At 41.2% G+C, this 59,867-nt stretch overlaps 1 protein-coding gene across 2 annotated transcripts; it reads left to right on the top strand.

The window, feature by feature from the left end:
- Window positions 1-13,093: 13,093 nt before the first annotated feature.
- ADGRF1 (adhesion G protein-coupled receptor F1) lies at window positions 13,094-52,951 on the top strand. 2 transcript variants are annotated; one of them, XM_081828397.1, is made up of 16 exons: window positions 13,094-13,338; window positions 26,299-26,455; window positions 27,773-27,830; window positions 29,873-30,022; window positions 31,257-31,430; window positions 33,104-33,204; window positions 34,063-34,121; window positions 38,188-38,348; window positions 39,495-39,658; window positions 41,222-41,410; window positions 43,098-44,471; window positions 46,269-46,310; window positions 47,354-47,413; window positions 50,968-51,034; window positions 52,032-52,185; window positions 52,734-52,951. In XM_081828397.1, the coding sequence occupies exons 2-15, from the start codon at window positions 26,387-26,389 to the stop codon at window positions 52,151-52,153; spliced, it is 2,790 nt and encodes a 929-aa protein (XP_081684523.1). In that variant the 5' UTR covers window positions 13,094-13,338; window positions 26,299-26,386; the 3' UTR covers window positions 52,154-52,185; window positions 52,734-52,951. The 2 variants fall into 2 exon arrangements, with proteins under 2 accessions (XP_081684523.1, XP_030886146.2); XM_031030286.2 differs by lacking the exon at window positions 52,032-52,185 and having other exon boundaries at window positions 13,108-13,338.
- Window positions 52,952-59,867: the final 6,916 nt, after the last annotated feature.

Genomic DNA, 59,867 nt, shown 5'->3' with positions numbered 1-59,867 from the left:
GTCATTTAAATTTATGTTCTGGGACCCAAAGAAAATCTCTGAAGTGGCATTTCTTTTAACCAATGGGTCCAGAAACTTTTATGCATTGCACAGATGGGGGAACTTCATCCTCTGAAATATCCCAAGACTGGTAAAGTTTACTTTAAACCATATACTTAAAGTCTCATGATTTCTAAATTTGGACAGAGAAGCATTAAGGCATGATTCAAAGATAAATAAGGAAAAGCTCAGGAACCCAAGGTGGACAGACCTAATTTCAGAGTCAGCTTTTCCACTGATTCTGTGACTTTGAATGAGCTGGCTAACCTTTCAAAGCCTTAGTTTCATCATTATAAAATAGAAGAAAAAAATAGAACCCATCACAGGTGGTGTTGTGAAATTTAATTGAGAAAATACATGCAAAGTATTTCCTGGAACTAGTGTGTTCCATAAACGTGAAATTAGGAGGTGAAATAAGCAGAATTACCTTGGTTATTTCCATTCAAAGATTATTTGTGTCTCCTAGGAAGGGGTAGGTGGCACAGGGGGTGGGTGGTTAGGGGAAGCACTGTGGTCTGTTTGTTGTGGGACAACCACAGGGAGAAGCTGCTTCAGCAGATTCCATGAGTCAGTGCGGGGAATTGTACAGGTATTGTTGTGCCTGAATGAAATTCACTGCTGAATTTCACCATTAAGGTGGAGCCTCACATTTTCTCTGACTGGCCGTTTTCCTTGTTTCTTAATATAGAAACCTGTTCTGTGAATCATTACACCTCTTTTCCAAAGACCTGAAATAGTCTACTCTCAGAATAAAGTTTCTTCTCTTTCCCTTGGGTTTTGTTTCTTGTATCTAGTAGGCAAGCCAATACTTTAAAGTGCCTTAATGTCGGGAAGGACTGACATTAATAATTCTCAGTGTATTCCGCCTACCCAAGTATTCACTCTGAAAAGATGTTGCCCTTGGAGACCTCTTGAAATGTTGGGTCATGGTAAACACAGTATTGATGCTTGTTGAATGAACCTGAAGTGTCCAGATGTTGTTCTAGCTAGTCAGTTGTTGGGGAGGTTGGATTTAATATAGGATTCTTCATGTATTATGTGTCCAATTACCTGACAGCTACCAAGGTCAAAGGAGTTATCTGTGGGATCTGGGTGGCTAAGGTGATCCAGATGAAGTGTCAGAAATTTTCCATACCCTTGACAAAGGATGGCAGCTCTTGATGTCCTGATGGTTTTTGGGCAATGCCCAATATCTCATTGATTTTTATCTATTTCTGGTTGGTTAAATAGATGAGTCTCAACAAAAAAGTACAATATTATGATTTTTGAAGAATGTGATAGAAATCATGTAGAGGCCCATAAGAGTAGCATGAAAAATCCAGAACAACATGGGTTGGACCATCTATGTTTATGGCTAGTTAGCTTGTAATGAGAATGAGGGTGGTTTTGGATGAGATTAACATTTGAGTTGATAGACTGAATAGAGCAAATTGCCTGAATGGAACAAAAATACTGACCTTCCTGTGAAGAGAGAGAACACTGCCATCTGAATAATTGAGTGGGGACATTGGTCTTTTCCAGGCCTCAGATTTAGACTCTTCCTGGATCTTGGATCTTGAATTTGCCAGCTTTCAGACTGGAACCCACACCATTGGCTCCCCTAGTTCTTAGGGCTTCAGTTTTGGACTGGAACTACACATCAGTTTGCTTAGGTCTCCATGGCAGACCTTTGACTTCTCAGCCTCCCTAATCACGCGAGCCAATCCCTTTCAATAAATCTCTTTCTATCTATGTAGATATATATAGATAGCCTATTAGTCCTATTTCTGTGGAGAACCCCACTAATAATACACTTGGTAAATTAAACATGCTTTTGTTTTTGTTTATTCTGTTCAAGCATTTGATGAGTCATTTAAATTTGCTTTCCCACTTTAAGTAACTGCATCTCAAACTCTGGCCTGCTGCCTAACTGTGAGCTGCTGTTATGAGAGGGAACTAGAAGAAAGAATATAGGTTTATAAAGATAAATTTATACTACCCCCTAAAATCCTCTATGTGGGTTTATGTGGCTTTTTCTTTAAAAGTTTTTGTTAAAAAGTTTTGTATATGATAAATTATAAATCAGGTCTCCAGTTTGCAAAGTGTGAGTGTGAGAATGTGTTTGATCAAGTTTATGAATAAAGGCTTACAGAATATGTGAAAGAAGCATTAAATTTGAGAATACTCCACATAAGAGTCTGCTTTGAGGTCTGAAAATTAGAGTTGAGTCAAGTTAAAAGAAGTCTTTTAAGAGAGGTTGTCACTAATCAGTACCAATGCTTGCCTGGGCACTGAACACATATTTCAAAAGAAAGGTTTTGGATTTATTCTTCATCATTGGCAGTACCCTCCCCCACCATGCCTTGCAAGGCAGAGGAACTGCCAAGGTGAGGAAGAGGTGGAAGGAAGAGGAACAAAAAAAGAGGGGTAACAAAGATAGATGGATAATTAAGCATGCTCTGACCCTGTTTCCATTTCATCTGTGTGCAGGAAAATAGAAGCTGTCTGCAAATGCACATATCCCAAGGCCATAAAGAAGGAGCAGCAACAACCATAAATAGCCAGAGCAGCAAAACTGAGTGTATTTTTTCGGTCTCCCTGTCTTCTTTCCTCTCCCCTGCCACCTTTTCTTTATGAGAGAAATTTATTTCTTTTTAAAGGTGTTATCTTTTTTTACCCATTTATCCTAGAAGCTCCTCTTTGCAATTTCATGGCAAACTTGCAATGGAACATCATCCTGGAGTGGAAATATTTCTCAACATCAGGTTAATTTTGTTTTGTATTTTAATGATACATGTGAGCATGCACACATACCTCACAAGCCTTGGACGTAACTAAAAAATTCTCTTTTGTGTTCTTTAGTACATTTGGAAGGTTTCTTCATATTGATCTTGTATATTTGTTGGAATCATTCCTTACTATTTTGTTTGAACAAGTAGAAAATCAAGCCATATTCTTAATTATGGGAGCTCAACATTCAAAAGATTAATTATCCTCAAGTTTACCTCTACATCTAACATGATCTCAATAAATATATTAATAGATTTTGGGGGTGCCTGGGTGGCTCAGTCAGTTAAGTGTCTGCCTTCAGCTAAGATCATGATCTCAGGGTCCTGGGATCAAGCTCTGAGTTGGGCTCCCTGCTGAGTGGGGAGTCTGCTTCACCCTCTCCCTCTGCCCCTTCCCCTGCTCCTGCGTGCTCTCTCTCTCCCAAATAAATAAATAAAATCTTTATTTTTTTATTTTTATTTTTTTATTTTTTTTTAAAGACTTTATTTATTTATTTGAGAGAGAGAGAATGAGAGAGAGTACATGAGAGGGGGGAGGGCCAGAGGGAGAAGCAGGCTCCTCGCCGAGCAGGGAGCCCGATGTGGGACTCGATCCCGGGACTCCAGGATCATGACCTGAGCCGAAGGCAGTCGCCTAACCAACTGAGCCACCCAGGCGCCCATAAATAAAATCTTTAAAATAAATAGATTTAGAAGGAGGTAGTGTTTGTTGGATGGAGAGACCCACAAGCTGATTTTAAAGTCTATATGGAAAAATTATTCTAAAGTTTATATAAAAAATTAGAAAGAAAAAAATTTGAAGAGGAAGAATGAGGAGAATTATTATATTGGATATGAAAATGTATCATGAAGCTACAGCAAATAGTGTTGAGCTTGTTCTTGAGTAAACACAGATGAATGAAAAGGACAACAAAGTCCGTAAATAGACCTCAAGACACATAGGAATTTCATATTTAATTAAAGTGACATCTCAAAACAATGAGGAAAAGATAGCTTTTTCAATCAGTGGTGTCGGAACAAATAGTTAGATAACTGAAAAAAAGCAGTAATTAGCAACGATTTGTCTGCTACTGGCCCGCTTATACTACATATTCCAAGAAAACAATGACTGGTTCTCAAGCAGGAGTAAAACAGAGGAAAAATAAGAACAAAAATTCCAGACAGAAGATCCAACTAATTCCTACCTCTAACTAGTAAAATATATAACCGAGATGGACTTTCAGTGATTAGGACCAATTACAACTAAGCCTCCTGATAAGGAACAAGTCCGGGTATGGCCATCAAACCTGGTTGCTTAAACAACTGATTAATGTGGTTCTAAGTAAATCCTTTCAGTTGGAAAAAATTGCTCAGGCAAAAGAGACCAAAGGTGTGCCTGTCCCCATGAAGCTTGAGTCCCTCAAGGTACCTGCCTGGAAAAGAATTGGGGGGGGGGCATAGCTATTGGCACCAAAAGTTCTGTATCCAGTTCCAAAGTGGGTGGGGGGGATGGGTTTCCCCCACATGTCCAAGCAATTCTTGGACACCAGCTGGGTGACTTACAATTTAACTCAATTCTGACATTGTTTATCTGGAGACAGCACCAGATTCCGTAGGTTAAGGGCTAGTTCCACAGATTGCCCCCCCATCCCCCACTTCAGATGCCAATTGCAGCTCCAGGTTGTTACATGTCCTTCTGAACGACTGGCTATAAATCAGAGGTTCCCTTGACTCCCTCCTTGGGTTTGTGCAATTTGCTAGAGTGGCTTATAGGACTCAGAGAAACATTTTACTTACTAGATTACCAATTTATTATAAAAGGAGATTACTGAGGACCTGCCAGCTGGAACAGATAGATGGCTGGAGCCCTCTCCCAGTGTGCTACTGTCCCCAAATTGCCACATGTTTACCAAGCTGGGAGCTCTCTGAAACCTGTTCTTTTGGATTTTTAGTAGGTTTCATTACACAGGCATGACTGATAAAATCATTGCCATTGGTGATTGATTCAACCTCCAGCACCTATCCCTTCCCGGAAGGGGTGAGCCTAAACGTTTCAATACTTCAATCACTTAGTTGGTTCTCCTGGCAACCAGGGCCCTCGTCCTTAGGTGCTAAACAAAAATCATCTCCTTAACATAACATGAGACAATTTTACCACATTCATTACTTAGGAAATTCCAAGGGTTTTAAGAGCTCTGTGCCAGAAACAGGGACCAAGACCAAATACATGTTTCTTATTATTAGTCACACTGTAACAGGCACATAGAGCTAATTGGAATAAAATCGATAAAAAAGCAACTATGTTTTTAAGAGAGTTGCCCTGTCAGGAGAGCCACTGTTATATTAAAAGGGATTCTAGCTTCTTTGCCTAAAGCCACAGCTTGGTCAGCACCTTGCCTGCCATCCAGCTTCACACAAAGGCTTCACTGCATCCCATCTACTACCGCTGTTCTTTTCCAATAAATTTCCTTGCTTCCCATCCGCCAGACGGGAAGCAAATGCTACTTTCAGATTTCTCTTAGGAGAGCATTTGTCCCACTCTTGGTACCCATTTCTGTATTAACTTAAGTTAATTTACACTGTAGTAACAATTTCAGAATTTCAGTTGCTTAAAACAAAGAAAAAAATTTATGTTTTGAACATATAACACATTTTAAACAAATATAATCCACCACATCTATTGATGGACTTTTATACTGTTTTCAATTTTCACATATGGCAAATAATTCTGCCCTGGATATATGTGTATAGATATGTATTTGAATGATATATTTGTATCATTTTGCACATGAGCAAGCTTATTTGTAGGTTATATTTCTAGAAAGACAGGCATACTTTGGAGATCCTGCCAGTTTGGTTCCTTACACCGCAATAAAGTGAAGAGAGCAATAAAGCAAGTCAAATGAAAATTTTGGTTTCCCAGTGCATAGAAAAGTTACGTTTACACTGTACTGTAGCCTACTAAGTGTGCAATAATACTATGTCTAAAGAAATTGTACATACCTTAATGAAAAAGTACTTTATTGCTAAAAATGGTTAACCATCATCTGAGTTTTCAGCCAGTTGTAATCACTGATCACAAACCACGGTAACAAATACAATAATAATGAAAAAGTTTGAAATACTGTGAGAATTAACCAAAATGTGACACAGAGACATGAAATGAGCAAATACTGTCTGGAAAAATGGCGCTGACAGATTTGCTTGATTCAGGGTTGCCACAAACCTTCAACTTGTAAAAAATGCATTATCTGTGGAGCACAACAAAGGGAAGTGCAATAGAACGATGGATGCCTGTAGAATGGCCAAAGGATATGTGCATTTTAAAATTTGATACAGAATCACTAGTTTGTACACCCAACAGCTATATATGAGACTGTCTGTTTCCCTCTACCTACAAAAATATTATCAATTCTTTTGTTTTTTTTTTCCACCTGAGAGGAGAAAACTAATTTTTCATCATTTTCATATATCTTAGAACTATTTGTGTCCTGTTTTTGGTTTATTCCTGTTTGTCCATTTGTCTCTTTGATTGTGTTCTTTTTTTTATTGATTTATAAGAACTAATTACATATTCAAGAAGAGTCATCCATGATATAAATAAAAAATATTTTTCCCATTACTTACTTATATTTGGATGCTGTTGTATTTTTTTGCCATGAAGAATTTTTTCCCTCTTTTTATGTAGTCATATACCAACCTGTGTGATGTCTGAGTTATGATCTTTCTTTATAAAAGGTCTTTTTTATAAATGAACACATTATTTAAAGAATACAATGGAAACAACTTTTTTGTTTTCTTCTAGTATTTGTAGTTTCATATTTTGTTTTGAAATTTGTCATACAGATGAAATTAATTTTGGTGTAAGGGGTGAGGGAGGGATACATTCAATCTCTAACTGGTAATAATAGTGAAGACCTTTGTAGGTGCTGATTTGTTGGCTGTGGAGCAAGGCATAGTAGAAACTAATTTTCCAATTAGTATATTCTTGTAATTCTGACTTTTGTACCCCGTTCATATGAATCTACCTTAGTTTCATTGAAATAAATATGTTCTTTGTTGTTATGAAACAAGAAACAAGGAAGTAAGCAGCCCCTACTCATATCCAGTTAAGTATCACCCTACAGGAATATGGAAACAATGTTGTCAGATCTTCTCAGTTTTCAAAAGAAGCTGAAATCTGGATTTTCATGTGAAATCCCCAGATGTTTAAATGTTAGCAACTAATTCAGAGTTTTAAAAACACCACATGGGCCAAGCAAAACACATCTGCAGGCCAGATGGGACCCACAGGGTGCCAGTCTGAGACCTGTGGTTTAGACATTTATTCTCACCCTTGGGGATTCATTTAAGTGCCTTTTCTATGGGCCACTGGAACATAGTGTGGTCAGCCCTTATCACAATGTATTTTAACTGATTGTGCTGGCCTAGTCTTTCTATTAAGCTACAAGGCCCTTGAAGGCAGTATATATAGATTTTGAGGTCCCCATGGCCTGGGAGTGTCTTGTACCTAGTCGATATTTAACACGATTGCTTGTTGAATGAATAAATGGGTGAATGCATGAACTCAGCTTGCATCTGAACAAAGTGGCTCAGGGTCTAAGAGGTTACCTGATTCAGACCATTCCTTCTTTTTCCTCCCTTCTCATCAAGTGCCCCAGTTCAGCCTCATGGCAACTAAATCTCTGTACCCTACAGGGATTTTGTCAACAGGTGGCCTCTTCCATGGATGTGAGTCTTGGCCACTAGGTGTCTCCCTTTGCTTGAAGGACATTCTGAAGCCCTGGGGTCAATTGGCGGTTTGCTAAACAGAAACAAAACACTTAGGCAAAAAAGGATGTCTTAATCTCAGGCCACATCTTCAGATGTTTGTCCTCATGAGAAAGTTGAGTACAGCCACAATGTCAGAGCAAAAATGCCCAGGCACAGAATCAGATTTATTTTGTTCTGGGAGAGTCTCCCCTGGGGGACTGAGTGACAGTCTGTTGGGTTTTAGCCTCTAATCCCGCAGACCGTTGACTGTTCTTCTGGAGCTTTGTTTGTGTTGCTTTTTTCTGCTGCTATCGGCCAGTGGAGAAGTGTGTCTTACTGTTAAGGGTCTGGGGTTCTTGCACCTGCATCGTAAAAGCAGGACTCTTGTAAACTGTATCAGATGGAGCGTCACTGAGGCTGCCCTGACGCGCATGCGCGGTTTCCCACGTCGTGTGACTTCAGGGGCACGTGTTCCGTTGCCTGGCCGGTGCCTTCCCTGCCACCCCAGGAAGGTCCTCCGAGCTTAAACAGAACGATGCTTGATGTTGTATAATTCTCACTTTGAAGACAGGCAGAGTGAAAAAAAAGCAAAGTTCATTGCTTTCATAGTCCATGCTTTCTCTCTCGGTGTTAGCTCTGGCATTCAGATACCGTACGCTCTGAACCAATGAAAGGCGATGGTGGAATTTTGCCTGGCCCTGCTAACTTTACCCAGGCCTTGGATTTTAGTGACACTGGAAGCTTCCTTGTTCAATGAAATGGAGATGCGCATTCTATAGGGCTTTGGTGGCTCTGCAGTTTACTACGAAAGGTTAAGACGATAAGGATGCTATGTCTCATTAGCACCTAAGACATAGTGTCACCTTTGTCTTTTCTTTGGTTATTTTTGGAAGTGTTGGATACTCCTGTTTGCATTTCTCATCTGTCTTTGAGAAGCAGCAGAGACAGGTTAACAGATCACAGACTTTGAAGGCAGGCTGGGTTGGTGCCCTGGCCCATCATTTACTTAGCTGCTCTGTACCTCCATTTCCTCACCTGGGAAATGGGGTTGATAGTGGTAATGCTTCGCAGGTTGCTGGGAGTATAAAAGCACATGGACACTGCTCAGAACAGTACTTGAAACTTAGTAAGTGCTTAGTAAATGTGAGCTGTTACTACGTGCTTGATCATTGATCTCTGGTTTTCTGCCCAGGCCAGAGTTCATGTGTGTAGATTGTTACACTTCTCTCTGATACCAATGGGGAAATACTTCCTATAGTTTTGTGAACTCTCCCTCTGTTTATTTGAATGTACTTTAAGGCTAAGTAGTATTACAATTATTATTAAATACCACTCCCCCAACAGTTTCTCATAACTCCCTTCAACTAAACTTTATCCTCAAATAGCTTAGTAATTCCCTGCCCACCTCTCTTTAAGTCCTAGTTCTGAGTGTTAAGAGACTATATCTGTTTTGATAAAATCTTATCATATAAGTTAGGAAAACTTTTTCACTATAATTTATATTTTACACTCAACCCTTCTTCTTTCTACTGTTCCATTCAGGGTTTTAAAATATATATACCTGAAATATCTTTCCTTCTTTCTTTCTTTTCTTTCTTTCTTTCTTTCTTTCTTTCTTTCTTTCTTTCTTTCAGAAAGAGAGAATAAGAGTGAGTGGGGGGAGGGGCAGAGGGAGAAGGGGAGGGAGAGAATCTTAAGCAGGCTCCATACCCACAACCCTGAGATCATGACCTGAGCCAAGATCATGACCTGAGCGGAAATCAGGAGTTGGATGCTTAACTGACTGAACCACCCAGGCGCCCCATACCTGAAATATATTTTTTAGGATTTTATTTATTTGAGAGAGTAAGCCAGAGAGAGACAGAGAGAGCATGAGTGGGGGAGGAGCAGAGGAAGAGGGAGAAGCAGACTCCCACTGAGCAGGGAGCCCCATGCAGGACTTGATCCCAGGACCCTGGGATCATGACCTGAGCCAAAGGCAGATACTTAACCGACTGAGCCACCCACGGGCCCCTGAAGTATTTTTTTTTTAAAGATTTTTATTTATTTAATTACATATTTGAGACAGAGAGTGAGTGCGAACAGGGGTGGGGGAAGAGCAGAAGGAGAGGGACAAGCAGACTCTGTGCTGAGCACAGAGCCCGATGTGGGGCTCGATCCCCTGACCCCAAGATCATGACCTGAGCCGAAATCAAGAGTTGGATGCTCAACTGACTGAGCCCCCCCAGGGACCCCTGAAATATTTCTTACTGCATTGAATCATTTCACAATATGAAATGAAGCCACCTGAAACAGCTCAGGGCCTATCTCACCCTTGAGTCACCATATCATTCAGGGCGACCAATTGTGTTTGCAGCCCCCGGATTAGAGCTTCTCTAAGGCCGAGGGCAAAGAAGGCCTAGCACCTATGATGGATACACACTGTCCTCCAGAGTCCTCTCTAGGTTCACCTACTGACCTCATTTAGATATTGCTTCACACCCAGTGATAAGATGGGACGAGATTTAGAAAACGAGTTCCAATACCATGATTCTGTTTGCCAGCTCCTTTCTCCAGGGCCTCAGGTTGTTGCTGTTTATTCCTGTGACTGCTTTTTCACTGGGAAGCCAAGCCATTGGACTGTTCAGGAAACCAACACAAACAAACAGATGACATGGCAGGTCTCAAAGTGCTCCCTCAGCCTCTGGTCTTCCTCCTTGTTCTCTTGGGCATCTATAGGATTCTGGACCCGGCCTAGTCAAGGAAGCTCAGTGGTCAAGATTACCAGAGAAGAAATGTAAAGTAGACCAGATGGACCAAAACACATTTGTTTAGCTGCCTTTGTATGCTCAGGTGAACGCCTTGTTCCTGCTTCACAGGTGAGTGTGTGTGAGATTTCGTAGCAGAAGGAGAATTACAATTACGCCAGAGGAGCAAGGCTTCCTCAACTCTGCCTTCACAGAAGGTCAGCTCTTCTTGGGCACAGAACAATGATATGTCACAGTGCCACCACCGTGCTCAAAATCCATGCTGCTTTCTTTTGCTTTCTGTCCTCTGCAGAGACTGGAGAGCCCCATAACCTGACCAGGCAGTATTGAGGAATTCAGCATCGCATGTGTTAGTAGATCATTAAGAGGAAGCTAGAAAAGGTGAGTAAGTGGCTTACTGGTGAGTCATCAGTAATTCAAAAGCACACCCTATTTGTGAAACAACATAAATATTGGGCATACACTATGATCTCCTTCCATTAAATATGGAATTAACAAACTACTAACTCTATTCATTTGTTTGGATTCAGATTTTCCCCCAAACCAATGTGCTCAAGAAATTATTGATGTCTATTGTTTGCCTAATTTTCTACTATCTGCTAGGATGATTTTGGTCTAATAAGAAACTATAGGGATCCTTCGTTTCCTTGGGCCATAGGTCAACCCCTAGGAAGTAACTGGGCTTTACAATACAATGAGCTGGAGGTCAGTAACAGAGCTTCTGTGTGAGCTTCAAGCCCTCCCCACATGAAGCTCCACAGTGACTGGCCATTTCGTCTGCCTTACTCCTTCCCTTTATCCCTGTCCAATTCGACAACCACTTTTCTCCCTAAGTTATCAGTAGATTATTAGTCCCATTTTATAAACACATTCCCACTAAGGTATCAGTGACTTCTGTGCTCCTGCAGCACTATACTTTAATATAGTTAATAGGAAAAGAGCAGCACTGAACTGAAAAGATAGCATCTAATCCTAGGACTTCAGACATTGGATCAACTGAGTGAAGTCCTTCCGGAAGCTTTCCACTCTTGTATTTGGTCTCCACTTACAATTGGTGGATCAGGAAAGAGGCATAACCCTGCAGAAAGGGCACAGAGGAGAATGGGATTAACTTGATTAAATTATGAGGTCAGCTCTATTCTACCCAGGCTGGTGGGGGACAAAGGCTGGTTGATGCCTTTGAACAGTTAAGGATGGTCAAGTAGGCCTTGTTCTCTTGACAACTTTTCGCTGGACCAGATTTTGACTTGATCATGAAGAACTGTGCCAAAGACCAAGTGGCTCAGCTGGTGTTAGAAACAAGAGGGTCACATTGTGATTGGGCCTTCTTGGCACAAAAGGTCTTCAACATGAAATTATGGGCTCCAATTTTATTAGGAGCATTGTTCACTCTATAAAAGATATTTCTATTAGAATTTAGTACTCTGAAGATCATTTTCTCCTTCTTAAGAAGATGAATGTTTCCTCTTTTGTGGTAAGAACAATGTACCTGATTAGCTTCCCCTTTTCTTTCTTTCTTTCTTCCTTCCTTCCTTCCTTTCTTTCTTTCTTTCTTTCTTTCTCAAAGATTTTATTTATTTGACAGAGAGAGAGAGAGAGAGCACAAGCAGGGGGAGAGGCATAAGGAGAGAGAGGAAGAAGCAGGCTCCCCGCTGAGCAGAGAGCCCGATGCTGGGCTCGATCCCAGGACCCTGGGATCATGACCTGAGCTGAAGGCAGATGCTTAACCACTGAGCCACCCAGGAACCCCCCCCCCCCTCTTTTCTTTAAATGCTAGGAAGCTTTGCTCCTAAAGTGACGTTTCAAATTTAGAAAATAATGTAGATACCTCATAGGTTTTTATTTGCATTCTTTTTCTTAATTGACACTCTACTTTTATAGCTTCCCTTTTTGTAGTTTGTGTAGTTTATATAGAATTTTATAGGTTGCGTTTCCTTATTTCTATTCTTTTTTTTTAAGGAATTTATTTATTTATTTGACAGAGAGAAAGAGCGAGCACAAGAGGGGGGAGGAGCAGAAGCAGAGGGAGAAGCAGGCTCCCTGCCGAGCAGAGAGCCGGAGGCGGGGCTCGATCCCACGACCCTGGGATCATGACCTGAGCCTAAGGCAGATGCTTAACGACTGAGCCACCCAGGCGCCCTCCCTATTTCTATTCTAATACAGTTTTTTTAGTGCACTGGCATTGTGAGCCGCCTCAAGTCATTTGCAAAACAGGGAGTGGCTTAAGACCACTTCAAGTCATTTGTAATACAGTGTTAGTTTTCTAACCAGATGGGTCCTTAGGAAGGAAAGAAACATTTATTAAAAAGTTAAAAAGGTTTAGTTCTAGGTTTTCTAAGGACAAAGAATGTACAGAAAGCATTCACCTTTAGCATGTACACTGTTCTGTTTCGCTGGTCCCCATTCTGTATTATCCCACCAGTAGGTCTGAGCTTCCTTTGTCTGGAAAATAACCAAGTTGGTTCTTCAGCTTTGAGTGAGAAAGAAAAGGAGGAATAATATGGACCCCTCCCTTCACTCCCTTGGAATTGCCCACCTCCCCCAATTGAATGATACATGAAGGTCTCATTCCTCCCGCTTTATGGGGTATGACCAGGGGTGTCCTGAGGCTGGACCCAAAAGCTTGACAGAGCGGCATTTTGTAGCAGACAGATCTAGGGCAGAAGTGTTCTGCATTCCCCTAGAGCATTTTTCTCCCACTTTCCTTTTGTGGTTTCAGAAATCTGTGTATGTTGGTGGTAAGAATCATTAGGTCTTGGACTCAGAGCTCCTTCCTCATACCAGCCTGGTAGTGACTTCAAGTGGGAGGGAGAGTCAGCAGCAAAGTATTTCTCTTTTCCTTCTTGAAGGGGGTGTGTCCTAGGCTTGTTTGCCTACAAGGGCAGCCGGGTGAACCAGCAGTTGCTTAGGTGTCAGTGGACCTGCATGAATGCCCCTGGGCCGCTGTGCAGATATTAATTAGCCATGTCTTTCCAAACAGCATTAAGAAGTGATTGAACTGCAAGTACACTGGAGGAAGGGCTCCCAGAGGCTGTGAAGAGAGGAATCACCAGGTAAGCCTGGAATCTGTGATTTGATTCCTTAGGATACGTATTACTGTCACCAGTATTATCTGTTAATTTGAGATAATTTCCCCTAACCCTGGGGAAAACTCTGATTTCAAGATCCCATTTCCTGAAAAAGGTTAAATAAAGGAACAGAGAATGGAAAAAGCAATGAGCAGAGACAAGAGCGTTCATCCTCTTGGTGCCTGTATTAATTGAGATGATTTGCTGATTCACAGACTCCAAGTTCCCTGACTCAAAGCACACACCTCTCTCTATGGATTACAACCCAGGACCCCCTATTCTTCAGGTGTGCCTGGGAGGTAGATTCACTGGAATAAAGAAGGTGCCACCAGGGATACGTGTTAAAAATATCAATTTCACGACTTCCACTGGTCAGTAACATATTAGCTTTAGCAATCTCTTAAAATAAAAATATGTTTGAGCAGATTAAGTTTATTTTCACTTTAAGATGAATTCATAATTAAGCTTTGCCTGAACCAGTGTAAATCTGGGAAATACTTCCCAACTTAACTCCCTCCTTGGACTTAGAAAAATCGAAAAATTGACCTTTATAATCATTTCCCTGCTCCTTCTCCCTAATAAATATACAGCGATACACTGTATTTTCTGACTGACAGTCCTTGAAAATTGGCAATTTTTCTTTTCCCTTTTTCTTTTCTTTTCTTTTCCTTCCTTCCTTCTTTCTTTCTTCTTTCCTTCCTTTCTTTTTTTTAGAAAAATCTATTTATGTAAACCCGATATCCTAGATAGATGATGGGAAGTTACTGAAGAAAATACAGAAAGAAGGTCAAATTGGAAGAGATGTGGAGAAATGATGTCTGTGGCTTTTCCATGACAATATCCATTAAAGGAATCCTGATAATAACACACATAGGTGGGAAATTAGAGATAGGAAAGAAATAATAAAAATAGATAAACATATATTCTATAATTTATTTGAATATTAGCAGAGCCTTTTATGGTTTTTTTCTGTAATAGAGCCACTGCTAATTATCCAACCATAACCAAAATTAAAAACAGTCTTATAAAAATGGCCACAAAAATAATACTTTATTCAACTATTAGCAAATATTATAACTTTGAGCACATTATTTAGCTTTTCGTGCTCTGGCTACTTAATTTGCAGAATGGTGGCAATAAGCATTAAGATTTAAAATAAGATTTAAATTAAGATTTAAAATACATGTATGCATGTTGAGGCTTCTCAGGTTGACTTGCAAACCCTTCTATTTCGTGCACAGCCACAAATTGATGGGGATTGTTGTTGACATGCCTCATAGGTATGCATGTCCTACTCTCTAAAAAGAGAGTAAATTTCTTTAATTTTTTTTTTTCAAGTCGGGATAGGGTTCCCATCATAGGATTTATCTCTTGTTGTGCTGAAGGCAAGGGGAACACCAGACTTTTGCATCCATACACCCTCTGATGTCATTCATTTCACAATTAAAGGAATGCAACTATTCTCCTAGAAAAAAATAAATGAGCACATTCATTTAAACTAGGGTATAAGTGACTGATTTTAGCACTTTGGTTGGGAGCGAGGGCAAACTGGAAGCAGCAAGAGGGTCCTGGGTATTGATGGGTGTCACCAGTGGTAGGGGTGTGTCACGAGGGGAAAGAGCTCAGAAGGTGGACAGGTGGCATCCTTGGGACAATGTCACTGAATTCTCAGTTTTTCTGAACGCCACTCCTTAATGAAACCATGTTCCACCCAATCTAATCATGTATTTGCAACTTTAACAATATTCTACCTTGTTCTCTTTCTAAAGTTCTTTGGCAGGAAATACCCATAGCTACAGAAAAGGGGAAACCCTGTTCCCAAACACATCACGGAGTTTGAGTTGTGTGTGAGCAGGGAAGCGCTCACAGGATGTCAGGGTCTCCACAGTTCGAGATGAGCTAGATACCTGGTCTTAGCAGCTGTGAAAATAATCTAGAAACTTGGAGGGATAGTGCAAAAGGTCTATAGCATCATGGCCTGACACGTCCTCTCTGACACGCCCTGCCGGTTCCAGGCTTGCTGAAATCCACAACCGTGGTACCCAAACCCGTGGGGAAGCGAGGCTCTCTTACCCCCCCACCCCCGCACAAACGACAGAGCATCTCAGAGGCTCCTGTCTGATGGCAGGTGGAAACCCAGAATTCTGAGATGTTGAAAATGAAAATCCATAAGAATTAATAAGTGTGAAAATGCCCTGGCATTTCATGGCATTCATTCAGTCAGTTGAATAAATGATATGTAAACAGAACAGCAGTGAGGTATGTAGCCCTCAAACTGTGCAAACTGGAGTTAAATCTTGTTGATGGGGGTTCTCAGGCCCCCGTGGAGTCTCTGTGTCTTCAGTGCAAATGCCCGTTTTTAATCTCTGAGGCCCACAAACCTCGGAAACTCTAGTTTTTCATTTTGTTTTAAATAAAGTCTTTTAAAATAAAGACTTCAAATAAAGTCTAAGATAATTTCCTTGTTTGCTTACTTAAAAAGTCAAGCCAGAAAAAAAAAATATAAATGGCTAATAAACATCTGAAAAAAAGAAGGCATAATCTTAGGGATAATCAAAGACATGGAAATTAAAACTATTAGACAAAAATTTTGCCTATCAATTTGGCAAACATTAAAAAAGGTGCTGGGGACAGTGTGATGAAACTTGTTGCTTTTTTATCATAAGATAAAATAAAAAAACTGATCATAAAAGTTCCTTTATTGTTTAGGGATAAGCAGGTGTTTACTATAAATTTACAGTATTAGGTAGCTTGTCACAATGGAACAGATCCATACCTGCAAAGTTTTGGGTAAAGAGACTTTGTATTAAGCAGATTATATTTTCCATGAAAGCCCTGCATACCTGTGTTTGCAGTTTAGCCCAGTTTTGCTTGAAGACTTCCCTGTGCTTAATCTCTTAGAGAATCAGGCTAATTGTTTCTCATAAGAAACTTAATGTTATATTTCTTAGGCATATAACACTCTACTATGTTGTTGACCAAAATTCCAATTAAACAAGTAAGTAGGAGAAGAAAAGACACAGCAGAAGAATTTACAAATATTTAAGTCAGATTTTTATTATATATTGAAGGTGGCCTTTAAAACTAATAAAGAATTATCAAGGTGTCTTGCTAAAAGAATGGTTTAGTCAAGAAACGTAGTTGGGATAACTGGTTGTTCCTTTGGAGGAAAATGAAAGTAAATGCTTATTTCATACCAAAACCTAAAGTAACTCCAGAAGGATTAAAAGTTTAAACACATTTTAAAATTAAAGAAGGTTTAGAAGAAAATATATAAGAATATTTTTACACTCATTCTATAAAAAAGATTTTTGAACGTGACTCCTAGTTTAAAATACATAATGGAAAAGAGTGACAGATGTGATTTCATGAGCTCTTGTGCAGAACATAGAAAGTTAAAAAAATTTTAACAGAATTTATAACAGAAGTGACAAAGAGCTAATATCCATGTTATGTAAAAGTTCCAAAGAAGCAGTTCTTAAGAAAAAGTAAACATTCCAATAGGAAAACTATGGGGAGGGCATTTTAACCACGCTGATCAAAATTCAAAATGTATAGACCTTTTGAAGCGGCACTTTACTCTGACCTGGAAAAATCCCAGTTTTCCCAGAATTAAGGATGTCCAAGAAGAAGCTTAACAGAAGGAACGTTTGAGGGCAGATTGTAGGAGTCCAAATAACGCATTTGCCGCCATAATGCGTGTGCTTTTTATCTGAACATAGTGTGGGGCCTGGGAGGTTTTGGAATATGGACTGACCTAATATTTGCAGGATAGGTGGAATGCCCGGAAGCTGGTTCTTTGTCTAGAAGAATCATTTGGGGAATATGTTTGGCAAACTTGCTTTTACTCATTAGGAAGTTATGATGAAAATACTGTTACTAGGCATTGGGAAACAAAGAATGAATGTTCTTTAGTATATTTGAAATAATTAAGATTTATCAGTCTAAGCATTGAACGAAAGTTGGATATCAGTTTTACTCTTATTTTAAAAGGTACCCAAGAAGAGCTTGTAGCATTTTTAATCTGACCATTCACATAAGAAGATGCCACAAAGCTTGTTCTCTGGTTCTTTCCAATAGGCCTGATAAAGTGTTTTTTCATCCTTAGACACTGACAACACATTTGCTAGGAGGATAGCTTTGAAACGTATATTATTCTTTTTCCTGAACAAAGAAAGCTTATTTGTAAGGAACTCAGATGGACGTCAAATTAACAATCCAGGACCTTATTAAAATCATCTCCCAAGCAACAAAATGCACTGGCTCAGAGTCCAAGAGAAATATTAGATTCTTCGGGGAGAGAAATTGAGAGAAATAGTTGATAAATTCTTTTTATTTAGAATTTAGGTCTACCCTTCTCATTTTCTGCAAGCATGAAACAGAAATAATCCCCACTTTATTTACAAGATTGCCAAAATAACCAAATCAATGCATAGGAGAGCATTTAGTAAATTACAAAGAATTTTTCTTATTTCTTATTATGTAACCATCACTTCCCTCAAGTGCTATTCAAGTACTTTTTCAAGAGAACAATCTAAGAGGAAGTTCAAATTCCATGGGTTTTTACCTGCTCTAAGTAAGCAGAGTCATGTGGGGAAGATGGGAAATAAACCTGACCTGGGGATTCCCGGAAGGCTGGGTCCCTACTGCTGAGCCAAAGGCTTGGCTGAAAGAAACAGCTTGGCACCTTCTCTGGAATGCCATTAATCGTCCTTTAAGGGCTTGGTGCTGATGTTGGCTCTACTGAACCATAAATGACAGGAGAAAATCTTCAGTTACAAGTGGTTGGGAAAGAGCCAAGCCCCGAGGCTGGCGGTCAGGCTCTTACAACGGGACTGAGCTGGACTCGTCTGTGGGAAATGAACTCTACCAGGACATCGGAAGAAGTATTGGGTGATGAGCTAAGAACAACAGATCATCCTGTATCTTTGCTGAGATACAAAGTACAGAGGAAAAAGCTTTAAAAAGCCCAGAATCTTTGTTAGTGGGGAGCACACAGCCGTGCTAGGCTGACAGCACCAGCAACATGAGAAATGCTCTGCAGCCAAAGTTCCCATGCATGGGAAAGGACACACAGACTTGTAAAAAATGTTTCTCAATTTTTGGATCGAAGAGGATCCGACGAAGAGGTAGGGTCACACACTGGACTCTGAAGGGACATCCATTCAAGGAAACATGGCAAGGTTTAAAATAGGGAACAAAGAGACCCCAGCCACCCAGCAGTTGGTTTCAAAAGTGGGTCTGGGTCACTGCTTTTGGAGTTTCCCTTAATGGGCGGAGCTAATGTGTATGAATGCCTGGCCTGACTGTGCTGTGAACCACACGTGCCTGGCACAGTGCCTGGGAAATTGGAGGCTCTCAATATTCAGTGGTTGAACAAATTAGGGTTTAGCAGATTGGTAAAGCGTCCTGGGAAGGAATGACAGAGCTAAGTCGTTCCTTTTGTCTCTTCCAGCCTTATGATTTTAGGATTCTCAAAAATCACACCTCTCTTCTCAACCCAAGGACTTCATTCTTAGTAGGTGCTCAGCCAATCTCAACAGATGTTCCAGAATTATAATAACCAGTTTGAGGAGGAAACAGGTATAAAGCCCAATAAAACATGTTAATCATTCCCAGCTTAGATTTGATGACCAACAGACACTAAAGAAAAGAATAATTAAATAAATAATACCCAAAGAGAAACTGGGAAATGGGCATATAACAATAGAATCTGAATGTGAGTGGATCTGAGCTCACCTTATCCTATATTGCTTATTTTATAGAAGAGGAAACTGAATTCCAGCATGGTTTGTTTTTTTCTTTAACTTTCGTAAGTTCTGACAGATAAAAAACAAACCTGGGGTTAGATTCTAATTCATCTAGCTCTTTTCCATTATGCTGATACAACAGAAGCCACTAAAAACATGCTAAAATGTAAAATATCTGCTTCAAATTGTACTGTGCACACATATTTATGTAGATACTCACTGAGATTTTAGATAACTTTAAATTGTAGTTCTTCCAGAAGAAGTGTGTCTAGCTCAAGATTCACCACACCTCCCAATATTTTTCTAGATGTGAATTGGTTTTCTTCTTTGTCCCCACCTACCTTTTCACCTGACCACTACCAGATCTGCTTACTTAAAGGAGAACAAAGAAACTCGTTTCAAAGGCAAAAGGCCCAAGGATTCCTCCATAAAGATAGATCCCAATGAAAATGTTACCAGGGGCGGCTGGGTGGCTCAGTTGGTTAAGCGACTGCCTTCAGCTCAGGTCATGATCCTGGAGTCCCTGGATCGAGTCCCGCATCGGGCTCCCTGCTCGGCGGGGAGTCTGCTCCTCTCTCTGACCCTCCTTCCTCTCATGCTCTCTGTCTCTCATTCTCTCTGTCTCAAATAAATAAATAAAATCTTAAAAAAAAAAAAAAGAAAAAGAAAATGTTACCAAAACTTTATAAAATAAAAGGTGAAATAAAACCAAGGCTTTACAGGTCCTCTGCTGGTAAAACAATCAGTTCTGTTTGAGTCATGATGTCCTTCAGATCCTAACTGGAGATGGGCTGTTTTCCATTAGTGTGTGCACGTGTGTGTGTGTGTGTGTGTATGTGTGGTATGCACGTGTGCCCATGTGAGTCCAAGACAGAGAGGAGGGAGACAACTCTACTGGGAATTCTTCTATTTATAGAGGAAGAAACAATCCCCTAAATATTGGTGCCAGGAAAGCAGCCCAAGTGGGCAACAGTGTCTAAGATTAGAATGTTGCTAAAAATGCTGGCAAGTATAGGAGTGAGCAGTTCCAACTCAGAACCGCTGTTGATAAGGTGACAACTGTGGACATAAATAAATAATATTTGGAACCCATAAAGACGTAACTGGAAAAATGGAGAGACAATGGACAGCCTTCTCTAGAGGCATAGTAGCAAATCCTAATGATTGTTCTCTGCAAACTGAAGGACAGGGATTATCAGGAATGAATTCACTTGAATGAATTCAGGGAAGTGAGGGGGGTTCTACCATGGCCAAGCCTTCCCACTGCAGCTGGTGCCAACACAGCTGTGGGTCAGGCATCATCGGCCCCCAGCTGCTGCAGAACGAGTGATGCAAACACACATACTCTGATGTCAACAACAGCTCCTTGTCTATGGCAGGGGCACATAGATTCTGAGAAGGTTTTAATAATAAGGACCTTTTCAGCTTGGAAAGGAAGTGCTGAAAACACCATGAGGGTTGCCTCTAGTAAAGTCAGAGTTAGGTGGGATGTAAGGTTACCCTAGACACACATACACACACACACACACACACACACACACACATAGAGTATTTCTTGACATCCACACTGTCCAGGACTCTCTTTTGAGTCAGATAATTCAGTTACTGTAACAATGTATTTTTATCACCTTGAGGCTGGGGTCCATCCTTCCATTTACATTGTGGTGGCCATTGACCCGGGAGCACTTTTTATTTGATAAGTTAATTTGACTTACAATTGAAGGCAAATTCTGACACAATTCAGTAAGTAACTATAAATAGTGGTGATGAAATTAAAATATTAGTAATGCTAGCATTAATTGCTAACCATAATTGAGGCTTACCACCTGCCAGGCATTGTTCTGGGTACTTTACATGCAATAATGCATTCAAATCTCCGAAGAACCTCTGAATTAATACTATTTCCTCCATATGATAGATTAGTAAACTGAGGTATGGAAAGCCTGAGAAAATGTCAGAGGGCATCTACTTGATAAATGTCAAAGCTGGTCCCTGAACCCAGGGCAATCTAGCCACAGTGCTTGGGTCCCATGTACCTTGAGATACCATTTTCCCACCTTTGACTAGTTGTCAAATAGAGGATGCCCAGGTAAATCTGAATTTCAAAAAAACAACAAATAATTATGGACAATGAATAGTGTCTCAAATACTGTGTGGCACATACTGAATATTAAAAAATTAGTCGTTATTTATCTGAAATTGAGTCTTCCAACCTTATCCCAGAGGGGGGTGTATGTACCAAGGAAGCAAAGAAAACATTTTGATTAGTTTGGGCTTTGGTCCCAAACCCCAGAGTAGAATTCAAATCACAGGTTTGGCCTCAGCACCAAACTCCTGTTTCCTATCCCAGAACCAGTCTAGAATAACAACTCTTAAACCTGCCTGGAGGTCAGCATCCCTGGCTGGGCCTGGCCTGTCTAAGGTTTAGTAGGATTTAGGGTGGGAGGGGGGCACCTGTATTTTCTAATGAGCTTCCAAATATATTCTTTTCTCTCCCTCCTCTTCCTCCCCCACCCTGTCCCTCTCTTCCTCCTCCTTTTTTTTTATCAAAATCTTTTTTTTTTTTTAAGATTTTATTTATTTGACAGAGAGAGACACAGCGAGAGAGGGAACACAAGCATGGGGAGTGGAAGAGGGAGAAGCAGGCTTCCCGCTGGGCAGGGAGCCTGAAGCGGGGCTCGATCCCAGGACCCTGGGATCATGACCTGACCTGAAGGCAGACGCTTAACGACTGAACCACTCAGGCGCCCCTTCCTCCTCCTTTTTTAAAGTCCAGCTATTCATGATTGGCCTACGGAGCAGTGACTGGGGATCACAGGTCTGAAACCCTGACTGTAAGTAACAATTTACCATTTCTAGCAAATCTAAGGAGACAGCCCGGAATATACCCACCACATGGGAGGAAGAGGGGAAAAGAGGCCAAGAGTATGACAGTTTCCTCACAAGGCCCAGGCTGTCATCCAGGCCTTCTTGATTTGGGTTTGCAGCCTCAAGCCTGGACAACATGAGGGAGAAAGATTTTTTCAGAGAGAGAGATATTGAGAGAAATGATTGAGAGAAAGAGCCGTAAAAGGGTCAGGCCTTCCATTTAGGAGCAGGCCCTGGCTCGAGGAGAGCGTAGGTCACACCCACATGCATGGTGACTGTTTCCCTCTTTGAAAGGTCCAGCACTAAAGACCATGGTCCAAACAGTGCTCAGTGTCAGGAACTGACATTAAATAGTTTTCCCTGGAAGCCGAGAAAAAGAATGGGGTTGGAAAGAGACAAGCTTCCTCTGCAATGTGGCTGCACTCAAAGAAGGTATTGGTAAATTAATTTAGTAGGATGTGACAATTTACCAAAACAAAAACTAAAAACCCTCCACCCAATAAAATAAAGACAAATAATTATATTACAAAGCTGTAGTGATAAAAACAGTGTGGTACTGGCACCAAAAAACAACAAAAAAAGACACATAGATCAATGGAACAGAATAGAAAACACAGAAATGAACCCACAACCATATGGTCAATTAATCTTTGACAAAACAGGAAAGAATATCCAATGGGAAAAAGACAGTCTCTTCAACAAATGGTGCTGGGAAAACTGGACAGCCACAGGCAGAATGAAACTGGACCACTTTCTTATACCATACATGAAAATAAAAATAAATTCAAAATGGATTAAAGATCTAAATGTGAGATAGGAAACTGTAAAAATCCTTGAGGAGAACACAGAAAGTAACTTTTTCGACATCAGCCATAGCAGCTTCTTTCTAGATATGTCTCTTCAGGCAAGGGAAATAAAAGCAAAAATTAAGTATTGGGACTTCATCAAAATAAAAAGCTTCTGCACAGTGAAGGAAACAATCAACAAAACTCAAAGGCAACCTATGGAATGGGAGAAGATATTTGCAAATGACATACCTGATAAAGGGTTAGTATCCAAAAAATATAAAGAACTTCTAAAACTCAACACCCCAGAAATGAATAATCCAATTAAAAAATGGGCAGAAGACATGAGTAGCCATTTTTCCAAATAAGACATACAGATGACCAACAGACACATGAAAAGATGCTCAACATCACTCACCATCAAGGAAATGCAAATCAAACTACAATGAGATATCACCTCACACCTATCAGAATGGCTAAAATCAACTACACAGGAAACAAGAGACGTTGGCGAGGATGTGGAGAAAGGGCAACCCTCTTACACTGCTGGTGGGAATGCAAACTGGTGCAGCCATTCTGAAAAACAGTATGGAGGTTCCTCAAAAAGTTAAAAGTAGAACTACCCAGGGGCGCCTGGGTGGCTCAATCAGTTAAGCATCCAACTCTTGGTTTCAGCTCAGGTTATGATCTCAGGGTCACAACATCAAGCCCCGCATCAGGCTCCACACTCAGCACGGAGTCTGCTTGAGATTCTCTCTCTCTCTCTCTGCCCCTCTGCCTGCTCTCTCTCTCTCTCATAAAATAAATAAATAAAATCTTAAAAAAAATATAACTACCCTACAATCCAGAAATTACACTACTAGGTATTTACCCAAAGAATACAAAATACTAATTCAATGGGATACATGCACGCCGATGTTCATACCAACATTATCTACAATAGCCAAATTATGGAAACAGACCAAGTGTCCTTTGACTGATGAATGGATTAGGAATATAAAGGAATGAAATCTTGCCATTTGCAATGACATGGATGGAGATGGAGAGTATTATGCTAAGCTGAAATAAGTCAGTCAGAGAAAGACAAATACCATATGATTTCACTCATATGTGGAATTTAAGGAATAAAACAAATGAGCAAAGGGGAAAAAAGAGAGAGAGGCAAACCAAGAAACAGATTCTTAACTATAGAGAACAAACGGATGGTTACCAGAGGGGAGGGGGGTGGGGGATGGGGAAATAGGTGATGGGGATGAAGGACTGGGTGTTGTAAGGAAGTGCTGAATCACTATATTGTACACCTGAAACTAATATTACACTGTACATTAACTAACTGGAGTTTGAATAAAAACTTGAAAAAAAACCAAGTAGAAATATCTAAGGGCACATCTCAGAAATAATTAAGCTCTGTTTCACGTAATTGTTCTGTTATTTATACATACACACTGATACATTTTATTATATGTGTGTGTATATATGCACATGTTATAAAATATATTTCTTTTTATGGGTCCTGATCAAAATGTTTGAAAAACACTGCTCTATGGATAAATGTCCATCACTTTTGGAAAGCACAGAGCTGGCTAGAGGAAATAGGACCTAGAGCAGATGAGTTTTGAGAAGCAAGATCTAGAAGAACAATCTGGAGCACAGGCTGTGCCCAAAGTTAAATAGTAGCTTTTTGAAGGAGCTTTGGCAAGCAGGAAGGTAGGGACAGGAGAGGACTATTCACCTAAGGGGTGAAGGGAAACACAAAAGTTGTATGTGTTTCATTGCTTACTTTTCATGCTTCCCTAGAAAGCCCTGGAAAGGGTCTCTGCTGACATGTAGGCCACGTCAGTGGTAGTCTTTACCCTGTCTCTAACATCTTTTTTCTTTTCTTGCAGATCAGAGAACAAAGTGTGGCGCAGTGCTGTCAGGCATGGCAGGGTTTTATGAGGGTTAAGGCATACCTGGGAAACAAGGGAAGGCCTGGAAGGGAGGGTCCAGCTCTGTGTTTTCTATGCTGCTAACCGAGGACACTTATTTTAATGGTGGGTTAGTGAGTTTGGGAATTAGAGTTTTTCATCGTTTCCCATGGAGATGTGAAAGAACGTGGAGAGGCCATAGGGACGTATTCCTTCATTTCCGTCATTGCTATCCAGTACAACTTTTCAAAAAGTGTGGTTAAAACCCTACATAACGCAGAATGTGCCATCTTAACCATTATTAAGTGTGCAGTTTCAGTAGTGTGAAGTGTATTCACATTGTTGGACATCAGATCTCTGGAACTTTTTTGTCTGGCAACACTGAAACCTATATCCATTAAATAACAAGTCCCTGTTTTTCCTCTCCTCCAAGCACTTGGCAACCACCATTCTACTTTCTATTTCTATGATCTTGACTTCTTTAGATACTTTATAGAAGTGGAATCATACAGGATTCATCTTTTTCCAATTGGCTTCTTTTTTTTAATCTAATGCCCTTGAGGTTTATCCATGTTGTATCACGTGACAGGATTTCCTTCTATTTTAAGGCTGAATGCTATTCCATGCCTAATAAAACTTCTGGCAATAATGGAAGTGTTCTGGGCCGCCTGGGTGGCTCAGTCACTTGAGTGTCTGGCTCTTGATTTTGGCTTAGGTCATGATCTCAGGGTTGTGAGATCGAGCCCTGTGTCCAGGTCCCCACTCAGTGCGGAGTCTGCTTGAGACTCTCTCTTTCCTCTCCCTGTATCCCTCCCCCTGTGCACTCTTTCTCTCTCTAAATAATAAATAAATATTTAAAAAAAATAATGGAAGTGTTCTGCATCTACACTGCCTGACATTGGTAGCCACTAGCTACATGTGGTTATTGAGCACTTGAAATGTGGCTGGTGTGACTGAGAAATTTCATTTCATTTCATTTCATTTTATTGTAATTAAAATGAAAATTTAGATTGCCACATGTATCCGGTGGCTACTGTATTGGACAGAACAGTTCTAACTTACTGTGATATTTTTTGTTGATACCAAATAACCTGGGTGTACATGATTAATTTTGTGACCATGACTATGTGCTGAATTTTGTCCAAATTATTCTGACATAAGCATGACTTGAGGATAATTTGTTGATATTTACATCAACTATAAAGAAAGAAATCTGGGTTGGTTCATTATTATTTTTATGCTTAAACACTCTGATTCTATCCTTATATTCATGGTTCTAAGGATCTTCGGTTATTTTAATGCTTGTTTTTACTGAGATGAAAAGGAAACGGTGAAATATAAAAAGGCTGGATGTTAAATGCATTTGGTTGCAAAGTTAAGCAAGTCATGATTTTAAAATAGCCTCTGTTTAGTCAAATGTGATCATTGAGAAGAGAGCTCTCGATCAGTTTTCTAGGCAGTTTGTAAAGATGGAAACTTACTACTTCTGCTACCGGAGTGGAAGTAATGGTATCTCAGGCTACGTAGACAAAGTGGAAAAATCATCAACCACTCAGGCTTCTGATCTGCTCAGTTAGCCCTACCGCTGTGTACATTCTTCAATTTTGGCTTGAATGACTTGTTTTTGTGCCTCAGCCTTGCATGGTACATCCGTTGTCTAGCCACAGACTGTGGCCCCAGTTGTTTACGTTGAGTCTGGGAGAAGGAGCGAGGCCAGCTGAAGATGCAAGTCTGCACGCTCTGGCTCATCTCTTTCTTCACCCTCATTGAAGGCCAGGAAGGCTTCCTGGGGGTGAGTTGGCATATGCCCCGTTTTCCCTCTCTACCACCACTCTTCTCTCCCTCTGCACTTTGAAAACCCGTCACTCTCTCAGCCACTGGAACTACATAATTTAATAGACTTGGAATCAGAAGTCCTGGGTTCTTGTCTCAACATGATCCACATTAGCTATGTGTAGCCTTGGACAAACAGTTTCATCTCTTGAAATTTAGAGGACCTAACTGCAAAATAAGGAACTGAGCCATCGTAGAGATCTCTTCTAGCTCAGTACATTCCTTTCTATGGTTTCTTTGACCAAGGAAAGGCATAAAAATTGGCATGGTCAATCCTTGGACTCTCTTCCCTAACTACACTAACTTTCTTGACGCTTTCATCTAGGATCATGGTTTTAATGTTCTCTATATTCTGATGGCTCCCAAATTTACATCTGCATCTTGACCTTCTCCCCTGAACTCTACACCCACCTATCTACTATCTCTGTGGTATCTCCAGTTGGGTGTTGAATAGGCCCCTTAACCTAATATGTCCAAAACTAAATTCTTGATTTTTTTTCCTCACCAAACCTGCTTCTCCTTTCCCATCTCAGCAAGTGATATCATTGTTCTTCCGGATGGTTGGGCAAAAAACTGATTTTCATGTTTGACTCTTCCCATAATCCCTATCTAAACCATTGGCTCTTGTTTTGTTTTGTTTTGCTTTATCTTTAAAATACACCCAGAATTCAAACATTTCTCACTACCTCTATGGCTACCACCTTGATCCACACCTTCAGTATCTCTCACAGTATGTCTCACCTGAGTTATTTCAATAACTCCTGAGATGCTCTCATTGCTTCTGTGCTTGTCTATTCCTAACATGGCTGCAGGATTGAGCCTTCCAAAAAGTAAAATAGAGCACCGTCACCTCTGTTCAGAACTCTCTGGTGGGTTCCCATCTCACTCAAGTGAAAACTAAGCCGTTGCCCTATAAAGATCTACACAGCCTACCTCCTTGGAGATACTCTCTGATCTCACTGCCTGTCCCTCTCCCCTTACCCACTCCACTGAGCCACTCTGGCCTCCTCATTCTGTCCTCACATGCCAGGCATATTCTTACCCCAGGGCCATTACACTGCCAGGAAAGTTCTTTCTCCAGGGATCCTCACTTCCTCACCTCCTTCAGGGTTGTGCTCAAAAGTTGCCTAAGGGAGGCCTTCCCTAGCCACCTCTCCACCATCCCTGACTTGGATTTTAGATCCATAATTTCAGTTCATCTGGGAGAGCCAACAAGGCCTAGGAAGTACATCTTTACAGAACCCTTCCATAATTATTCTTGTTTTCTTTCAAACAGAGAAATGAAGGCATCAAAACAAAAAGAGGACTCAGTGTGAATAAGAAAAAGCATCCAGGTGAGTCTCCCTTAGGGAGTGTGGTGCAGTAGACCTTGGTGCCAAGGGACCAAGGTTCCAACCTCAGTGGTGTTTCTGACTGGTTGTATGATCTTAAACACACTATTAAACACGTTGAATCTGGGAAATGAGAATAATTGCAATCCGTACAAGCAAAACATTTGTGAAGATTAAATAATACATAAAAGCATAGTATCCTGCACCATACCTGGCAAGTAGCTATTCCATACTCTTCTTTTCCTTCCTTATCTTAATCCTAACAGTGTTAATTAGTGGGCACAGCCCTTAGTCTAGGAATAGGTTGTGTTCTGAAATTTAATTTGTTGTTCTGATGTTTCAAGCACTGACTATTTCCTCATGGAGACAATGATATGCATAGATGGTTGTTAGGCTCCTGTATCAGCCCACAAAAGCCTTTCTCCAGGGCAGTGATCTGTCATACAACAGTGTGCTAATAGTGTCATTGACCTTACCACCACTCAATCCTGCAATTCTCCAGAAAATGAAATAAAAATTCAACTTGGAATGCCATGAAAACATTTTTCCTGACAGTAAAAATACAGTTAGTATTTAGTGAGCTGTTCCTAGGTGCCAGGCACTATTTTAAGTGCATTAGATGAATTAAATCCTCACAATGACCCTCTGATTTAGGCACAATGGTCATCTTTATTTTACAGATGGTGAAATTAAGACACACGGCTAGGGGGCAGGAGGAATGATTCAAACCTAGTTAGTCTGGCTCCAGAACCAGTGCCATGAGCCTCTGACACTGACTGTTCCCCTCCCCCACCACCGACTTCTTAACTGCTTGGGCGGTGGGAGCAGGAGTCCCCTTAGCTTTTCCTACTTGGTGTGGTTCCCAAGACCTGGGACAGAGGTTCCAGCCTGCAAGGAGAGGGAAGAGTACAAGGCGGGGCTGAGGCTCTATGCAGTGAGATGGTGGAAGTTATGGCAGACAGGAAGCTCTTGTCCATGTTCTGGGACATGTCAGACTCAGCCAACTTCCTGCTACCTTCTTGACTGCTTTCTGAAAAGTCTAGGGATTGATCGGCTGGTTTCCTTCTCTATAAATTTCCCTTCTGCCTGGCTCCCTGGGCCCCTAAGGAATGGGAGAGTCTCAGAGAAGCTCCCCATCTCATCTGTCCCTGCAGAAAGCATGGATGTCTTGAGAAATCTGAGACTTCTAAGAGATTTCACTGCCAGTGGCAATCAAAGGAGACCCAGGATAAAAGGATATTCGCCTCTTCCCTCTTTTTCTCTAAGGTCCTTACATTCCTAATCTGGGGTGCATAGATGAGCTTGGGACAGTCTGGAAACACCATGAAATCTTGCACTATGTTTTATGTGAATGTGCCTAAATGAGTTCTGGGAGGGAGACTACTCCTAGGATTCATAGTCTCTTGAGCCCAGAACACATAACAGCCTCTCCTTAGGGAAACAAAAGGTGCTGCTCAGGAGTGATAAGGCAGAGACGAGGATGCAGAAAGCCTCAAGTAAGGTTTGGTTTGGTTTTGCTTTTGCATTTGCATTTCATATAAGGTACTCAAAGTTGGCTAATTATTGAAACCTTTTCATAGGAGAAAAAAGGGCTCTTTGGAGAGGAAAGTGTGAGACTGGGGGTTTTATACTGAACATCCTTCAAGGAGACTGGAGCTGGGAAAGCAAGAGGGAAGAGTGACTAGGATTTTCTCACCTCTTCTCCCTTGGGTCCTGAGGCGTGAAACTTGACCTTGGATGTGTCCTGAGGAACTGTGTAAAGTCAGGAGGGTGATTGATGCCAGGATGGGTCAGGGAGAGCGGGAGCAGCTGTCCTGGCAGGATGGGAGAATAGACATAGGTCAGGCACATGTGGGGCTATCTGCAAGTGTTCCTCTGGAGGCTCATTTTTACTTAATGTCTGGATGAGCAGAAGTCAGTACAAGCCACGTGGCATAGCCCAGGACCCCTAGACGACATGTGACAAACACTTCCTGGTGGTTTCCTTGGCAATATTTCTCTCCCAGACTGAAAAAGGAGGCTCCTGACTATCTTCCTCTCTTTAGGCCCAGTCCAGGAGTATGAGCTGCTGCTTCAGGTGGCCTATAGAGATTCCAGGGAGAAGAGAGACTTGAAGAATTTTCTGAAGCTTCTGAAGCCTCCATCATTATGGTTACAGGAACCAATGAAGATTATTAGAGCAAAGGCCACTACATGTAAATCTGCCCTCTGGGGACTGGGAGTGGAAGAGGGAAGGTGGGCAGCAGTTGGGATAGGTTAGGTTATGCTATGGAGACAATCATCCCCACAATATGTGTGGCTTGAAAGAACACATGTGTTATTTCTTCTTCATGCTACATCTTTATTGCAGGTTGGCAGCAGGGTTGTGTTGGTGTGGTCACTTGGGAATCCAGGCTAATGAATCACACACTATCTCAAATGTACCCAGTTGGAACCCAAAGGAAATAGAATATTCAAGGGTTTCACATTGGTAGTTGAAGTCTCCAACTTAGAAGTGACACACATTAATTCTGCTCATAACTTATTGACCCCAACTGGTTTCATGGCCCCATTCAACCTCAGGAGGCCAGGATATGTCATCCTACTATGTGTCCAGAAAACAGCTAGAAGTAATGGACAAACAGCACTAATGATTACAATGCTGGGTTTCAGAGATGTTAAATGATTTGTTTAAAGCGTTAGTTCTTAAAGTGTGGTGCCCACATTAGCAGCAGCAGCAGTATCAGGGATCTTAATGGAAAAGCAAAGGCCCCATCCCAGACTTACTGAATCAGAAACTTTGGGATGAGACCCTCCAGGTGATTCTGACACATGACAAAGTTTGAGAATCATTCACTATATATCATAATGCATATTTTCACAAAGATGTCTGGTGACTTCATCCCAATTTTTTGGTCTATTATAAAGGATGCCTTTTAATGGGTGTTTTAGGTCAGTCAGTAGGGAATGAGCACACAGAATTGGCTGATGGAATTTTTCTTCATGACTCTCAAGAAAAGAAAAAGTCTCTCAGTGTTTGCCATCTTGCTTATGGGACCTACCCAAGAATGGTGATAGGTGGATGGGAGGAGCTTCCAGTAAAATAGTGGAAAAATACCTTCTAGAACTCTCTTAAATAACTGTCAGGTTAACACACCCTCTTCTGCTTCTCTTTCCCATTCCAAGGGCTATCTACTGGGCATCCATCCTTCTTTTGGATGCTAGACCCAGCCACTTGATTTTATGTTTGCTAAGTGTCTGGTATCAGGCTCAGAATCTATTGAGTTGGACATATCCTTACCTTAAACCTATTGCCATCCTAGTTTTATCCTTCTAGCTCTTGATGAGCACACTTGGTTCAGATTCTAAGTCAGAGCCAAGGGTGAGAACTCAGCGTTGGTCAGTTTATAAACCAGATCCTGTGAGACCAAGCCCTGCTTTTTTGTGCAGACTGCGGCAACCAGAATGGGGTTTTGCACTGTGCCTGTGAGGATGGCTACACCTGGTTTTCTCCCTCATGCCTTGATCCCCACAAATGCTACCTTCACACGGCTGGAGGGCTCCAGAGCTGTCACTGTCATCTCAACAACTTCACCCAGAGCATCAATTTCTGTGAAAGAACAAGTAAGCACAGAAGGGTACTAGGAGGAGAGCTCTGGTGGGGGTGGGGGGAGGGGGGCCCTCGGCCCAACATGCCACAGGGAGGGAACTCTAGCTCCTCACCCATGTGTTAACTCTTTGTCTCCCTGAACAGAACTCGTGTTTGCAGGGTCATCAAAGGACAAGACAATATACCCCACTAGACCTAGCTAGACACAGGGAGAGCTTCACAAGTACAGAAAATTCAGAAATGTGAGTTGATGAGCACTTCAACCTTCATCCAGCTCAGCTCTGCAATTCTGTGATTTTATTGAGATTGAGGGGGATTCATGAAAATCTCAAGTAGGGGAACTGCTTGAGTAAATACAGTTTTTTTTTTTTTCCTGCCTTCTTTTCATGGCTTTTGCCAACATCAATTTCCAGAAAAGAGAAGTCTAGAGAGCAGGGAGGAACACAGGGTGATTATACTGAAATGTATGTTCTAGATGGCCAACAAGTATGTGTACTGAATGCATCACCAAAACAAAAGAGAAGTTAAAGGTCTAGCTTAGGAAACCAGTGGAAGCTGAGGGAGCTAAATTTCCTTAGGTTTATGATCAGTGGATGAAGAAGTGAGCCAAATGACGTGGGCTCCAGGGCCTGAAGGACTTTAGGAAGTTTCCTCAGAGACGACTCCAGTTATCTTGAAGCTCTGGATTCTGGTAGAGCTGTGCAAAGAGAGGGAGAAACTGAAATAACCCAGCTTTCCTGGGCATTCCTGGCTCCCCTTCCCAGGACCATGCCAATTCGCGATGGCCACACGTATTTATTGAACACCATCTTTATACCCAGATCTGAGGCAAATTCTGGGAGGACACAATGAAGCATTTCTCTTTCTCTGAATTAGCAGCCTACCTGGGGAGGCTAGGCTATAATACAAGAAAGAAGACAGTGTAATTTCTTCAACAAATTTGAACGAAAGCCTACCTTTTGAAAGGTGGTCTGTGTCTGATGCATCTTGAGGAGATACAAAGATGGATCAGACAGGGATTACACTCACAAGGGTCTCCCCAAAGTGGAGTGGGGACATACAAACATAAATGCTCACAAACAGATATGTGGGTACAAGAGGTTGTAAAGGGATATGAAAAGAATACTGTAGGAATTTAGAGGAGGGAAAGAATCTTTGCATTTGGAGATCAGGGGAGGTCTTGCAAAGGAAGTACATTTGACTAAGCCCTGAATGAAGGATAATCGGGGTTTGTCCATATGAAAATGGGCAACAACCTGTCCCAGCACAGAAAAGCACCAGCGATGGGCAAGCAAGGGGTATATTGGAATTAGCAAGTAGTGTTTTATTGGTTTTTTTCTTTTTTAAAAATTTTTCATAAGGACGGTGTTTGAGCTCAAAGCCTAGATGAGCACACATTTCAGTGTTAAGTGACTGCCTTTCTTAACCACATGTGGGGGGCACACATTTACCTACTTATAAGGTTGTCTTGATCACCAGCACCTTCTCATTATATTCCAAATCCACAACTGAGAAGTCTAGTTTTGTGTATGCTTCCTATATTATTTTAGGTGAACATTCATTACAAGAAGAAATTGAAATATTGCTGTTGAATAGATGGGCTTCAAATGTACTTCTGTAATTTTATGCTGTAATAAATTCAAGTGAGTAATTTTTATATCTATAAACCTCTTTTTATTTCCCATAGAGGTTTGGGGCACTTTCAAAATTAATGAAAGCTTTGCCAAAGACCTTTTGAATTCATCTTCTCCTTCATACTCCAAATATGCCACTGGAATTGAAATTCAAGTAAGCACTTTCTACTTACTACATAAGAAATTGTTGGCTAAACATAAGTTCAGATGTTTTCAATTCAGCATGCTTATTTAATACATATTCTTAATTATTAACGTTCAATGAGTTATTACAGAGCAGTTAATCGCATTGCCCACAACTGATGTATGTTGAACATTTTCTTTCTGGGAGAGTTTTAGCAGTTGATTTCTTTCAATTTCTCTTGTGTTCACTTTTGCTTATTTATGTGAGTCATATTCTAGCAAGGATTCTTGGTTATTTTCTGTTTTTTATTTGTCAAAAGAAAATTTTTCATGCTCTAGGCTCAATTGTCAGCATTTGGGATTCGTTCCATAAAGAAGCCTCACTTATTAGGGGCTAAAAAGAATTACTGAGCAAAATTCTGGACTGTGTAATGAAGTCTCAGAAAAACTAAATCAGTGTCCGTCTGCCTAGGATGTTGGTTCAGGTGTCATTTTCACTGAAGCCATACACACAAATACTTTCCAGATAGATTCAGTTTAAATGCATATGGAAATGTATGGCTTATTTTTGTGAAGGAGGAAACAGATTTTGGATACATTTATATTATCTGGCACCCAATACCCTATTCTAAGCAATTGGTTCTTCCATCTTTATTAGCAAACTCAAAATAAATGACTGTGTGTGTGTGTGTGTGTGTGTGTGTACAATTCTTAACTGTCATTTGAACTGTATTTGTATAATATGCAACTAACTACCTGCTGTGGTATCTCTTTTCTTTCTCCAGTGGTTCTGTTGGTTTATTTATTATCTGCATCAATTTTTTTTGCTAAATTATCTTTCTTGTATGGGGACAAAAATCAACATATTGCCTCTTTTTCTCTTTGTAAGCTTAAAGAAGCATTCAAAAGAATTCAAGATTTTGAGTCAGTTCGTGTCACCCAATTTCGGTAAGTAACACAATGACCTTAGAAGGGCATCCCCAGAGGGCCGCCTGGGTGGCTCAGTCGCTTGAATGCCCGCCTCTTGATTTCAGCTCAGATCATGATCTCAGGGTCCTGAGATGGAGCCCTGCACTGGGCTCTGAGCTCAGCAGGGAATCTGCTTGAAATTCTCTCTCTCCCTCTCCCTCTTCCCCTCTCCTTTCATGCTCTCTTTCTCTCTAAAATAAACAAATAAAAATTAAAAAAAAAAAAAAGAACAACATCTCCAGAATTGTGCAGCTATCCTGCAGAATGCCTAGTGCAGTTCCCAAATGACCTTGACAAAAAGCAGGGAAGAACTGGTCTTTCTAGTAGGATTCTTACTAAAACTGGACAAAAGTCTGTGGTGCTTCTTAAAGTCAGAAGAGGAAATTTAAAAGTTGAATGGCATTCTCCAAGCTATAGATCAGAGTCTGGAACTGCAAACCCACAGTTGCAGAACTTGGGATGAAGCAGGAGATCATGGTATGCACGTAAGGGAAGGGATGAGGGGTGGAGGTGAGGGTTGTGGGTTGCAGAGGGATGGTTTTTCTCTGTCCACAAGCACAGGGGGGTATGATAAAAAGTTGTATAATTGGGAGCCATGAGGGGACCCTAGGGTAAACTTATATTTTTGTGTAGATATGTATGCACCATAGCTCAAAACCCAGTAGGCATTGTCTACAGCAAATAAAGAGATATTTAGTAAATTATCCTTTTGCTTATGCTTTCATTCCAAAAGTTATTTGGTTAGTTAGCCATGTGTGCATTGATTACTATTAATGGTCTACTTGATAGAGGAAGTGGCTTAGAGGTCAGAGAACTTGACTTCTTATATATATATTTTTTTTTTTTTCACAGTTAACTTAAGGAACAGCTATAGGAAATTTTCAACAGCATTGCTATAAATATACTGTCCTGGATATTATCCTTCCAGTTATCTCATGTTCTTATATAAAGGCCCATGTGTATAATTTTCTTTATAATTCAATGCTAGGAAAAACATTGCTTTTTTCTTATACCAAGGTCTATATAATGAATTATATTTTCCTTTCTGACTTTGCAGTCACTGAATGCATAGACAAACTTGAAACTCAATCACAGTAATTTTTGTATTCAATATTCATATTCTTCTTTACCTTTGTCCTGGTTTTCCATTTATAGTTCTAATGCGTATTTCATTCCATATATCTTATGAGCTGTCTCCAATAATTTGTAGATAAAATTATAAAGTAGACATAAGTCTATAAATTACAATTATTTAGGTTTTACTCTTTATGTATATGATTTAAAGTAAATCTTAATCTCTTAGTGTCTCAATTTACTTCTCTGTTAAACAGGACTGTTAAAGCCTGAGGAATCTGATTTAATTCATTAAGTCAAATGAAATAATAGGCAGGACAATATTTTGTAAACAATGTTTTGTTGATAGAAGAGCCATATCAATGCAAAGACACTATGACTCTCACTACATAAAAGAGTATTTGGATTTATTCAAACATCGTGAGTGGTAGTTCAATGTAGTGGATAAGAATTTGTTATTTGGGGGCGCCTGGGTGGCTCAGTCGTTAAGCGTCTGCCTTCGGCTCAGGTCATGATCCCAGGGTCCTGGGCTCGAGTCCCGCATGGGGCTCCCTGCTCAGCGGGAAGCCTGCTTCTCCCTCTCCCACTCCCCCTGCTTGTGTTTCCTCTCTCACTGTCTCTCTCTCTGTGTTGAAAAATAAATAAAATCTTTAAAAAAAAAAAGAATTTGTTATTTGGAACATCAGAGATTCTAATCCATCAGTTAATAATTAATAATTACCTGACCCAACTTCTCTTTGGGACTCTAGCTCCCTTATCTACAAAATGGGGACAATACAATGTTTACCTCATGGCATTATTGCAGGATTTACTTAATATATGTGATTTCACTAGTTTTCATGACTTCAAACACCATGTGTACACTGATGGTTTCTAAATTTATTACTTGACCTTGGCCTCTCTCATAAAGTCCAAACCTAAATATTTAGTCCAAATCTAAATATCCAACTGCCTGTTAACATCTCCACTTGATTTTCTAGTAGGCGTTGAAACATTATGTGTCCAAAACAGGGGTCCTCCAACTTTTCTCCTTAAAAACTTTAAGCTACTTCTCCCACTGCTGTGTCCATCCCAGTTACAGCGATGCTAGTCTTCCAGTTGCACACACCCAAACTTGGAGTCATCCTTTGTAATAATTTTTTATTGAGGTATAATTTACATACAGTGATAGCTCAAGCCTTATGTGTACGGTTTCATAAGCTTTGACAAATGCTTGTACCAGCCACCTTTTAATGAGACAGAACATTTTTATCACCCCAAAAGTTCCCTTTTGCTCCTTTTCAGCCAATTCCATGCCCACCCCCTACCTCCCACCAGAAATCACCACTGCTCTTATTTCTATCATTGTAGGTTAGTTTTGTCTATTCTAGAACTTCATATAAATGGAATCACCCAGTGTGTAGTTTTTGTGTGTGTCTGGCTTCTTTCCCTCAGCATAATGTCTTTGAGAGTCATCCTTGTTTTCCTGAGTGTCAGGGGTTCCTTCCTTTTGTTGTTGTTTTTTTAAGATTTATTTATTTATTTTAGAGAGAGAGAGCGAGAGAGAGTGAGAGGGGGTTGTGGGAGAGGGGCGGAGGGAGAGGGAGATAGTCTTAAGCAGACTGCCCACTGAACGCAGAGCCCATTTGGGGCTCGATTTCACAACCCTGAGATCACGACCTGAGCTGAAACCAAGAGTCAACACTCAACAACTGAGCCACCCAAGTGCCCCCAGGGAGGGGGGTGGTGGTTCCTTCCTTTTTATTGCCCAGTGCTATTCCATTGTATGAATACACTGCAATTTGTTTTTCCATCCCTTGCAGTCTTTCTTGACTGGTTCCTTTCTCCATTCCCAGCAATCTTCATAATTCCTATGGCTCAGTCTTCACGTACAACCTGACTACTCCCCACAGGCACTGCTGCCAAGTTCAAGCTACCATCACCTCTTTCCTGATGGGTCCGCCTGTTTCCCTGCTTGCCTCCCTTCAGTCCATTCTCTGCAGCAGCCAGAGTGACGCTCTGAAGCAATAAACCTAAGCATGCCACTAACTTTTACTAAAGAAAGAAACCTTTTAATAAAAATAAAGTTCAAACTCTAAGGCCCTACCCAATTTGGCTCCTGGCTACTTACCTAGTATCATCTCCTACCATTTCTCTCCTGCTCATTGAAACTTAGTTATGATGAAATCAAATAATTTATTTTTCTCTTCTAACTTAAACTGATTTCATTGAACTCAATTTATTCTCCCCAGGAAAATTCAAACCCACATTGAAGCCTTTCAGTATTGAGAAGCAACTCTGGTTCTTGACTTGGCAGCTAGTCTTTAACTTTGTCTAACTCATAGGCATTTTCCTGCCTCAGGACCTTCACAAATGCTGGCATGCTACATCGATGTTCTTTGTAACACAAGCCTTTTCTTCTCATGGTTTGGGCCTCAGCTTTCACCCTCTGCACAGAAAAGCCTTTTCTGACCAGCCTTATTTAAAGTGGGCCTCATTGGGACACCTGGGTGTCTCAGTAGGTTAAGCATCAGACTCTTGTTTTCGCCTCAGGTCATGATCTCATTGGTATTGAGATCGAGCCCTGCCTCGGTATCTGCACTCAGCTGGGAGTCTGCTGGAGATTCTCTCCCACTGCCCCTCCCTCTACTCATGCATGCGTGCGCTCTCTCTCTCTCTGTAAAATAAATAAATAAACTACTAAATCTTTAAAAAAATAAAGTGGGCCTCATCTCCACCTGCTATTCTTATCACTGCATCTGTCCCTCATAACACTTAACTAAATTTATATATACTTTATATACAATTATATTATTACTTATATGTGGTGGTTACTGGTTTCTTATTTGCCTTTTCTTCTCCGCTAGAATGTAAGCTCCATGAAGGCAAGGACCATATCTATTTGATGTGTTCCTTTGGACCCAGTGACATGCCTACACACAGCAGGCCCTGAGTGACTGACTGAATGAATCTCATTTTTCTTTCCACATAGTCATTATAGAGATGGAAGCATCATGGCCGGATTTGAAGTCGTGGGTTCCAGCAGCACATCTGAGCTGCTGTCAGCCATCGAACAGGTGGCTGAGAAGGTGAAGGCAGGCCTTCACAAGCTGTTCCTGCTGGAAGACGGCTCTTTCAGAGTATTTGGAAAAGGTAATTCTGAATTCCCATCCCCCGCTGAGGTTACAGGGATCCTCTACTTAGTAGCTCATTTGTGTCTTCAGGAAGTAGACTGGACATGTTTCTGATACAGAATTGTTCTAAGACTGATTTTTAGAAGACAGAGGCAGCTGTTTTCCCCCCAACTCCCACCATGATGAAACTCCATTTCAGCTGCCTATTTCAGATCCTTGCGGACCAGCCATGTGGTCTCCAGCTCCCAGGGTAACATTGTGGAACACTGACTTCTCAGCAGGCTCTGATGGAAATCACTCAGCAATAGTGTACTGCGACACATGCTGAAAGAGCCCTGGGGCTGACATGTTCCTAAATCATAATCCAAGGAACCCAAGAAAGAATGCATGTATCTAGATCTTTCACACACACACACACACACACACACACACACACACCCACCCACACACTCCACTACTTTTCTTCAGATTTTTTTCCTCTTTCTTTTTTACATTCAATCTTAAGCCTCTTGTACCTGGATATGTGCCACTTTCAATAACATTTATTCAACAATACTTACTAAGTGCCGAAAGTGTCTTGGCACTTAGGACACAGTACTGGGAAAAACAAGCAAACATCCAAGCCCTGGAGGATCTTCCATTCAGGGTTTCCTTCTCCTGGTCCCAGTCATGGTCAGAATATACTACTTGAGGGCCAGCTGCAGGCATAACTATTGGCTGGTCACAATGTGAAAAGCTTTTACAAAGGGTAAAAAGTAGGATGTGTCACCCTAAAATGGTGTAAACATATCATTATTGCTTTGTTCCATAGCTTTTTGCAGATCTTCTGATTTTCTAACATTTCCTGTAAACTCTTTCCTGAGAGTGATCATACCCTGTTTTTTTTTTTTTCCACCTGATGCTTATTAGTTTATAGCTCACTAAAAGCAAAATTGTTGGCACAGGTCAGACACCTGAGGGCAAGGAGAGGCCTTGGAGAGGGCATCAGAGAGGAGAAAGGGTACTGAGAAGAATGAAGCTGGGCATCAAGGACAAATTTCTACTCCTGACTTTTGCCTGGGTTTTGTCTCTGAAAATATGACTTCTAAAGCACTGCTGTATACTTTATGTAGAGTGCCAGGATATTTATACATTTTTCCTTTTTGTTTCCATTTTTTTTTCCCAGCCCAGTGTAACAGCATTGTCTTTGGATTTGGGTCCAGGAATGATGAGTATGTTGTTCCCTGTAGCAGCGGCTACACTGGGAACATTACAGCCAGGTGCCAGCCCTCTGGGTGGCAGATCCTCAGGGAGATGTGTGTGCACTCTCAGCTGGAAGAAGTGAAGAAGGTAAAGCATCTCTGTCTTGTGTTTTAAGTTTCACTGTGGGCATCTCCCAGTGACATGGCTAGGTGGAGAATAATATATCAGTTTGTCTCATTGGTCAGTGCACAGAAGTCAAGGGTATATCAGACCCTGGAAAACATAGGCAATGTTGGCATGAGTAGCAGAGTCTAGCTAGAAGCCAAGAGAGTCAGAAAAAGTCAGAGTTGATGGTTCTAGTGGGGAGGGAACTACAGAGGAATGAATCAGTGCTGAAGACGTCTATGATAGATGGCAAAACAGCAACTAAGCCAGTCTTAGAAGTCCAGAAAGCCTGGGAAACAAAGATCCAAGTAGAGGTGTGAGTCAGAAGCTGTAAACTCAGTACAAGTAAGGATGTATACATGTCAGAAATCTGGGCAGGGAGTGGGTCAGCCAGAGATGAACCATATACAATGACCGAACTACCTTGGATCTTAAGGGTCATCTGGCTTATCAACCTGTTTTTATAGATCAGGTAATGAAAGACTAAGAGGCTAATGGTCCCTCTGGTAGCAATAGTGTTGAACTAGAAACAGTCACTTGATTTCCAGTGCAGAACTATCACCTCCACATGATGTTTTCTTAGGAAGGTTCAAGTTCTTAAGGCAAGACAGAAAAATGGAAGCGGTGGTGAGGAATTTGAACTCAAGTCAGGAAAAAGAGGGACTCTGAGACCAGTTCACAGACATTGTTCTGCAAATGGATGTCCAGATTGAGCAGAACTTCTCTCCCAGCCAGAGACCCTACTACTGTAGATGAAACTCAGAATGGTATTTCTGAGCTTTCTGAGGTTTACTGCTCCCTTTCTGAGGTTTTTCATCTGTAAACTGGGTGGGGGAGATTGGACCAGATAGCTTCTGGAGTCTATCCTTGCTCTTGCTTTCTTTACCTCAGTTCCGGACATGGACTATAGCTGGGACTAGTGCAACCCAGATATGAGGGCAGGCAGATCCCATGTGCTATGAGCAGAGAATACCACTGTCAGCTGAGAAGAGCAAAAAGAAAAACAGATGAGGGGCGCCTGGGTGGCTCAGTTGATTAAGTGTCCAACTCTTGATTTCAGCTCAGGTCATGATCTCAGGGGCATGAGACTGAGCTCCCCTCAGGCTCTCTCTCCCTCTCCTTCTGCTCCTCCCCACCCCTCTCATGCTCACACTCTCTCTCAAAAAAAAAGGAAAACAGATGGGATCTGGTTCCTGGGTTGACTTGTTTTGAACGGAAAGGAATATCCCTATTTGGCTGCCTTCCAAGATGGCTCAGTGTAGTGGAAGCAGAGAGGAGCCTCAAGGAAGCAAAACTCCAAACCCAATGACAAAGTGTGGTCAGATCTCCATGTATCTTCTTATTCCACAAGGATTTCTCAGCAGAGTATAGTGGATATAACAGGACTTAGTACCAGTAGACCCTACCTTTCCACTTCTTAGCTGGGTACTGTTTGGAAAGTCACCAAATCTCACCAAATCTCACTTTCTGTATAATTAGGATAATAATTTATATGAAACACAAGCATTTCATTGTTCTGTGGAACTTAACCATTTTTATTCCTAGAATTTCAGTATGATCACAGGCAATGCCACCGAGACAGCTGTGTCATCCTTGGTGCAAAATCTTTCCGTCGTGATTCAGCAAAACCCCTCAACCACAGCTGGTGATCTGGCTTCAGTGGTGTCAATTCTGGACAACGCCTTGTCCCTGTTACTGGAGAGCCATTTCAACGTGTCCAGTTCCACAATGGAGGTATGGTCTGTGCTTATAGGACTCCCTTTAGAGGCTCAATCTCTCAGGAGGAATGACAAAAGCCCGAGTTGAAGTCTCACTAATGGGAAAAGAATGAAGGGTTATGGAACAATCGTTGTGTGAGCCTTATTGCGTCCTCCACAGTGTACCAAAAACTCATGGAATCAATTATGTGAGTTCAAAGCAAGAGGGAGCCACCTCTAGGCAGGCTTAGAGGAGGGGTGAGCATCTGCACCAAATGACACTGTATGACACAGGTTCCCACTGTTTAATGTCTTTGCAGTTGTCTTTTCTGTGGCTATGAGCTCTGACTTTAATAGCGTATATTTTAAGAACTTCCTCTTTTCGACTGGAGAATTCATGATTTAGTTGGGTATTTAAAAGTTAGCTTAAATTTTATGCAAATAAAACTTGCTTAACTAAGAAATGCAAATAGGCAAAAAAAAATTGATATCGTAATCTGGTCACCCTAGAGTAGCCACTGCTTGCATTTTAGGTATCATCTCAGTGCCTAGAAAATGAAAAGTAACACATAGCAGGCGCTCAATAAATATTTGTTAAATAAAAGTCCTTCCAAACATTTTGGACGTGTGCATTTTATATGTTAAAGTGTATAATATTTTTGCAAAAGTGGATTATAGAATTACACTGTTACATATCACATGATTATACTTTAGCTATACAAGTTGACATTATGTCAGAGATGACATTAAATATAAATAAGTTAAAACCCTGTGAATCAAAGAGAAGATGCTCAAATTTGTTTTGTTTTGTTTTTTTCAAAAGCCTGACCTTGTGTTGTTTACAAGAAACCAACTAAAACAAAATGACACAGAAAGTCTAAAAATAAAATGAAGGGCACAAACAGAGCAGGCAAACAGAAACCCAAAGAAGGCAGAGGTTAGAGGGCAGCAAAAGAAACATGCTATGGGATTCAGGGCCAGAAGCCACAGAGGGCTCATTTAGGGTAAGACTCGGTCAGAGTGATGATGCCTGGGGCAGAATGCCTGGGAACCAGAGCTCTAAGCCAGAGACAGGACCCTGTTGGGGAAAGCAACACATTTCAAGGACTTGTTTGGAAAAGGAATCTCTTAAACTAAGACTGACTCTTAAAACCCACAACAGTTCCATGTTTCTCAGTCACTTGTCCGGTGCTTAAGGATTTTTGCTTTATATTCTCTTCTTTTGCTTTATATTCTCTTCTATTAATTCATAAATCCACATGAATTACAACTTGAATGTCCATGACAGGAATTTAGAACTTCCGATGTTAGCGAAACAAACATAATGTTGGAAAGCAGTTGAGAATAATGTCTCACTCTCTGAGCCTAAGCCTGAACAGTGAGACAGGCATGTTTGTCTTCTCTGAGGAAGGAAGTTGGCCCTGATGCAGTGCACATCACAGGATTCTTTCTCAGCTATGCTGGAACCCCAGTGTGCATAGGAATGCCCTGGGGAGATCACTCTGCAACTTATATGATTCTGCTGACCCAAGTTTCTTAACCCAAAGCTTTCTCTTCCACTGTACAGAGTGACTAAACTGATTTTCGCCGATGAGTTTGCTGCGGTCCTCATCTGGGCCAACTCTCTGGGCAATTGTGCTGACCCTAATACTAATGGCTAGCCCCTCCTAGTGCTCTGACCTGCTTATTCAAAACACAAACTGACTTTCGTCCTTGTATTTCAGGATGTCATCAATATAGCTGACCACATCCTGAATTCAACATTAATAACCAACTGGACAGTGTTACTGCAGGAAGAACAGCATGCCAGCTCACGGTTACTGAAGACACTGGAAAACATCAGTAGCCTCGTACCTCCAACAGCTCTGCCTCTGAATTTTTCTAGGGAATTCATTAACTGGGAAGGTATTCCTGCGTCCCAAAGCCAACTCAAGATGGGTTACAACTATCAGACCGAAATGCTCCCCCCAAATGCCTCCATTCCCGTCAGAGGCCATGTGTTAATTGAGTCAGACCAATTCCGGTGGTCCCTTCCAGAAACTATTATCAGCATGACCTCGTTGACCCTGGGGAATATCCTATCCGTTACCAAAAATGGAAATGCGCAGGTCAATGGGCCCGTGATATCCACGATTATTCAAAACTATTCCATAAATGAGATTTTCCTGATTTTTTCCAAGATAGAGTCAAATCTGAGCCAGCCTTATTGTGTGTTTTGGGATTTCAGTGGTTTGCAGTGGAACAATGCAGGCTGCCACCTGGTGAACGAAACTCCAGACACGGTGATGTGCCGATGTACTCACCTGACCTCCTTCTCCGTACTGATGTCACCCTTTGTCGACCCTGCCATCATCCCCGTGGTGAAATGGATCACCTTTGTGGGACTGGGCATCTCCATTGGAAGTCTCACCTTATGCCTGATCATTGAAGCTCTATTTTGGAAGCAGGTCAAGAAAAACCAAACCTCCTACACACGTCATGTTTGCATGGTGAACATAGCCCTGTGCCTCCTGATTGCTGATGTTTGGTTTCTTGTCGCTGCCACTGGAGGCTCCAGCGTAAACCTTCCCGGGGTCTGTATAGCTGCAGTGTTCTTCATGCACTTTTTCTACCTCTCCTTGTTCTTTTGGATGCTCACGCTCAGCATCCTGCTGGCGTATCGGATCCTCCTCGTGTTCCATCACATGGCCATGCCTTCAATGATGGCTGTTGGCTTCTGCTTGGGCTATGGGTGCCCTCTGGTCATATCTGTCATCACGATTGCAGTCACACAGCCAAGCAATGCCTACAAAAGGAAAGACGCATGTTGGCTTAACTGGTCTGATAGGAGCAAACCCCTCTTGGCCTTTGCTGTTCCTGCACTGACTGTTGTGGCTGTGAATTTGGTGGTGGTGTTCTTAGTTCTCACGAAGCTCTGGAGGCCCACTGTTGGAGAAAGACCCGGTCAGGAGAACAAGGTCACTATTGTCCGCATGGGGAAGAGCCTTCTCATCCTGACCCCTCTGCTGGGGCTCACCTGGGGCTTTGGCATAGGAACAATAGTGGACAACCGGAATCCAGCTTGGCATGTTATTTTTGCATTACTCAATGCATTCCAGGTGAGAACAATAAGAATAGCTTTTTTTTTTTTTTTTAAGAATGACTTCTTATATCATCAGGTGACTGGAATCATTAGAGAGAACTGAGGTTGGTAACACCACTCTGGAGGCTATCGCATCTCCCCACCTCCAGCAGGCCTGTAACCAACAATGCCTGGCAACAGTGAATAGAAAATAAATACATAAACAGACAGCAGGATCCGTATTTTCCAGCAGTTATTCTCATACTGAAGCAGAATATTAGGCTTCTTCAGGAATCCATCCTAGGATTATAAACATTTGAGTTCATAGAGCTAATATTAATGCCTCTTGATGCCAATCTAGTCCTCTTTCTCTTGGGCAGACCTCTGCAAAAGCACACAGGGAAAGGGAAAGAACTCAGGAGTGCTTGTTGACTCTGAATGGTGTGCAAGAAGTCTCTGGAGCACAACAGAGCAGGATCTGGCAAACTGTAGCCAGCTCTGTTTTTGTCAATAAAGTTTTATTGGAGCACAGCCATGCCCATTTGTGTAGATACGGTCTGTGGCTGCTTTCTTTACCCTGACAAAGTTGAGCAGTTCCACCTGTATGACCTGCAGAGCCTAAAACATGTCCTATCTGGCTCTTTGCAGAAAAAGTTTGCCTACATCTGCTGCAAAGCATGGGTTTTACATTCCATAATCAAAAAGTGTTCAGAGAGTAGGTGGACAAAGTAATCTTTAGGTTTCCCTGAGTCTGGAAGAGAGCCTTTAATCTTGGTTCAATGAAAGTTTGCTGGTCACCTCTGCACAGTGATTCAGGGCAGGGGTGGTTAAACGTTTGAGCTGTGGAGTTAAATAGGTCTGGGCCCAAATATGTCACGTTATCAACTGTGACCTCTAAAAAATTACTTAATGTCTCTTTCAGTTCTCTCATCTGTTAGACAGGGATAATATTATTACCTATATCATAAAGTAAATTAAATGACATAATTTAGCTCTCAGCACAGTGCCTAGCATGTAGGAAGTGCTAATCTGTCTTCTAAAAGCATATTGAATGGAGCACTGGGTGTTATATGCAAGCAATGAATCATGGAACACTACATCAAAAACTAGTGATGTAATGTATGGTGATTAAAATAATAAAATAAAATTAAAAAAAATAAAAGCAGCTGGTTCTACACCTACATTAGCACACCAGTGAACGTTTCGGTGGTAGGTACAGATGGCAAACCCCGGGAGCACGTGCCTAATGGTGGCAGGTGTAGGGAGCTTCTGCCTAGAGCAGGTCCATGGTGAAATGCCGTGGGAACAGGCATCCACTGAGGGTGTTCTGACTGGGAGGAAGATCTCCAGGTCTAAGAAAGCCTCTGCCAAGAGTTCCCCAAGGGCTGGACTTGATGGAAAGGGTGCAGATATAGGTCCTCTGCTTAGGGTTGGACCTCAGTGCCTGCTGCCGTCACAGATTTACGTGCACTTAGTAAATGTTTATTTAATGCCTGCTCTAAAGAAAGACTAAGCCATAGAAGCAAATGGAAATTATTTGTTTGGCGTTTAGGATGACACAAAGGGGAAAAGAAAGCTCCGCATGCATTTAAAACCTTATTCACTCATTTATTTGTTTATACCTTCAACAAAAACATTTTTTTTTTTTTGAGTGCTTTCTTTGTGTTACGCCAGGCATGGTGGAGTCAGCCTGTGTCCTTGCCTTCGAGGAGTCCACAGTAGGGAGACAGGCAAGAAACCAATGTTGGGTGATAGAATGGTATTACACAGCAATGCTTTCTTCTCTGAAGAAGAAAAGACCACACAGGTGATTTATTCCTTTTTTTTTTTTAAGGGTTTTTTCATCTTATGTTTTGGAATGCTCTTGGACAGCAAGGTAGGTGTGTTGATTTCTCTCTTTACCTCCTTCTTCTAATCCAGGCATCCAGCCCTTCCCCTTCAGTTCTAGGCTCTTACTCACATATAAGAGGTGAGACCATGGGTACTCTTGTCATCAAATTCTATAATTTTATAAAAGCCAGACTCAGTGAAAACACTCACTGTTGATAGGAAAACTATATAGAACTAATCACAAATATATAATGTGCTGATAAGAAAACAATATAGAACTAATCACAACATATAATCTAAACATTATAGAAAAAAGGGAAATTGTTTTTACTTTTCATTTTGCTACTTTAATCTATGGTTTGGCAATCATCAAAGAGCAAAAATACTTTCTGGAGGGGTGGATTCCCTTTTGGTCTTTTATTAAACGCATTCATTTACATAGAATACGCTGAAAGATGTATCTACTTCTACATTTCTGGAGTTTTATATGGTAAATATAAATAGGCTTTAACATTAAATAAAATCTCTAATGAAGGATGACCAATATAAGGAAAAGATGATAGAAAAAATTTATATAAACTTGTTTCGTTATTTTTCCCAAGCGTTGAGCAATTCTGTTGAGAGAGGGAAAGACAGTAAGCAAACTAAGTGATAGAGACTTTGTTTTTAATAAGAAGATAAGAAGATTTTATAATTAGCACAATTGTAGCACATACACAAAATCCCTTTTTACAAAGAAGCAATTTGCTGTTCTTGATTGGACTGAATAATTCTCTCAATGGCACTATTCACATGGTTAGGAAACTCTTTACTTCAGAGATAAATTTCAATTTAGCAATTATTGCCAATTACTATTGTCTAGAATCTGAATTACTATGGCTTTTGGTACTGTTTTTGTTTAAATCTAGATTTGTTTATAGGTAAACAAACAAAAGAAATCTTTTCATCAGATAGCCATGCTGATGGTCTATTAAGTGCTTCCAGGAAATACCTCTATTAAGTAACATTCCCAATCTGCAGTTTTGTTCTGGATTTGTCTATTATGATTGTATATGTGCCTCTCCTCAATATTTCTTTGTTGCCTTTTAGATGCGACAATTGCTGTTCAGCAAATTGTCTCCTTTAAGCTCTTGGAAGCAAGCGTCCAAGGTAATTAGCTCCTTCTTCTATAGGTCTGATGCATGAAGTTCCGGTTTTACACTTTTCTCTGTGTGCAGTCCCACAGCGAGCCCACTTTTGTGTTACCCTCTAAGCCTCCGTCACCATTTTATTTAGTCTTTCTGGTGTGTGCCCAGCACAGGGTCGCTACTCATAAAGTTGAGTGAGTGAGAAAATGACCCAGGGAACGAGTGAACGAGAAGCCATGGGAAGGGGCAAAGATGCTCAAGCATTGAGGTCTGTGCGTGCTGTGGTGGGCAAATGCCTTTGAACCATATCATTTGCTTTAGTCGGACTTGCCTTCCAACATCTAAAGTCAGTGAGAACCTTTTCTCTGCCTGGCTTTCTGGACCTCCTGTAGATTATTTTACCTTCGCAAAAGGAAAGGGTGAAATCTTGGTTAACTTATAATATGCGAGGGGCACCTGGGTGGCTCAGTCGTTAAACTTCTGCCTTCGGCTCAGGTCATGATCCCGGGGTCCTGGGATCGAGCCCCACATCGGGCTCCCTGCTCGGTGGGAGGCCTGCTTCTCCCTCTCCCATTCCCCCTGCTTGTGTTCCTGCTCTCGCTCTCTCTCTGTCAAATAAATAAAGAAAATCTTTAAAAAAAACAACAACAACTTATAATATGTGAGATGTTCTCTGAGTTTTCCCTCTTCAGCTGGCATAACTGACTCAGACCCTTGCAACTTGAGCTCCTAAATCTACCAACTGAGACATTTGGATGGAGACAGAGGATTCCTGTTTCTTTCTTTGCCATGAAAGTGCAGTCCATTGAAGGAGAGTAGAGTTAGCAACAAAAGCCCTCGTGTTCATATTTTGTATTTTCGAGGTTGATTTAGACCTCTGCCCTTCAGCAAAACACTGAAGGCCTTTCAGAAGGAAATCTAAGGCAGAGATTTCTGGGTCTGATAAAAGTCAACTGACTTAAGTGCCTGAAAAGCTACATGGTGTTTAGAGATTTTTACAAGGGACAGTATAATCTTTTGAAATAATAATTTTTAAAAAGTGAGGAAATTAACGTTTGACCTTAAAAATTTTCTCTGGGTCTGCATTTCCTAGTATGGGGCTCTGCTGTGAATTAGGGAGCAGTGGCCCCATCGCCCGCAGACCTGCCCTGTTATTTCAGACTCAGTAACCGACTGGCTGAGTGATCTTAGGAGATGGTACCATTCGGTTTTCATTTTTTTCAACTGTGGACATTAACTGTTGGACTAGTTCTCAAAGCAGAAGTTCTGACTTTCTGTGATTTGTGAGTTTATGTCTTGAAGAACTAAAAAATCTCTTGAACTGGAGAATGTGAAACTAATAAATCAGTCACTATGCTTAAGAAAAGGAGGGAACCACAGCCTATGTGACTGCAGTATAGAAAGACCTGTTGTTAATAAAGTGAGACACGACACCCCCCACCCTGCCAGAAGTGAGGGTTTTTCTCATTTGAAAACCAAAGAGAGAAAAACACCCCAAAGTAAATTAAAACAAGAACAAAAGTAAGGATGCCCGACAGTGTTTTTTCTCTCCGTTTCTAATGTAAACTGTTGACACTTTTCTTTGCATCTTCTGGATTTGTTCTCCTTTCCCCATGTCATTTTTAAATCAGATGACAAAAATGGGACTTTGTTTTCAGGTTAGGTGGCTCATTTGCGTTAAAATAAATGTCTATTTGGCAAAAGAGAAGATGGGTGTTTGTAATTTTTTGAGGGAGTTTGAGTGTAAAGCAGGAAACCAAATTACAGCGGTTGAGGAAGGAGAAGGTGAGGAAGAGATACCTCAGTGGGAATGTTCCTGTCAAGAAACTTGTTGTTAGAGAAAAGAGAGTGAGGGTGGAAACCAGACGCAGTCTTGGGACCAGCAGCGACGGTACAGCTGAGTCATGAGGATGTGAGCAAGTCCATATGCCGGGAGGGATGAGCCAGCAAAGAGAGTCTGAGAGAGTCTGAAGACAAATGGGGGTTGGGGGAGGGGAGGAATGGCTGAGGGAAGAGGATTCCTGGAAAGGCAGATGGAGTGGCTGGACTGAAAATGGAGGGATCAGCCTCTTCCCCGGACACAGGAAGCATCAGTCTGATGGCAGATAGAGCAACGTGTGCAGATTGAGTCACGTTGTGAGATAATTCGGACCTGGATACCTTTTTGTTTTGTTTTAAAGTAGGAGAAAAGGCTATCCACTAAAAGATGGGAAAATGGATGGTAAAATAGAGGTCTTAAAAGGGTAGTGAAAATTTGGGTTGTTGGATGAAAGGAATTAAAGAAGCCAAAAATGTTCTCCACAAGGACCATCCCTCAAGCCACCGTGACACTGTGTGGACCTACAGTGTGGTTTCTCTCAAAATCCTCTCCCTGCTGGAGGCTCAGGGCCTCTTCCTGGCCATTCCATTGTCCCTGGCCACGTTCTCTGTAACTCTTCATCGAGAGACAGACACTGGTGGCCCCTACTGATTCTCTCTCCAGAGAGAAGAGATTTATTTATTAATGGTTCCAATGACTCAGGTCTTGTTATTTGACCAGCAGCTTAGCCCCATGTCTGAAGAGGCTGCTTTTCCCCAGACTGGGTAGAGTCCCTGAGTGTGTTGCAATCTAAGATTCTTCTCTCCAAATGGGACGGGATGCAGTTTTAAATGCAATGATAACAACTGTAGAATTTTTCTTTAGGGTTATAGTATATGTTTCCTGAGTTCTGAATTCTAGAAAATCAGTTATTTTGCTTTGGAACTTTTGGACATTTCTCATTCCTGTCTCTATGATAATTTTTTTCCCCAGGGCTCAGTGTGGGGTAGCCATTTATATATTTCAGTGAAAATCAGGAGCTATCACCGGGCTGTCCACCACCTATTTCTCCTGTCTTGACTTAGCTTCCTCATGACATCGACTATGGCAGGAAAGAGAAGCTAATTCTTTCCAATATTCCTAGTGTCTAGCACACAGCGGTACTCAATAGGAGATGTGAAATTAATGAATAAACCAATTAACAGGTGGACAAAGACACAATGTATCTTAAACTTCTACCTTTCCCCATAAGTACATGTTTTTTATTTAAGTATTTTATTTCCATTAGATAATTCAGTTTTCAAAATTTGGAACTCCGTTTAGCCTCTGTTCCAGTTACTAAAAGATTATTCACAAAGGGATTTGAATGCTAAGATGAGTGAGCATAAGGCGAGGTTTTATTTGAGACCATTTTTATAGAACTATTGTTTTTTTCTCAATGGGCTCCTCTTCTAGAGAGAAATGTGTGAACCAAAGAAATGTAAGCACGGGCGTGCAAAAAGGTAATGCTTTCCTTAAAACTGCTTTCTAGTTTGTTGTTAAAAGTTGTGAGAATAAACAGGAACACAAGATTCACTTAGAAATACATTCTTAGGCATTTTAAATAGATAAAAGCCAGAGGAAGGGTAAGAAAGGAGTACTCTAATTTCTTGAAAAGAGAATAGGGCACCACATAAGTGAAGTAAAGAATCGCTAATGACATTAAGATGTTGGGAAATGCAGAGCATGACTAAAAGAATACTACTAATGTCCGAACGACTTGTTTTTCTTTGATGCAGCAAGACTCATCAGATGTACCTGCCAAACCCAAATTCCCAAGACCTTTCAACCCATTTCAGAGCAAAGGTGAGTTAACAGTAAGCCAGATGTTAATAAAAAGTGGACGAATGTGAATATATCATATGAGGAAAACTGAAGGGCTACTTTTAAATTTATTTTTATTTATTTTTTATTATTTGAGGGAGAGAGTGCACAAGTAGGGGGGAGGGGCAGAGGGAGAGGGAGAAACAGACTCCTCGCTGAGCAGGGAGCCTGATGCGGGACTCAGTTCCAGGACCCTGGGATCATGACCTAAACTGAAGGCAGACACTTGACCAACTGAACCACCCAGGCACTCCCGAAAGTCTACTGTTTTTTTTTTTTTAATTTAATTTTATTATGTTATGTTAGTCACTATTCATTACATCATTAGTTTTTGATGTAGTGTTCCATGATTCGTTATTTGCATATAACACCCAGTGCTCCATTCAATATGTGCCCTCCTAAATACCCATCACCAGGCTAACCCATCCCCCCACCTCCCTCCCCTCTAGAACCCTCAGTTTGTTTCTCAGAGTCCATAGTCTCTCATGGTTCATCTCTGCCTCTGATGTCCCCCCCTCCATTTTTCCCTGAAGGTCTACTGTTAAAAACCTCATGTGAGAAGTGCAGTAGAATCAGTTGGCCATGTTTCTGGAGCTCATCTGGATGGTGCTCAGGGCTGATAGAACATGGTCGGGAAGTTGATGCTCATGGAGACCACTATTGTCCCTTTTAATTTCATCACAAATGGCAGCCATTTCCTCACTTAGACATTCTATAAATCGGTGACATTGATCATTGGGGTCATGGGGTGCAGGAATGTGGTTAGACGAACACCAATTGTGTCTTGACTGGAGAGTTACCCTTCTTGTGCCAGCTGCTGAGCAGTGGGCATGGGCCAGGTATTTGTCCCCCAACAGACATACCCTCTCAAATGTTCCCGCCACGGAAGAAGCCACCAGCTGCTATGCGTGAGAAAGCACTCTCCCCTCCACCTGTGACATGCATTGTTTTTATGCTCATATATTGACTGTTGTTAAAGTCAATGATATTCAGCTCCTGGAAGACTGCTATGTAAGCATTGCAAATAGTTGCCCTATGCCTGGAGGAGAAGAGTGGAGCATGGGAGGTGAGGAAGAGTCCCTGCATTACAATTCAAGCTGAAGTCATCTTTAAGTGCCCAAGTTCCATTTCAGGTTAAATTATGTTAGTATCTTTATTAAAGCAGGGAAATGGGCCTCTCATTTTAGATTGCAAGCAAAATTATTTGACTTCTAAAATAAAGTTCAAGGTTCTGAACTTGAAAAGGCACTTGCCTCCCAAAATGTTCAGCATGCTCACCCAGAAGACATGGGTCCCATTATCACTGTCACCAACCAGCCTGAGTGCTTTTTACAAACGTCTTAACTTTTTGGATATTTGTCCTTCATCAGTAAAATGAAAAACGAAGAGACCACGAAATTTCCTTCTAGCAATAACATTTTATGATCTCAAATCTACTTTATCTCATTTCCCAGCATTATCTGAAAGATGTGATGGTTCTCTTCTCAAATGAGAGATGTCTGACAAATGCAGGTCTCTTTGGCATTAATGAAATACTGTCAACCAATTGCCTTCTGTAGCCTTCCCATCTTCCCAGAACTGGCCAGAGTTGTAAGGAGTTGCACAAGCTTATTTTCATTTTGGTCTCATGCTTGATTCCAACATAGAAACAGTAACTCTTATCCTCTCTTTCCTCTCTTAGGCATTTATACACTTTCTCATACTGGAGAATCCTCAAACGACATCATGCTAACTCAGTTTTTATCATCTGAATAAGGCTGCGAACCATAAAATCAAGAAAAAATTTTTGGTGCAACTTGACATTTAGAGCTAAATGTCAGTGAAAAAATTAGCTCAATCTTAAATGGAATTTTCTGATTTAGGAGTCTGGAATAAAATAAGAAGGTTTCAGCAGCTTCATCACTGCTCTTTGTATCTTCAGTTAAATGGAATGATTTATTTCCATGTGGTTTGATTCAAAGGAATTGCTTCATAAGTGTAGAAAAGTAGGTTTTATTGGAAATTGCGTCAGTGGTACCAGCTTTTCACTGCCACAAACTATGAGTTCCTTTCTTATAAAATAGCATTATTCATGTGGCATTTCCAGTTCTTACTCCAGAACTGGAGTAAGAAAACTGCATAAAAATCACCTTAGATAAATTGATGGACCATGTGTGCTTTCTATCAAAAAGTCATTGGTGCAAATTTCCTAGAGAAAGGGCATTTCCCTCCCCAACTTTTCAGTTGAATTATATGCTTTTTTTCGCCTTTTAGGTTTAGTCACTTAATTTTGAAATTTAATCAGAAATAAAATAAGAAATTCCATTTCAGACAGCTTTGTAGGCATTAGTTGGGATGTATAATAATATGATTTCATAGGTAATGCAGTCTTTTTCTGCTTTCATCTGGTCTGCAGTCCAGTGAAGTGAGGTGTCCAGGCTGATCTAGAGCAGAGATGAGGAAACAGATGTTCAGAGAGGTGGGGTGACTTGTGGAGATTGGGAAGCCAGTAAAGGGGTACTGGGGACTTTTAGGATTCTGGGTTCCTAGTCCAGTTCTACAGCCCAGAATAGCCTTTGGAAATCACCTGCAATCCTAACAACATTTATAAGGTCAGAAATGAGATTCATTACTCCCAGAATTCTCTCTACGTAGGAGGCAAATTGAAGGAGATTTTGGTTGTCACCTTCCAGGGAGCTACCCTAACACATCCTGGTTTTCTTTGATAACCACTGTAAGTACTTTTGGGATTCTTTGCATGTATAGCCGCTAGCACCACTGTTAGATGAGACACAGAACAGCAGGTGGATAGACACCACATGAAGTGACATTTCCTTTCTATACTTTTACCCCTTGGGCTCACCTGAGTTTCAACCCTGACTATTGGGCCCAGAAGAGCTGAGCCTTGTGATTCATCCCCACTTCCAGAAATCTTAGAAATCCTAGAAATCTGCACAGGTAGTGTTTCAAGCAAGTGTCCACTATTCTAAGTGCCTTGCCTGTATTAACTCATTTAAACTCTGTAATAAGCTTGTGAATGGGGAACATTAGTGCCCCTGCTCTACAGTTGCAGAAGCAAAGGCACAAAGAGGTTAAAGAATGTGAGCAGGGCAACATGTGGTGAATGGCAGTGTCAGGACAGTAGCTGTGGATGTTGAATTATAATGGGAAACAGGTTATATAAGTCAGACTAGAAGGAAATGGCATTGTTTATGTACTTGTAATTAAAATCTTACACTCTTTGGTCTGTAGAATCCTCTAGCGGTCTTGCATCATCTAGTTCCTATTTTACATGTAGCCCTGATGGCCTGAGTCTCAGCAGCCCGTGATTACAAAATGAAGTCATGTCCACTTTTAATGTCTCTCTGTAGAAGTATATTAACTCAGACTGCCATAAGAAACTACCACCACTGAGTGGTTTAAACAACAGAAATTCATTTTCTCACAGTTCTGGAGGCTAGGACATCCAAGATCAAGCTGTCTTCAGGGTTATTTTCTGATGAGACCACTCTTCCTCATAGACTGCCACCTTCTTGCTGTGTCCTCACATGGCCTCTTCTCTGTATGTATGTAAATAGAGGTCTCTGGTGTCTCCTCTTCTTTTATAAGAACACCAGTCCTATCAGATGAGGACCCCACTCTGATCACCTCATTGAACCTTAATTGCCTCCTAAATGGCCTTATCTCCAAATACAGGCACATTGGAGGTTAGGGCTTCAGCATACGAACTTTGCAGAGACACAGTTCAGTCCATAACAAGTAGCTAGAGTTCTTATTTGTCTGTTTAATTGAAATTAGGGTCTTTCAACAAGTCCTCCCAGTTATTTCTTGAAGTCCCCAAGGGAGTGATGAAGGACAACCTCACAGGTTCCCCGCATATGACTTCACAGGCTGTGTACTGAAGAGGGTGACATTCTCAGACCTGCACTATTAATGGTTCTACTGAAAGTGGTCTAGGCCATAATCTGCACAGTCATTTGTGGTGACCCTGACTAGGGCCACCCACCTTGGCCTCCCTTCCTGGTTCTGGTACATTCACAGTTGCTGCTTACAGAATCTCTTTGGTGAAGCATCAGCCCCACACCTCACTCTCTCATGGACATGCCAATGCCCATGCCAAGAGTTCTGATCCTAGATGTCTCTAAGGCTCCTGACGCTCATGGCATCAGACTGGCTCAGGGTAGCTTCCTCCCAGTCTCTGCCTCACTTTGCCTGTGTATACCGACAGTCAACAGTTCTTTTAGGCTAGATGAGTCTGATGTGAGTGCCAGCACTTAGTGAAGAGCAAGCCCATAGAGGTCAAACTCCAGGCTGGACAGTCCCTGCCCCACATTCTTTCACTCTTCTCCTGCTGACAAGAGAGGAGATGTGGTTGCATTTTCATGATGCCCATTTGGAGTCACTGCTGGAGGACGGCAACAGAGTATGTGAATTTGTGCCAACCATTTGGTACTCAGGCAAGGCTGTTTACCACGACATGTCCTACTCAGGACAGTGCATCTGAATTCAGTCCCATGGACACATTGAACATTCAGTGGGCATGTTCAAGTAGGACAGAGAACAGATTTCTGAATGGGCTATTTTGAGAGTTATAAAGTCTTAAGTAACTGTTAGCCTCCCAACATGAATAGCCTTCATACTATTCAAATAAAAAGAGCAAGGGGGAACTTCTAGTTAATGGTGGTGGATGAAATAGGCATACATACAGCAAACGAAAATGTAAGGTTCCATGTGGCACCAAGACGCAACACATGTGAAATCCTAAAATGAGATATTCAAAGGAAATGATGGGGGACCAGTAGACGGTTTCATACTCCACAGAGATATACAAATCAAAAGAATTTTTTGAGAATTTCCTTGGAGAAGGCTGCTCTATGAACCTCCTCAACTACTCCAAAAGGTGAGAGAAGAAGAAATGCTTGTCCCCTGACCTCAAACTTAACGAAAGATTTCTACTCCTTCTATTAGATCACATGGCTGACTGGGAGGAGGGAAGGGGGGTTCTGATTCTTGCCTGGAACTCTGGCCACAGCTCTGGTAGTGGGGCCCTGAATGGTCTCTGCCTAAGTTTTGGCAGAGTGAAGCATGTCTGTGTGCTTCCCACACACATGGTGGATGGTGAGACCAGCAAGCAAGAGAGAGACAATATGGGTTTGTCTTGGGTACTGTGTGATATAGGGCCACCCAAAGTGGTGGAGGTGGAGCAGCAAGAAGCTAGAGATGAAACCAGATTAGGAGATGAGGAAGGAGCCACAAGTGAGCACCTGCAATACAGATGAATTTGCATGAGTTAAAGGAATTACATGTGAGAGAGGTCAGGGATATAGAATTTCTGAAGAGTTCCTGAATGCACCTTCCCTTATTATCCAGAAAGACCTGACACCGTGTGAAGGCAACCCCATCTTGTAATACAAACATTTCTTCCCTGGACTTGAGGGAAAGGAGGTCAGAAACCTCAGTGCCCAAGATGGGGTAGAAGGAGAATAAGAAAAGCTAAGCAAAAATGTCCATCAGCAAAGATGTGCCAGTGCAAGCAGCCAACCCAAAGCAGGACTCAGCTGGGGGAGCAGAGAAATTTAATGCCAAGTTATTTGTAGTTATTACTATTACATGAGATTGGGCATCCTAATCACCAAACTGAGAGCATGTTGGCTATTGAAAGTGACCACAATGCTGCTATTGCTGGAGTGTGTTGGAGTAATATCTGGAACATATCTGGCGGGAAGGAAAAGTTTTCCCACTGAATGAATTTTATAAGGATGATGAGGGACAAAAAAAAAGTGTGTTTGATCACATGTAATATGCTGTATTTATCTAACCCATTGATTACACACAACATTCACCTCAGCTCCTTTCCCAAATGCTCTTAAAAATGATAAAAAGAGTCAGAAAGAGTAAGACATTTTGCAATATTTGCTATTGCTGAATTTAAAAATTGCTACAAACTTAGGAGTTTAAAACAACATTTATTATCTCACAGTTTCAATGGACCAGGAGTCCAGGTGCAGCTAACTGGGTCCTCTGCTCAGGGTCTCACAATCAAGGGCTGCATTTTCAACTGGAGGCTTGATTGGGGAACTCCAACTTCTTCAGTTTGTTGACAGAATTCATTTTCTTGTAGTTGTGGGAATGAGAACCTTGATTTTTTGCTGACTCTTGGCTAGAGGTTACCCTGAGACCCTGAGACCCTAGAGGCCATCTATACTTCCCTGCCACATGGGATTCTCCAATATGACCAATTATGCCCGTAAGCCTGCAAAAGGGGTCTCTTACTGCAGTCTGCTTTTAAGACAGAATATGACATGAGGTAATCAAGGGAGTGACATCTCATACTTTTACCATATTCTACTGCTGGAAGTAAGTCACGGGTCCTGGCCACACTCAGGAGATGATAGGTGAAAACAGACCCACAGTTATGTTTGTGTCCCTCAAAATTCATGTGTTAATACCTAACCCCTCCAGCTGATAGTAGTAGGAAGTGGGGCCTGGGATCATGACCTGAGCCAAAGGCAGACGCTTAACTGATTGAGCCACCCAGGTGCCCCGGGACTAGTGTTCTTATAAAAGACTCCATAGAGCTCCCCAACCCCTTCCATCAAGTGTGAACAAAGCCCAAAGTTGGCAGTCTGCATCTTCCAAGAGGGCCTTCGCCAGAACCTGACAATATTGGCATCATGATCTTGGACTTACAGCCTTCAGAACTATGGGAAATAAATGTTGTTTATAAGGCACTCAGTCTATGGTATTTGGTTACAGCAGCCTGAACCAACTAAGACAACATCATTGTGAAATTTCAGGTCACAGAAGCAAAAAAGAAGATCCAAACATTTTCAGAGAAAAAAAAAGTTTTATGTAACAGGTCAAAATCAGAATATTATCGAACACAGTTACATTGTCAGCTAGATAACAATGGAGAATGGTTTCAAAATATTGAGAAAAAATTATTGCAACCCAGAAACAACTAAGTGGGAGGAAGAAATAAGATTTCTTCAGACACAGAAATTCTCCATAAATTTTCCTGCAATTCTTCCTTTCCCAAAAGCTGTTGGGAAATAGACTATACCAAATGTGGCAACAAGCCCAGAAAGAAAAAGACTTGGGACCCCAGAAACGAAAGATGCAAAGATGCATTGGAAGAGAGAGCAGGGAGAGCATCCAGGGTGGCAGTAAAAGAACTTGCTACCTGGACAATAGCCTGGGGCAGATCCAGGCTGGATCTGTAGGGAGATTGCTCAAGAAGATGAAAATAATAGGACACCTAATACATCCGAGTGTTATTTAGAAGAGATTTATGTACCCGGGGGTGGGTTGGGATGAATTTTTGATGAGAGCACAGAAATCCAAACAAGTGGAAAAAAAAAAAACAAAAAAACAAGTGTTACATCTAACAGAAACAAAATGTGCCAAAAAGAAAAAGTAATTAAACAAACTACCTAGCTCTGCTATGAATAGAGTATATAGGATACCAATCAAACAAACTACCTAGCTCTGCTATGAATAGAGTATATAGGATACCAATCATGCAAAGTGATTTTGTTATAACTGACATAATAACAATATAAGTATTTGGGAAGATAGATAATAGGATGTCTATTTGGGGGGATGGCAGAAGAGATCTAAATCTTCTTTCTTTGTGTTTGAAAATCAATAAAACTGAGAAACCAAGAAGCAACACTATAATCATGATACTTAGAAATATGGAAATAACTATCACAAGAATAAGCTAAAGCAGTTAACAGAGATTTTCCCTGAGAGCAGGAAATTATAGTTTTTTGAGTCTTGAAACCATATCCATGTAACCGTGGTTAAATATAAATAAATGTGGTGTGTGTGTGTGTGTAAATTGGAGAGGGCATGGGATATCTTAACGTTGGAAGTCCCCTTGATTCATTTCCTTGAACTCAGAGGCCCCAGGACTGTCCAAGCTCATGTGGCTTTGGCCCGTTGTTTCAGGTCTTTGAGATGCCTGTGAGACCTCCAATTTGAGATGTCAAGTTGGCCACTGGGTATCCTAGTCTACTGGGCTAAAGATGGTGCTTAAAGATATGGGACCTGATGAAATCACCTAGTGAGTACAGGGCAGAAGTGAAGAGGTCCAAGCACTGAGCCTGGGCACCTCATCATCTAAAGGTAGGGAGAGGAGGAAGATCCAGGAAAGGGGAATGAGAAGGAGCAGCCTGTGAAGTAGGAGGGAACCCAGGAGAATGAGGCATCTCAGAAACTAAGAAAAGCATTTCAAGAGAGATTTCAAGGATGCAAGAGACAAGGAAGATAAAGACCCTGACTTGCTCATTCCCATCTTGTATCAAGATATAAGAATATAATCAGCATGCAGAATAAGAAATCCCACTGTTGGAAAGTTTCACACTGAATATATAGAATGGAATGATGTTTAGACTTTGCCTGGCCTTATATTGGATCAGCTCTTCTAGATCTGTACCTAGCAATTTTAGAAAGATTAATTTTCTCCAAGTTTTCCTGTTGCTTTCAGAACAAATAAAGGGGCTGAGGAATAGTCATTCTGTAGCACCTAGAAGGTTTCTCAGACTGATGCAGATTTTGGCAAGATTCCCAAATCTGTGTCCTTTCGAGTGATTCTTAAGTGGAAAGACAAATTGTCTTTTGTTAAGAAGGCAGTGGGGCTCACCATAATACATGTGAATTGTGTAAGACTGATGAATCACAGACCTGTACCTCTGAAACAAATAATACATTATATGTTAAAAAAAAGAAGAAGATAGTAGGAAGGGAAAAATGAAGGGGGGGCAATCAGAGGTGGAGAAGAACCATGAGAGACTATGGACTCTGAGAAACAAACTGAGGGTTCTAGAGGGGA

The sequence above is a fragment of the Leptonychotes weddellii genome, chromosome 8, assembly GCF_054177405.1.
Source record: "Leptonychotes weddellii isolate Sample4059 chromosome 8, ASM5417740v2, whole genome shotgun sequence".
In the NCBI taxonomy this organism is placed as follows: domain Eukaryota; kingdom Metazoa; phylum Chordata; class Mammalia; order Carnivora; family Phocidae; genus Leptonychotes; species Leptonychotes weddellii.
This window is presented reverse-complemented; position numbering and strand designations above follow the sequence as displayed.

Coding starts and splice junctions, on each gene's coding strand:
- ADGRF1 (XM_081828397.1), top strand. CDS start 26,387: ATGCAAGTCTGCACGCTCTGGCTCATCTCTTTCTTCACCCTCATTGAA. Junction 34,122..38,187: donor GTTCGTGTCACCCAATTTCG/GTAAGTAACACA, acceptor CTTTCCACATAG/TCATTATAGAGATGGAAGCA. Junction 41,411..43,097: donor TGTCCAGTTCCACAATGGAG/GTATGGTCTGTG, acceptor CTTGTATTTCAG/GATGTCATCAATATAGCTGA.